Source organism: Limanda limanda, chromosome 6, assembly GCF_963576545.1.
Source record: "Limanda limanda chromosome 6, fLimLim1.1, whole genome shotgun sequence".
NCBI classification, from domain to species: domain Eukaryota; kingdom Metazoa; phylum Chordata; class Actinopteri; order Pleuronectiformes; family Pleuronectidae; genus Limanda; species Limanda limanda.
The window spans coordinates 27,818,217-27,889,886 of record NC_083641.1 but is presented as its reverse complement, the minus strand read 5'-3'; the positions used below and the strand labels follow the sequence as shown (position 1 = coordinate 27,889,886).

Here is a 71,670-nt window from a genome sequence, read left to right as displayed (position 1 = left end):
GGGTTATTTGTTCAGACAGCAGAATGAAAAATGAATTGAAAGATTGTTCCGGCCACCCTCTTTAAAAATCTTGACCGTGTATATTTGGTCATTGAGGTGCAGCACACGTTTACCCTAACCCCTGCAGTCGATTGTTATTTGTGAGGGGGCGTGACCCAAAAAAGAGATTCCATAAAGCAAGAATATAACAGTCAACAATTGATCTGTTGGATTTGATCGATGCGGCCACAAGAAAAACCCCAGATCCCTTCTACACCTCTGAGTTTTTGACAGGCTGACGACCAAACGACAGGAAGTTAACAAACACAGGAATCAACAGGAAAAGAATAGAACAACCTGCGATAATCTTTTATTTATTTCTCCGATGGAACTTTTACAAGCAGCACATTTTTTTTATTCAAAATCAAACAACTGATGTGATTTTTTGCCAATAACACTGTTCCCCAGGTTTGACGACAATAATATTAAGATTAAACAGAATCTGGACCCAGACAAGAATAAACACATCCTCTTAAAGGCTGCATTTTTTTTAAAAACAAACAATAGAAACAAAAGAAGAGCTCGTCCCCGCTTGTGTCAAACTCTCATGAGCTGATGGAAAAGAACGCGTTATTCAAAAAAATAATTAAATTTGTTTGTGGGTTTTAGTTTCAGATAATTCAAAGCAGACTTTTAAAAAAAAAATTTAAAGAGCTATTCAAATATCACACAGGGATTCGAGTTTCCCAATATTCACATTAAAAATTGGAAGCTGAATAACATGGAAATTTTATCTTAACATATCTGAAAGAAGTTGATAGAAATTATCGCTGATTTCATTCTAGTTGATCCATTTCTACTTGGTATCCCTCCACTACGGGAGCAACATGTCAGTTACATACGATCATCTGTCCTGTGGTTTGAGCTAATATGAGTTTCTAAATGTTGAACTGCTCCTGTGAATAAATCAAACATATTAGACAACTCTCAAAATAAACACATGGCTTGTTACAGCAGGACAACAAGAAACACTTGTTAATACTATTTAAGGCTTCTAGGTCATAAGACCCTAGAGTTAAAAACACACACTGTACACAAACTGCAACACACAGGGCTTCACACACACACGTACCTTTAACAACCAGCAGGGACGTTCAGCTCTGTTAACTCTCTGGACTTAGAGCTCAACGTCTTTAACTAATTCAATTGAACTAAATCAACAATTTAGATCTTTTGAGCTACGTTATTTAAAGGAACTCATAAGCTGATGTAAAGAAAACTATATTCTAAATCATTTCCCGAGACTCAGCAATGTCATCACCATTTTCAAATATATTTTCTGGACATTACCACATTATTCAGTTTTTCTGTTTCCCCTCAAGTGTTATAAGTTGTGTGGAAATAAAAGGTCCATACAGATAAAGCAAGCTCCTCCCCCCCCCACACATCCAACGCTACTAAAGCTCAGTAACCAGGCTGATACCCACACTGTGTGTGGCCGTCGTACGACAGTAACAAACAGAACCTGTTAGTCACTAACAGATCACTGCTCCCACTGGGGATGACCAGAGGCTTCCGCCGGAGAAACATAGATCGCTAAAGCAGAGACGATAACCAGCAGGTAGCGACAGAGTCACAGAAAATCTGTTGAGATCTCGAACTTATAGACGTGATTGGAGATCAGACCACACTGGGAACACAGCAGTTACTGCACATGACAAACTGTCAGACAAAGAAAGTTTCCCCTGCTTCATTGGTCCCCTGCCTTATTGGTCAATCATTACAAAAAAGTTCTTTAAAATCTTGATTTCTGCACAAAACATTCATGTTTTAAGAAAAGAAGCAGTTGATGGCACCATCAGAAAAGGTCACTCAGTAGTTTTAGAGTTCATCGTCATCGCTACTGTCCATCGATGCCTGGCTTGGGGATCTCCGAGGAAGGAGTCTGTGCTTCTGTCAGGATTCCTCTCCGCCCTCCTGGTTGATCACATGGTGGTATCCGTGTGTGCTGTTTGGAGACTTCTGGCAGCAAATGATCCCGAGGATGAGGAGGATGAGGAAGAGGAGCAGACAGCTGGACACCACCAGGCTGATGATCACCTCTGAAGACGGAGAAACAAAAAACAGGAGGGAAGAGGAAGAGGGAAGAGGAAGAGGGAAGGGGAGAGAAAAAGAAAAAGATGAAATCAGAAGAATGGACAGGACGGGTGGCACAATCTTTCATTTAGATTATTAAAGTCAGTGTGTGTGTGTGTGTTTGTGAATGAAAAGCTCACCTGCACCTTTGGACGGCATCCCACACTCCTTGTCCCTGTCATCTGAAATAGAGGGCTTTGTAATCCTCACAAAGTCCTCCAGGGGGCAGTCAAGGGAGCAGCCCGGTAACTGCAGCGGGTACGGATCCACTGTGCTGTCGTTCCGGTAAAACATGGAAACTGAAGCAGAGCTGCAGGCAGAGAGGAGAACGAGACTGTGAAGACAAGCGGTTCACCTTTCATATGATCATTAGAGGGACGACAGTGATTATATCAGATCAGTATTATCACATAAACTGAAATAAGTTCATTTTTATTTGTCATTATTGTTGATACCAAAGAGCTTATGTTTTCATTGGAGTGATTAAGATTTTAAAAAAGCTTGACTGATCCAGGGTGTTTTTCCACTTTCTGTAACATTGGGATAAAAGGGATTTTTTAAACCTTTTTTCTTGATCAGAGAAGAGTTTATGGATCTTGATGAAAAAGATCCGGCATTTTAATTGACTGATTTTTATCAGTTCAACAATTTGGTGCAGATCCAAATTAAAAATTCAGATCTCTAATTACCTCTCGTATGAGCTCATTGAGAGCAATGAGTCATTGTTGGGTGTGTCTGGAGTGTGTGTGTTTTACCCATTGTCCTCCCTGTACAGCTCAAATATCTGACAGCAAGCATACGGTGGCTGTTGATTATTGAATACGTCCAAGCTGCTCTGAAGGGCGATGACAGTGGTGTCATGCTGTGGAACGAACACACACAAACACACACACCTTAAACGAGAGCGTCCACATCACTGTTGTCTTTACACTACAAGAGAAGCTCCAGCCAGTTAGCTTAACTTAGCACATAAACACTGGAAACAGCTCCAACCAAAAGGTAAAAATCCCACCGATGAGTAATTAAATATTAATTGCTATATTATCCAGATTTGAACTTGCTCACCGCTGACAGCATCATCATCTTTAGTTGCTCTTTCGGGTCTGGGACGGCCATCTTGGAAAGATTCTTCACTATCTCACCCAACAGGATCCCTGAAAGTTATCATTTACCTCATTATCTACTCACCACTATCCCTTTAACATTTCACACGGAATAAAAAGGGAAATAAGTTTGAGACAAGCCATTATAAATAAATGTATAAAATGTTGGTGCGTTAATATTGAGAGATACTGTGTTTTGGGATATTTCCCGGGGAATAATTCTTGAATCTTGTGAGACTGGGACCTGCGAGAAGCTGATACACACTGACAGACAGACAGACACACAGACAGACACACAGACACACGCACACCTCCTTGAAGCCGGCTCTTTTCTCGTTGTTTGTAGACCCCAAATATGACCTGTTAAAAATGGAAATCAAGCTATGATTACATTACAACACTTTGAAATCCAAGACAGATTTTAGATGACCATGATAAAAACAGTGTTTGTAGTTTGTAATTAGGCAATTGCTTGTGTTTCTTGAAATAGTTTCACCTCCAATCCAAAAGGCCTCTTCAGTTCTAACTGACCAATGGGACCAATGGGAGTCTTTAGGTGTTAAACCTCTTACCTTAAGGTCTGTCAACCCACGGGCCCACTAGAGGGTCGCTGGTGCCCCTGACTCAAGATATTGTTGATGCTTCCTGGAAGTTGTACACTGACCCTGCCCCTCTCTGAGTCATTAGGTTCACATTAGCTGGTGAGGGGCCGAACTCATGTGACCCTAATCAGCAGGTTGGGTCACGGCTCTACTGGACGAGAGGTGCACTGTCTCCAAGAAACACAAGCAATTCCAGGTGCCGAAGAACACATGTAGCACTGCTGTAGACACTTCACAGATTTACTGCTGCTACTCTGACCTGTGTTCCAAAGTCCTTGAGCACGCCGAGCCTTTGCATCACATCAGGAGTCGCCCAGTCAGGAGCTGACATGTTGTGAGCAGACTGAAAACACACACACAATGAAAAATTAAGAGAAAGACTAAAAATCAGGATTTTTTGAATACCCTTAAGAGCTTTAAGTGAGCAGGAGATAAGTTGTTATTGTTGGTGCTTTCTCCTCAGCGTCCCCTCCAACCATTTCTCATGTTGTTGTTTGATTACTCTGTACTCAGTGACTCAGCCGGTTTTCACATGGCCTCCAGATACTTTGGATGTTTCTGACACTAAACAATCAAACATTTTGAATTGACCTCTTCGCTCTCAATGTCAGAGTTGCCCTGAAAAAAGTTGTGAAACCGCGACAAGGAAGCAAAACTGTCGCTCACACAGACACACACTTCCTGCCTGAGAACACTGGCTTGTCTAAACATCTTACTTGAAGTATATTCTTGTCACGTCCTGATAGAATAGAAACTGGGAATTCAGCAACATGACATGCTGTCCAATGTTGTGTTGTGTGTGTGTGTGTTGTGTGCGCTCACCTCACAGAACAGTGTGTCGTACAAACTCCAGACTGTTTCCACATTGGTTTTATTCAGTCCTGTTTTATTCCCCACCAGCTCCAGGATGTCCTGAAGGCAGAAACACACTGAGTCTGTAAACACGCTCCTAAATTCAGGCACTATTTATTCAGTTTGTCTTTTTGTTTATCGTTGACTTCAAAGCTTGGTCAAGGCTGGATTATTAGAAGTACAACCACCTAGAAATGTCTAACTATCCTTTTTACATTAAATAGTTACATTTCACTTTTTTCACTGTTCATCGTTGAGTCCATCCTTTCTAATAAAAAACTTAATTTAAGGAAATTTAGACAAGAAAATATCCCAATCAGGCTAAAAGAAATGTAACGTGTGTAATATCTATGTAATTCAGAGACTAAATATATGTGAATAAAGAAAAGAAAGCGCACCTGGTATTTAATGGTGATATTAATGAACTCCTCAGAGTGTTCAGTTTCAATCATCAGCTGATTGTAGCGAGGACAGTCGCCCAGAGGAAATGCAAGAAGCTGAAAAACAATGAAAACAAAGATTTCATGCAATGAGCTTAGAATCATTCAGTTCAGTAAAGTGATGACACACACACACACACACACACACACACACGTACCCTCTCTTGACTCTGAGGCACAGTGTGGATGGGTATCGGCTGCCACTTCAGGTTGGGGTTAAAGACCTGCTGACCACTGGGGGGGTAGAGACCTAGACGGCGACAGGGGTCCGAATAAAGCAGAACGTTAACGTGAGGAAGAGGAGTCCTACAAGGTGAAGTAGCCCTGACAGACTGTGGAGAAGCTGGAGGAAGAAGAGGAACTGATGTACAGACCTGCCAGGTTGGCCTCAGCGCTCATCAGCGTGCGGTCGTAGTCTGTACTGCGAACGGAGATCTGAGGACAAAGCAAGTGACGACTTATTACAAATGTATTTACAAACAGCAGTTTGGTTATCACAGCCTGGAAAAGACACCATTAACAATGCAACAAAGGCCCAGTTGACCCATAACTGTTTCCTGTTTTTGTTCCTGGTCTCTCTCCCCCTCCCCCTTTCTCTCTTCTCTGCCCCCCTTCCGCCCACCTCTCCCCTACTCTTCTCTGAACCCCCCGAACCAGTCGAGGTGGATGACCTGCCCACCCTGAACCTGCTTCTGCTCAGGGTTTATTCCTGTTGAAAGGGACTTTTTCTTGGTTGCTCAACTGTTGGGTTTCTCTACAAGTCCGTAAGGTCTTGACTTAGATAATGCATGTTTAAAAAAGCAGAAGAAGAAGAAGAAGACACAGTAGATAGCGAGTCCCACCTCATGTCTGTTGTAGGTTTCATTGAGGAATCCTTTGTATCGATTCCTCAGGAACTGGCCGAGCTCAAAGTGCTGCCTCATCCCAATCTAGAAACACACAGTAACAAAACATGTAAAGTAACCATGCAAACATAGGCAAATTATCCACCAGTGTGTAAATGAATGGTATATACAGTGTATGTATTCCAAGCCACAGGACATATAAGCCGTGTTATTACTTGCGATAACTGTCCGAAGCCTTGTGGCCAGGCGCTCTCCTGGTGCGGGTCGGTGGGAAAGGCTTTGACTGGGGATCGGTCACCGTGGCGGAACAGCTGGAGGGGAGAGAGGAGATGTCAGGAAACAGAGGAAATATAGTAAAGAGCAGAGAAAAGGGGACGTGGTCAGAAACACAGAAGTGTGTGACATTAGTTTGAAAAAAACCTCAACCCACTTTTTTGGCTTGAGAGCAGATTTCTGTATTGATACCACTGAAATGAAATAACTTGTTATTCTACAACTATAAGATATCAGACCTGAACACAGAGCAGCTCCTCTAAAACAGAATGTAAATAAACCCGGTTTCACTGGTGGATAGAAAATCCAGTCAGCTGATTGGAATGACCTTGACCAAACATTCATGTTAAAAACTACAGCGTTAACTTGTCTCGAGACTAGAAAGAAGGAAGTCAAAACCAATAACGACGATTGTGAAACACATTAAAAATAGAGATGATCCGATACCACGTTCCTTCCTGTTATACCGAGCGCAGATTTAAAACCAGTGCATTTGAAAAAATAACAGCTAACACATTTTAACAGCTGCACGCTACCTCTTGTATGGAAGTGATGATTGACGTCATGTTGTATGGCCGCACTAATGGAAATAGCTCTCTCTTTTCTTCACCTCTCTAAACAGAGCACTCGCAGGTGGCAGAACAGAGATGCAAGTGATTTCAAGAAGTGACTTCTGGGAAAAGAAAGTTGCAGCTCTGTCTCGGTGAAACTCGTGTAGCTTAAATCTGTGGTACCGGAACATGGGTGTGTGATCGATGTGCAAAGACAATAAAGTTGAATCTAATGGTATTTAAATTATGCATCACTGTACTTTACAGGGGCTTTTTAAAGGCAGGCGATTTATAAACAAGGGACAACACCTGCTACTGCTATAGTTATTAAATAGATTCTAAAAGGCAAAGTAGGTTGAAAGTAGGAATTGGATGTGGTCAATCTGGTCACATGACTAGATGACACCACATGGAGTTTCTATTCAGGTTGAAATACTGAGAAGCCAGGAAGCTAGAGTGTGTATTTCTCGTTTCCTGGGGACAATTCAAATAGAGAATAGAAACCTTATTAGCTGCAACAAGCACACACAAAAATCCATACTGACCTGCTGACCAGGAGCAAAGTTTAAGGCTGTGACAGATTGTTGTCAATGCATCCACACAGACAAACACGAGTGTGTCAAATGCTACAGAAATGCTCCCATCAGTAACACATTCCAAATCTGTAAAGCTAAAGAAAATAAGGGGAACAGAGGCCGAGAAAGACAAGCCTTAAAAACACGGTTAAATAGGATTTAAAAAATAAACAAAAGTCAAACAGACAAATAAGAAATGTTCCTCTTCTTATCCCAGTTATCAACTTTGAGATTTCTTCCACCTTGAGCAGTCACGGAGTTGTGAACTTGTGAAGTTCAGAGCTCGCAGCAGTGAACTTGCATCGCATCTCTCACATCAGCACAACACCGAGCACAGACGTGTGAAAGTTCATCTGTTAAACTCATAACAGTGAGGGTGTGTGGTTGTGAATCTGAGAGGAATGAACATTCTTCAGACTGCTACAAGAACAATATTAAAACACGTGATATTACTTGCAGTTGTAGGAGCAGCTGTATATATGTAATGTTTTGTCTTCAGACAGTACAGTTTTTTAAGTCAAAGGTGGTAAGTAAGGGGGACCATTCTTTTTCAATCAGGCTCCAGAGGCTCTGGAAGTCCTGGGAGATAATATTTGCAAGCACACATTTTTATATGAAAGGCTTTCAATGCCTTATTTTAGTATATTATATTTTATATTTATGTTATCTCTTATTTCAGTTTAGTCTTCTTTTATTCAGTGTTGTTGTATCCTCGTACCCTTGTTCAGAAAGTTAAGTTTTATTATTATCACCAATATATCTCATCGTTCCTCTTATAAATGTGTTATTTATGTGTCCTTGACTTGACTGTGATCCGAGCTGGCATGAAGATACTAAGTGCTTCTTCAATAAGTGTCTGTTTTCTGCATTTAAAACCAGGAACACAGCCAGTGGTCCTCGGACGGGGGTCTGTGGCTCACTGTCATGAGGTCTGTGGATGGTTTCAAAATTCCAATTCCCAAAGACATTTCTCCTGTGTTGATCTGTCCACATCATTAAGCAGAAATGCAACTCAACAGGTTCCAGTGTTCCCTACACTGTTTACCAGACCGGATCTAGTCTACATCCAGGACATAAACAATAATCATGACAGAAAGTCTACACATCTTCCACCGCAGACTAAAGACATCTCTTGATTCTTGTTGTTCTGGGTTTGTACCCTCATGGTTTGATGCACTTATTGTAAGTCACTTTGAATAAAAGCGTCGTACTAAATGAAATGTAATGAAAAGATGCATGTCAAATGATTCCTTCCTAGACTCACTTCTCTTATCTCGGGCTCCTCGGTTTGGAAATCATTCAGCACTTCTGCTTTATGTGACCAGAGACTTTCTCAGTTTGACCCAGATAACATCAGGGTTTACATGATAAACAAGAGCTGGTCTGAAGTCTTGGTTGTTGTTGTCACACCTGCCAGGTTTGAAAAGGATCACACAACTCTCTGTGGCTCAGGAACAACACACTGACACAGACACACAGGGTGTCTGGTTGTTTCCTTGTTTCTTACCTTCTTCTTCTTCCCAGTCACGGGTTAGCATGGCTTTCTCCAACTGGAGGACATTGATACCAAACACACAAACGTGTTCATTCAGAGGACAAACACGTTGCCAGGTCGAATCCCTCCACCCCGAATTTACAGGAAGACCCCAACAAACTTTGTTCTGACTCAATTGCAATGAAAAGAAATAAACATGCGTCCGAACAAGCAAAGACAACGCAAAAGTCCCTGAATTGTGAAGGGAGTTCAATAAGAGTTCTTCCGGTCCACAGTGGGACTTGGGGGGGGGGGGGGTGAGGAGGACACAACCCGGACATTACTCACCACAGTCACGTAAACCAGTTTCCTCTCCGCTGCAGCTGCTCCACACACAGAAAGAACCACGAAGAGAACCAGACCGCCAGCTGACGCCATGATCACGATCTGCAGCTCGACAGCTTCTCTATGATGCTAACGGTGACTTCTTCTTCTTCTGGTTCCATGCAGGGTGGCACCTGGTGTTGAAGGTGCGTGACCGCCACCTACTGGGCTGGAGTGTGGGTGCTCCTCTATGATGCTAACCATATGATGCTAACCGATGCTAATGGTGTTCTCTTCTTCTTCTGGTTCCATGCAGGGAGGCACCTGGTGTTAAAGGTGCGTGACCGCCACCTACTGGGCTGGAGTGTGGGTGCTCCTCTATGATGCTAACCACGGAGTCTATGATGCTAACCATATGCTAACCATAGGTGTCTTCTTCTTCTGGTTCCATGCAGGGTGGCACCTGGTGTTAAATGTGCGTGACCGCCACCTACTGGGCTGGAGTGTGAGACAGCGGAAATACATCGATAACAAAAACAACTTTAAACTTAAATATTCTTCATTAATTCACCTTCCTTTAAAAAATCAATCAAGATTTTTTTATATTTCCCTTCCTCGTTACTGAACGAATCATCCTCACCACATCTGCATCTTCTTTCAGAGCAGTATGAGCAAATCCATAATTTCTAAATAACTGTGTCCATAAAATGTAGTTTAATGATAACAATTACATATTAAAATGGTAAATAAAAAGTCTGTTTAATTTCCCAGATTAAATCGTCAAATGTCTGCTTTTATTTGAACAGTTTATTGTCATATATGACAACAAAAGGCATCAAATTCAGACATTTAACAAGCTGTAACCGGCAAATTCATATTTTCACGTAATCATTTGATTGCAGATTTCCTGTTGAACATGTTGCTGCACATGTCTTAGTGATACTGGTGAAATAAGTGTTTGAATGACTGAGTGGTTCCAGAATAATGTGAATCAATTTCCTTGAGATGAATTACAAATAAACCTTTAATGTAAATTCTTACTTTTAACATCTCGTTAAATAAAGATATTTGTCTTGTTTCTGGTTTTAGCAAAGATTTTTTCTTTTGAAGAAACACTAATCCAAACTGAAGCCCATTTAACAACAACGTTTTCTATTGAAACCAAGAGAGAAAAGAAGACACGGAGTACACATACTGTTAAATCAAAAGGTATTTTATTTATCATTTCATCTCGGCCGACAGACTGAGGTCGATGTGAACAGGACACACACAGACAGGCAGGGCAGCTGCCACCTTATCCATGTTTCTCACTCAGATGTTTCCCATGTTGACTTTCACACATCTCGTGTTTCTGCAGCGTAAAACGGTTCAGATCTCAGACTCTGTGAAGGTGCCTGTGATCACGTGAGCTGTTCCCTGCACCTTCTGTCCCGTGTGCGTCTACAGCAGCAAGGTGCGTCAGTTCCTCAGGATGTTGGAGTGATCATCTGACAGCAGACGACTGCACAGTGTCACTTCCCACAGGAGTTCACCTTCTTTAACTCCGACTGTTTGTTGTGTCCAACATGCATGTACATGATTGCATTGATCCGGCATTCACGCCTCATTTAGATGCATAAAAAGTGTTGATGTAAAAAAAAGAAAAAGATAAAGAAAGTTTCATGTTCTCAAGACGTGTTTTATGATAAACAAAACCACAAAAAAAGGTAGAGAGAGAATTTGAAATCCTGAAGGGGAAAAATGTACAACTTAAAAAAACAAATAAAAACACACAGGAACAGCCAGACACAGTATAAAAACACTGTAACTCCTCAACTCCATGTGAAACTTTTCAGAAACAGAGAAGATGATCAACTTCACCCAGGTAAAGAATGATTTCTAAAAATATAAACAAATCCTCAGTGGAGATTCCTGGGCTCTACAGTCAGGAAATGACCTGATCAGAGAGGATGACGCAAGTTTAAAGTCCAACTGAAATCACATCATGTTTTGAAAATGTATTGTATCCTTATTTTCTTTATCAAACCAAAAATGCATTTGACTTTCGTCCGACCAGCTCACGTCAGATTTGTTTTGTGATAACATAATAAATAGTATCAGTGTTTACATTGCCAGCATAGACAGTTTTATTTTACAGAATAAACAAATATGTATTAAGGTTCTTTATTTTTCAAGTTCTATATATTTGGTTCTTTTATTTATGGTTATTTATGATTAATTATAATACTATAAAATATCAAGCCTCAGTTACATTTCTTTGTCATAATAGTTTGATTATGAATCCTATGATCATTGCCAATCAATTATTCATTAAAATCTATTTAAAGCGGCCAATATAAGTATATAGATCAGAATATTTTTAATTTATGAAATGTTTTGATCTGTTTCGGTATCAATCCCCGATGATCCATATCAGTCAGGCTCTAGTTATGATATGAATTTCCCCTTTGACATGATTTACAGAGCAGATGTTTGGGCTGGAGCAGAAAATAAATCACCCACATTTCAGTTGGACTTTAAGTGGAAAAAAAAAAATCACAACCAAATGAAGAATATCTTCATTCAGCAGCAGTGATATTAAAACAGCATTCGTATCTGAAATTAATATATAAAAAGGGTTTGAAATGCTTTCTGATCCGGAGGCTTCCACAGAAACTTTAATCTGCCCGTCAGCCTCCGTGGCTCGTGCTTCACAAAGCCCATGCTGCATTTACCACTTCACTAGACTTTAACTCTTCTCTCAATCCTTTTCTTCTGTCCTTGTTTCCTGTGGTTTATGGCTTCGTGGTGAGTTCACAAGAAATAAACATGAACCGACGTGTGGATGCAGAGTCAGTGGGCAGCAGAGACGAGCTTCTTAAGACAAGTGATTTCTCTCCAAGCAAAACATGCAATCTCAGGACTTACAGGCAGTTTAACCCCTTTTTTTTTTTGTAAAATATTTGGTCAGTGTGAAATCCTGGCTGTCGCCTGCGTCACTTCATTCACTTCTTCATTCATTTATTCAGTCATTCATTCCAGTCTAACGCTACACTGACGAGATGTTGACCCAGACAGTTTACACTCGGAAACAGGTTATTAATCTCCGACACATTAAACCTGCTGAGTTCCATACTCGTGTGTGTGTGTGTGTGTGTGTGTGTGTGTGTGTGTGTGTGTGTGTGTGTGTGTGTGTGTGTGTGTGTGTGTGTGTGTGTGTGTGTTGTAGACCGGACGTGTCTGGAAGACTAAGGTGGCGTCTGAGGGGACAAACGTATGAGCACGTGAAGCACACGGTAAGCACACACAAACATAAATAACCTGAGAGCTATGGAGACCCTGGGAGCGGAGGGCAGCAGCACACATGTGCACGCACGCAGACTCACACACACACACACACACTCTCACACAAACAAAAAAGTTATTTTGAACTCTGTATAAAACGGATGTGTGACTAAATCAAAGTAGTTTGATGTGAGAGAATGAAATGAGGCCAGTTTTCAGCCTGAGGGCCTCATTCATTAAAAACATGCCCAATGCAGATTTTGTGCTTATGACCAAAGCCAAACATAAAACTGATCTTTGATGATAAAAACCAGTTGATCAAAATTGATTATTTTTAGATATTTATACATAAATCTGAAAAAAGGGACATTAGAATGTTTCTTTTATCAGGTCTTTACTTCAATTAAATACAAATCAAATCATATTTTAATAAATGAGGCCCCTGCGAACCAGAGATTACCTTCAGTTTAAGTCTCTTTCTGACTAATCATCCAAAAACTGTGCATCTGTCTTTTAATCTTTCTGAATTGGTCACAGGTTAAAACACCACGTGACTCGTCCGTTCTTCAGGAATCTTCGTGAGAAAATCTCTGACCCTGATGCAACATGAACAAAAGGAAGCAGCGGCATTCTCTCTCTCGTCAGATTTCAGAAAATTCTGAGCAACTCTCAGCGTTGTGAAATCGTAACTTCAAGATTTCAAGTGATTCTAGTAATTTCTGAGCACGGGTTAGAGGTCTCTGCGCCTGTTCGCCCCTCCTTCTCCTAAACCATTCTCTTTCCATCTTCCTAAAAACCGGACAGTAGCTGTTCAGCAGCATTGATTCACTCGTGATGGGTTTGGACGACTGTGGTGTTTGGTATCAAAGTGAACCAGTCTGAGTTCCACGTATGTTCGTGGTGAGACCGCGAGACAGATGAGACACAGCGGAGAAAAGAGTTAACAAAAAAGTTTCTCTAAGTTTGTGGGTTTGTTAAACATTTTGGCATAATTTCATTCTCTTTCGATTTCCGAGGAGTAATAAGACATAGTGTAAGATGTCTTAACTTACGGACGGACAGATAGATACAGTCGATAGGACAGACAGACGAGAAATACATACAGATAGAGCTCATCTCACAGAAAAGAACAAACAGTATGTCGAACAGTATGGGCTACGTTTTATCAAACAACCAGCAATCAGTAACAGCCTTCAAGTTAACGTGATGCATGTCCCGTCTCTCTCTTGCGTTAATGCTGCCCGGGGGTCAGCAGCACAAAACTCCACCCTCGGCGGTTCTCTGAAAAGGCCACCAGGGGGCGTACAGTGACTCTGTGTGGTCTCACAGAGACACAGAGGAGAGAAAGAGAGGGAGAAAGATGTCTCCTGCTCCTCATTCATCCTGTCCTTCCTGTGAATGAGCCTGGGTCAGTCCCTCTGTCCTGTGTGTCACTTTCCATCCAAACACAACCTCTGTGTTGACAGTGCTGGAGGCGGAGAGGAGGAGGGGGGCGTTCACTACCAGTCTACAGCCCCGCCTCCCTCCCGGAGTTCATACGCTTCAATCCCGACCAATCTGTCGCCCGGCTCACTTTTTCTTACCAGACTTCTCTGAGCGCTTCCCTTCCGACTTCCCGCCTCGATCTGACCTCTCTGACCTTTCGCCTCGCTCCCTCTCCTTCTCCTTCTCCTTGTCTGCCCTCTCGATCCGGTCGCCCCGGTCCGAGCGCTCGCCGCCTCGCTCTGATTGGTTGTCTGCCTTGCTGCCGTCGCGGCGCGTGCCCTCGTCGGTGGATGAGGTAGTTGGTTGGGGCTGGCCCCATTTGGCAATGTCCTCGTGCTCTGTAATACTGGCGGTGATGTTGTTCACCCACGCTTTGAGGTCGTCCTGGTGGGAGAGAGGGAGGGAGGGAGGGGAGGGATCAGCTGATTGGTCATTTACTGCTTTTGTCTCTTATGTTACTTTAAAGGTTCAATGTGTAAGATTTAGCTGAAAGGAATCTTTTGGTAGAAATCCAGAGCAGGTCGTCTCTACGGAGGACGCCATGTTTTTTTAGAAGCCCAAACTGGACAAACTAAACCTCTTAAGTCTTTATCACCACAGGTTCTCTCCCATGTTTGGAAGAGGAGGGTGAGGTGAGGAGTACTCCGCTGCAACATCACCCTTCACCACTAGATGTCACTAGATTCTACACACTAAACCTTTAACTGACGTGTGAACTCAATCCCCTGCTGCAGCTCCGTCAGACAGAAACAAAGAACATATCTCACCTCATCTTTAGCATGAAACAAAAACTCGCTGCCATCCTTCGTTCTGCAATGAAAGGAGAGTTTCAGACAGGAAGCTGTAAACCAGAATCAACACAGGCCCGTTCCAAACTGACAGGTTTAAAACAGACACTGCACGAGTTGACTTCGTTTAACCACCAGTGACACAGTTCTTACAATGTTTATCATGTAAAAGTTCCAAATTGCACGTGATGTCATCTCAGATTTGTTAAAAAGCAGCACATGTGAGTCTGAAACAGTTTCTCACTTGAGCGTGAAGACGTTCTTCTTCTTCTTGTATCCGTTGGTGACGTCGCAGTGGCAGTGGGAGAGGTTGAGCATCGGCTCGTTGTTGTAGGCCGTGGCGGTGTTCTTAGCGTCCTTGTAGAAACCCATCTCCCCTTTGTTCAGCACGCAGTACAGGTTGACCCATGACCTGCTGTGGTGTGGAGAGGCCGGGAGGGAGAGTGGAGGAGGAGAAAGAGGGAGGAGGGGAGGAGCACGGGGAAGGTGGTGGTTGGGGGGGGGGGGAGATGCGAGGAGTCAGGCGGAGCTGCAGAGTTGCTCTTGTTAAGCTAACACCTCACTCACCTGACCAGAGCAGACAGGTCGGTGGGCGAGAAGGACCAGCGCCAAGAAGGAAGGAGGAAACACACTGCTGAACCAACACAGACGGACGCACAGACAGACGGACGGAGGGGCGGGGGGGGGGGGGGGGGCGGAGGCTAGTTAGTGTGGGGGGGGCTCATATATGACTTACCTTGGAGGAGACGAGAGGAGCCACCAGCAGCACAGAGGGCGAGAGGAGGAAGGAGAAAGAGGAGTTTGGTTAAAGGACATTTTGGCAACAACACAAGTTTATCTGGTATCACTCTAATACTTATTTTCCTTATGTGAGCACGTTTACATGCACAAAGCATTCCAGTTGATAGCTTACACCCAAATACAGGTATTATTCAGGGCCCGATGTTTGAGTGCAGCTTCATGTCCAGATTTAAAATCCCTCTGTGAACTCCGACTGGAGGAGACCAGCGGTGCATGGGATCTGCCTTGTTGAATTTAAAGAGGGGAAACCAGGGCAGATAATAAAAAGCTGGTTTTTGAAATCCCCACAGAATCATCAGTGTCAGAAATGTTAAAATCCTACTCACAGGTTTTTAAGCACCACATAATTTTAACAAACATTAACAAAACAAGAATTTTAACGGCAAATCTTCATTGTGAGCTTATTAAAGTTTACTACACAACCTCCTTAAGGATTTCTCAGAATGAAATTTGGAAGCTTAAAACCATTGGAGTTGTTGAACACTAATAAATAAGACTTGTTTGTTAAAATAGTGTTCAGCATGTTACAGAAAACCTTGAGAACATGTTTCAGCTTTTCAGAAAAATCCAGAACAATCGCAGCTCGAGGCTAAAAGCGACGTGAAACTTCAGCGTAAAGCTATCGTCCAATGATGGATGTCTATGAAACTATTTGAAATCTCTCACTTCATCGCTTTGCTTTAACGACTTAGCACCATTCACACGCACTGTATGTTTTCATAGAGAAAACGTGGTTATCCTGAATAACACCAGAGTAATAATGTGCACGTAAACAGAGCAAACAATAAGTCGAGCGAGGAGCCGTTCAGAGATTCACATCTGAGCAGGATTCAGCCACGGTTATGCTTTACCTTAACATGTACATAGCAGGGCATGTACATACGAGACATTCATCCTCTGGCGTGAGAGGACGCATGCGTGGGACTCGTCCTGAGCTGCAGGGAATGAGCTGTGTAGCGGTGCGTGGTCAGTCCAGCCACTACAGGGCCGTGCAGAGAGAGACGTCTGCCTTCTGTGTCTCTCTCTGGAGGAAGCAGGGCAGTCATCTGTGGAGGCCAGTGTGAGTGTGTGTGTGTGTGTGTGTGTGTGTGTGTGTGTGTGTGTGTGTGTGTGTGTGTGTGTGTGTGTGTGTGAGTGTGCCATCAGTACTTTCTCAACCTTCACTCCGACAGCGTTCCTCAGCCGCTCAGTCTGTGTGATAACCAGCCTATCACTGCTGCTGTGTGTTGGATCAGGAGGCACCAGAAGCATCATGCAGGATCGTTTGACATGCCGTGAGATTTCTGTGAGCTGCTGCTGGAAGTCGTATAACTTATAACAAAGACTGAGGATCAGTGACAACGACACACATCGAATCTCCTGAGGTTGCAGCCTGATATGAGGTTTAACGTAAAGTGTCTCCTGAGCTATTTGATGCTTGTGTCCTGCTAAACTACAAACTACCAGCTCTGCTGAATGAATTAACATTGAGACCATTTGAAATATAATATAATGAGGGAATAATGTGATAATTCTTCAATACAGATCATCAACTAATGGTCACTTTCTAAATGAAAAAACAACTTGACGTATTTTACAGCAAAGAGATTTACGAGGCAGGCAACACACACCACAACATATAGTGATAGATTAGTCAATAGGAAATATAAATCTTAAAGCAACACTATGTAACTTTTACTAAGCAACAGCGCCCTCTGCAGCCACACATGGGGATTCATTAGGTTCAAGTCTATCAATGTGTTGAGCTCTGACTGTGTTGAACTGAAACACAAGTGAACGCTGTATATTACCCATGATCCTCTCCTTCCTGAACCTGAAGAGCTGCTACTGTACCAAATCCACCAAACTCTCTTCATAATAAAGAGTTAAACTCTGGTTTTTAATAACCTCTGAGTCTTTTGAACTGATCTCAGTTCAGCTTCACTCTTCAGCTGCAGCTGATGGTGACAGTTGAAGCTGAGACTCTCAGTCAGTTCTTCTCTCAGGAGATGGAACCCACTCACTGAACCATCCCAGTTTCATCAAGCCGCTGGTTTAATGGGAAGTTGCATCGTGTTGCTTTAGAGAGAAAGATGCCCTGAGAGCGCTAACCTCCACCAAGGCGAACGCCAAATCCCGCCATGTTAAAGTAAGTGAAAATAAATTCTTGGATCCACTCGTTCAGCCTGATCCATTCATAAGATCCTTGGGTCACACCCCATCTCTCAATTAATAGCTTTAGCATAATCCTGCTGAGTGACTGCTGGATAAATAAATAAAAATCCAATAATCTAAACGTGTTCCCCTGAACCACATCTCTATCGTGTTGACACATATATGCTGAGGCAACTAATGAGGCATCATGTGTTAGCAGGGAGTGTGTTAGCTTGGCATGCTAATATCATGCTCCTGTGTGAATCTGGGAGAGGAGGGAGGGGGGAGGGGGGGAGGGAGGTCGGCTCTGGTGTCATGAGGAACAGAGCAGCAGGTACGACCCGACTTGGGTCAAACAGGATCTGATCAAACTGATTGAACTGATTTCAATCCTTCAACTAAATCCAACATTTATGTGAATTGCTTTGAATTTATTTTACTTGTGTTTCAGTGAGAAATAACCTGAATGTAACCTGTTATTTGACCAGGAACACGTCTGATACTCATGACACTCAGCAGCCGTCCTCCTCCTCCATGACCCATCCATCCTTTCCACGTGTCAGGATCTTCATTCTGACCCTGGACACCCACCTGTTGGTGCTCTTCTTCAGACTCTCGATGTCCAGCTTGCGGAACAGGAAGCCCTCTTGGTGTGCGGTGTGCGCCGGCGGCTGGGGGACCGCCGGGCTGCTCTGAGCCGGAGCGGACCTGGACCGCCGCGTGGTCGTCGCCTCTCCGGCCTCTTTGGGTCGTGGTCGCCGCCGTGGTTTGGGTCTGTCCCGAGCTCGGGGTCGGTCGGGACGGGAAGACTTCTCTGACGTCCCGTTGGAGACTCGGGGAACCTCGCCACGGGCCTGGAGGCAGAGAGGGTCGACAGTGACACTGATGAACAGATATAGTGATGGTATGATAAATGTTTTGTTTTCTATTTTTGTGACAAACACTGAGAAACACTGTGTGAATGAAACGCTCATGACATAAAAACCAGACCTGTGCTGCTTCTCTTTCTTGCAGCTGCTCTACAATTTCTGCCATGGTGGATCTCTTCTCTTCTCTCGCTCTAGATAAAATAAAAATTAGAAAATCACACTGGAATTCACCTGAAGATTGTGCACGTTTCTTTTCCACACAAAGTCTCACCCTCCTGCTGAGCGCCTGTCTGAGTGCTCCTTCGCTGTGTCGTGCTCACTGGACTCCTGTCTCTCCAGCCGGGTGCGGTCCCTCTCTCTCCTCCGGCCCTCGTGGCCCCCCGGACCCTCGTGCTCGCTGGACGTTTGTCTCTCTAACGTCCGCTTGTCCCGCCTCTCTGCGTGTTCCCTCCACACCTCCTGAGGCAGCTCGTCCCTGCGTGCTTGGATCAGCTGCTCGCTGGACAGCTGCCGCTCTATCTTGTGGTCCCGGTGGTCTCTGTGTGTCTGGACCTGGGGCTCGGCGTGGCCCAGCGGGTCGGTCCTGGACCCCCGGGGGCCTCTGGTGGGCTCGCTGTGCAGACGCTCCCGCCCCGGCTCCGTGAGCACCACCTCGGCCATCACCGCCATCTCCACTTTCTCTGTACATATCTCTCCCATCATCATCTCTCTCTCCCTCCCCCTCTCCCTCACCTTCTCCAGCCGGCTGGCCACGAGCAGAGGCGTCACCACGTCACCCAGGTGTTTGATTTTGGGCTGCCTCAGGTACGGAGACGATTTCACCTCCAGCTCCTTTGTTACCTGCACTGGCTGGAGGTGAGTCATGGCTTTGGTCGCATGCTCTCTGGCCGTACTGACGCCTTCTCGCGCCTGATTGGCTGAGACCAGCATGGCGGCTGTAGCAATAGATGCGATTGAGGAAGGTGTGGGCTGGCCTAGTCCTGCAGCCACACCCACCACGCTGCCTTGCCGCGCCTCCAGGGTGTGGCGGTAGCTGGAGCCGTTCATCACAGGGGAATAGTTGCCGACTGTCGCCCCCAGCCGGCGAACCACAGAAGAGGGAGAGGGTGAAGGCGTGGCGGGGGAGGGCGAGGGGGGGGAGCTGGCTTCGTTCTGTTCGTAGATGGTCTGTCTCATGACGGGGGAGATGGGGATGCGGGGGAGGGTGGATGGATTCAAGCAGGCGTCCTGGGGGTCCAGGAAGACCTTCCGACCCAGCAGAGGAGTCGGGGGGAGTTTACTTTGCTCTGCTTTCAACTTCTCTACCTGCAGGAAGAAAACAGAACCAGTGTTAGCATCAGACAGTCACACAGGACTCTGACATGAGTGGATGATACTGATGACACAAACATAATGATCGTGATGATGATGGTGGTGGTGATGATGATGTTACCGTGGTGATTCGTCGCAGGGAGCTGAACCGCTCCTCCCAGGTAGCAGCGGCCTTGCGGAAGGCTTCATGTCGACGAATCAGCTGCTCCACCTCGTCCACGCTGGCGCCCAACTCACAGCTGCTGATGAACGGCTCCTGAGCCGTCAGCCACGCCTCGGCCACCACCGCCTCCTGGGCGAACTGATGGACCTCCAGCACTGAAGGGAGGAGACACGGCATTTCAAAGAGGAAATTAACTTCACTTCTATTCTCTTTTCTTTCACTTCAGTCTCCTGTCGTACATCTGTGTGTTTATATAAGATTTAGGGTTTGTGTGTGAGCTCACTTTGCTGTAGCGCTTCCCAGTGCTTGTCCCACTTCTCAGACAGATCATGTTGCTTAGCAACCACCTTGTCCAGCTTCTCCTTAATCTGAGAATTGAAATCATTCATTTATTTAGATTGAAAACCAGATTTGAGGATTTATTTCATCAAACTTTTAGGTCAAAGTAAAGGTTTCATAAAGAATCTGATTCATGGGTTTTCATCTGTGTTGCTTGAATTAGAGATAAAGACCAGTATCTTTAAAGTTCACAAGATGCTGGCCACTTGATTTGTAAATGAGTTGCTGTGTACAAAACAAAAAGTAGTTAAATGTATATTATTTCCACTCAAGTATATAATCTTCATCATGTTTCCTCATCGCACCTCTTCAGCTGCAGGGTTCCGAACGGCCAGCAGGGTCTTTCCCATTTCAATACACGTGACAACGCTCCGACTGCGAGCCTCGATCTCGCCTCTCAGACTCTGGTGATAATTCATCAGCACCTCCACTGAGGACACATCTCTGCACAAACCACACACACACACACACAAACACACACACACACACACACACACACACACACCGAGACAAACACCAACACAATGCTTAGATTTGAACATGAACCACACTGAATACTAAGGTCCAACCTTTGAGTCAGAATTCCGTCTCAACGATCACTAACTTTATTCTTAAACTACTAAAACTGTTATTTGCAGCTCAGTGTACGAGAGATAACAACCACAAACAAAGATGATGAAAGCAGAAAGTCTTTCTGATCCTTATAGATTAATGCCTGACACACTTCTAGTGCTTGTTGTAACCCTGCGGTTGACACAGATCCTGTGTTGAAAGTACCTGGGCTTCTCTCCTGTCCCTATCTGACAGAGGATCGAGTCCATCCACATGATCTGGTCTCGGACCATGCCGAAGAACCTCAGCTTATCGGTCTCGGTGGTGATTTGCACTCGACACTCTTCACAGGACGTCAGCAGCTCCTTCCAGAACTGCATCACCTCGTGCTCACGGCAGGCGATGGCTTCGGCCTTCTCTCCGGCGTACACCGTCCTCAGCTGGGCCGCACTCTCCTGCAGCTGACGCACCTGGAGGTTTGGAGAGCAGAGTTTATCAAGGAGCTACGCTGAACCAGGAAGAAGCAGATCTTCAAAAAAAAAAATGGAAAGACCAAGAGTTTGTTTTCCGAATGACGCAGAAAGCACAGCTGCTCTGACAGCTGCGTTCAGCGGAGGCCAAACCGTCGGGCTGTGTCACCAGAGATGAGAAAGCACAGCTGTGATTCTGCATCTTTCTTCAGTGAAATGCACTTTTCTCCAGGTGCATGACAGAGACTCGACAAAGCACAACGAAGTGCAGAGTAAGAGGGAAGTTCTGCAGTGAGTCTTCAGACTCACAACTAACCAGAGATCTGTACTATTGGTCTATTTTCTATTTAACTCTCATCAGACCAACTTTGCTGCCAAATCTTTAACACTAAACTCTTTGTTATGTGAAACAAAATACATCAAGATAGAAAACAATGTCAACATAACAGGCTCATAATATACCGTAGCTTTTGGAGAGTATGAAGAGACATGAAAATAAAAACAGTCGTCATTATTTGCGATTGTGCTGATTCAAAATCATCATCTCCACATGATGTGAATGTAATTCATGGTGTTTGCTTAACAAACATCTGCTGTGAATCTGGAAAAAAGCTAAATTAGCATTAGCAGAGGTCTTTGGCGTAATACACAGTGATCATCTTGAGGGAAGTCTTTGTGACTCTCCCCTGCGTGAGTCCCGAGGAGTCTGAATATTGCAGCGAGTGAATTGTGGTGCTCGTGTGCATGTTGCTGTACCTGCGTGACCAGCAGCTGGATGTCCTGCTCGAAGCTGTGCAGGAGTCTCTGCAGCGTGCTGGTGTTGGCCGTGCTGCCCTGCCGAGCCCGGACCTCTGGCAGTCTGCGATGTTTGTCCTCAATCTGAGCCAAAACCTGAAAAGAATGAAATATAAGCCGCGAAAAATGATCTAGCTCGTAAGTCTCTTTTCTAGATCGTATCACATGGTATAATCATCATCATCATCATCATCATAGAAACTGGACAGAAAAAAGGAAATTATTCTAACATCAAAAACAGCATGTGCTGCTAAGGGAGGCCTTTACTTTGATGCATAATCTGCATAATTATGTCCCTTTTTTCAATTTTTTTAAGCTGTTTTAAATCAATTAGAATCAAACAATTCAACTCCATCAGGTTTCCGTGTCCTGTTACATTTCCCTGCATCACAGCACGTCAGCTCTGTTACCTCTCGGCAGTCGGAGAAGAACTTGTGCAGCTGATGTGAGGCGGCGAGCATCTGAGCCCGGGTCTCGATGAGCTCCAGCAGGTCGGCCCAGGCCTCGTTCACGCCGTCCTTCCACTCCGCGATGGTGGCCGCCTCCGAGTGGCCGTAGTCGATGAGCTCGTCCACCATCTGGTTGACGGCCGTCACGCGCTCCTGCCCCACGCTGCCGGTCTCCGATGCAAACTCCGTGAACTTCTCCTGCAGGACCTGGAGGTGGTGATGGGAGGTTGAGAGAGGAAAGACAAACATCTAGAAATCTTGAGTTAGTGTAAAATAGTAATTAACAGCAGTGACTTCACTTAATAAATAAATCAAATGAGACTTTTTTTATTTCCAATATGATTTTAAATGAATTATTCATCCACATTCCATCATCCGTCCACACACTTACTGTCACATGCTCGTAGTCCTGACCCAGTTCCGGCGAGCTGGCGACCACCTCTCTCTGAGCGATCCACTGCTCCAGCTCGTCCACCTCTCTGTTCAGCTGGTAGAGCCAGTACTGCTGCTCCAGGCGGCTCTTCCTCTCCTCCACCAGGTCCTTCAGGGACACGTACAGACGGTCGATCTGCGACTGGCGCTTGCTGATCTGCTCGCTGTCGAGAGAAGCAGAGAAACTGTGTCAGGTCACGAACAGACAAACAGGGTGTGCACCTGCAGAGCTGCTGCTTTACTTTAAACTAGAGATGCACCGATTGCAATTTTCTTGGCCGATTCTGATTATAATGGACAGCATTCACAAACATTTTCTAACTTCTCTTTAATGATTCTCAGTTCTGTTCTTTATACTGATTACAAACCACACACGACCAAATCAGTAAATAAAATGGCTCTGCCTCTGTTAACGGAAATTGCTCTTGATGAACTATTAAACATCTGGCTCGTTACACAGGATGGGCTGGTTATGATTCAGATGAGTTCTTAGGTTTGTATTGAATTAGGTCAGCATTGCAGCATTTCCTCCTGGACTGTGTCTGGTTTTCTACATGCTCACAAGTCCGGATGCCCCATCTCCAGCAGCTGCCGGCACTGCTGCGACAGAAGGCCGATGGTCTCAGCATAGTCCTCGATGGTCTGTTCCAGGACCAAGTGTTTCTTCAGCAGCTGCAGGGTGCTGGGCTCGTCCTGAGGGGGGGGAGGAAATGACACGCAAGTTTTACTTTACACACAATAGTCTATACGCAGCATAAATCTTCTATACTGCACTGCTGAGGATTTAAGATCATGTGTTTGTGCCTCTCAGGAATGTGTGCCTTCAGAGTCGCTCTGCTAATAAGTTAAACTTCATGAGGAAACTATTTCATGAAGCTCGTTCAATCAATCTCAGTTCTCTCACTCTCAGCTGATTGTGGGCGTTCCTAATGGCCAATCAGATTCTACCACAGTCTCTTCCAGCCCATCATGCGGCTGCTGTTAAACTTTAAATCCCAATTAATTAGTTGTTGTTAACTGAAAAGCCAAGAATGTTTCAGACAATCCTCCCGCTCACCTTCCCCTTCTCCTCGTTCATCATGTGCAGCTCCTGCTCGCTCAGCCAGGCCTCCACCTCGGCCGTGTCGAAGTAGTACTGCTGGGCCTGGTACATGGCGTCCAGGACCAGCTGCCTCCGCTCGGTCTCGGCCCAGAGCAGAGCCCACAGGTGGGCCAGCTGGTCGTGGCCCGCCCGGACGCAGTCGGCCTCGGGGCTGCGGATGGAGGCGATGATTCCCGCCCTCTCCAGGACGTCGTCAATCCGGCTCATGTGGCCGTGCAGCTCCCTCTGAAGAGTCTGGAGGAGAAGACGAGGGTCAGTTCAGGAAAGTTGAAGATAGATGATGAGATGTTGCACAACAGGCGAAAGGTCAACAGGGGGGTTCAAACTTAAACTTCTCGTTAAAGGCTGCGGTCAGAATCACCAACTCTTCTGACTTCCTCACCTGATTCTTCTTCATGAGCTGCTGGACGGACTGCAACGAACAACCGTGCTCCTGAGACATGGCCATCGGGAGGCGCTCCTGGATCCACAACTGCAACCATAACACATGGTAGTCAATATTTGAAAACAATGATTTTGTGAACGTTAATGCACCATCACAGTAATACAAACATATGTGTCTGAGGTTGAAGAGATTCAAGAAATTAACATGAACCTGTCAAGTCCCAGATATGCTCAGAAATGTATACGAAAATAAAATGTATTTTTTAGAAAGAACTGAAAATGTAATATTTGAATATCCTCCCTAATCTCATTGATAACTGTTGATAAATGAGCTGCTGGCTGTGATTTGATTTACACATGAATCTAATTAAACAGTCAAAATACAACAGGAATATAGATGCATCTTTAAAACGGTGTGTATATCAATAACTGGTTGAATTGTTGGTTTGGAGCAAATCATTAAAGATTTTCATTTTCCTATTGTATTAGTGCAGTTTGAATAGAAACTAATCATCCGGTTGTAGCAAGAGTAAAGATACTTTCATTTCACATTATACATTTCAATGTGCTTCAGTTTGTCTGCGTGTACGTGTTCAGCAAACTCACAATCTCGTCCTCCAGGTCTCGTCCGACTTGGTGCACTTCCTTGGACGCCAGCAGGATGCGCCGGCGCTCCTTCAGCGGCTCGATGAGACGAACCATCCTGGCTTCCACCACGGCCTGCCGCTCCGCCACCGTGCCCTTCACCTGCGTCTGCTGTGGGATGGAGGCCGCCTGCACCTGGAGCTGCCCCACCTCCTGGTACCACGCCTCCATCTGGGTCTCCATGGTCTGAGGGGCGAGGAGGAGGAGGAGGAGGAGGAGGAGGAGGAGGAGGAGGAGGAGGAGGAGGAGGAGGAGGAGGAGCAGGAGGAGGAGGAGGAGGAGGAGGAGGAGGAGGAGGGGGTGCAGAGCAGAAGTTATGAAAACAGAGGGAGGAAAAGAGGATGTGTTGATTAGAGGGGAGAGATGGAGGTGAGTGAAAAGGGAGAGAATGAATTGGATGTGGTCATGGGGGAGAAGATAAAGATGAGTGGGACGTAAAGATTGTGACAGAAATTTGTTGTTTGTGAGTGCAGCTCTAAGTTTAATCAACAAATTTAGTTGAGTTTTAATTATTTTCTTTGATTTAGATTTTAATTCTTTGTTGCGTTAGATTCAAGAAAGATTTTTACGTCAATTATCAGTTGTTTTAACAGTATCGTCAAAAACTATATAAACCTGCAAGTAAATCATTTAAGTAAAAATAACAGAAAAATTCCGAGAGAAATTATAGCTGCAATAATCTTCTCAGGTCTCTGAAATTGAAATGATGGACATGAAAGCAAAGATGAGACTGAAAACGATCCGAAGCAGCAGAAGAAGAGTTGACAGACATGAAGTTTTGGTGGAGATTACTGTACCCAGTGTCAGGATGGATGCTGGGAGGTGGAGTTAAGATGAAGTGGGAAAGCAGAGCTAATGGCGGCCTGTAAAAGAAGCTGTAAGCGGCATGCTGTGGGAGAGGAGAGTGAGAGATGTCTGGTGAAGGGATGAGCTCATGAATGGATGAAGCTGCGTGTCGGCCAACGTCACACCTGACTGCTTCTCACTTTATAACATCAGGTAACACTTTCCTTAAGAGTCTACGTCTCAATCTCTAGTTTCAAGTCTTCTTCACTACAGCATGATCCTCATTTTGTAAAATATGGTGCATTTAGACTCAAATACACCATAAAGCACCATTTGCATATAGGCGTGTGTGATTGACAGCTAGTATCATCCAATACGTGCAGGTGGCAGGTATCCAGTGTCCTAGGCTCCACCCCCATTCCTCAAAATGTGGTTACTTATGGACACGCCTCCTCCAAGCACGTGATGGGTTCAGACATTTCTACTGGTTTGTTTGTTTACTGTATTTGAGAGCAGGATTACATAAAAAGTACTGAAACACCAAACTGGTCAGATTGAACTGGTGGCTCCAGGATTTATCGCTTTCCATCACATTGAGAGATATCAGGACTAATGGAGATAGAAGTGGATCCAGTCGGTCACAATTAGCTCCTCACAGGGAATCAGCATCTGTTGATCTAATCTAATTCTGCAAGATCCTGGCAGCTGTATTTAAAATATACTGATCAATATATCTCACGATCATCGGTAGGAGTGATGTTGGCATGAAGGCTGAAAAACCATCAATGCAAATTAAAAATTAATGTCGGCTTTAAAATGAAAAAAAGCCTGACTTCGCTGAAATGAGATGAAAAGCTCAACGGAAAAATGTTGCAGGCGCAGGAACGAGAAAAGCTGTGAGTCACTTTCCAGCGTTGTGTTTAAATGTTAATGAGATGAGGTCATCACTGTGAGGTGATAACAACAGTGAGTTTAACATGTACAATAAGACGACGTCAACATTAGGTTTTGTCCAATATGCTTTTAAATCTTCACACCTGCAGTTTCTTCAGCTGCTTGTTGACGGTGGTGAGGTCCTGCCCCTGGTCCACGTAGGCCAGCTGACCCTCCAGCTGGCCCAGCCGCTGGTCCAGGCTCTCGTAGCTCTGCACCAGCAGGTCGGCCTTGTTGGCCTCGAAGAGCTGCCGGGCTTTGGCCTGGGTGGTGCTCTCCAGATCCTGCCAGCACTCCCGGATCTCCTCCAGCTTCTTCCGGACCACGGGACTGAGCTCCGGCTTCTCCTGGATCAGCTGCTGGCCCTCCTGGATGGACGGGGAGGGGGAGGGGTTATCAAAGGTGTTAATGATATATAAAAATTAGAATTAGCCTACACTCAAAAACGTGGAGCAGAGTCGAGAGCAAACCAAAATATACCACTAAAGCAAAGGAAATGAAACGCTATAAACTGGTGAATTAACCAGATACACTGAGCTGTCGACCTGCAACGATTAGTCGTCTACAACCAGGTCAGAAGTTTTTAACCAAAGATTTACTGGTTTCAGCTTCTCCATAAGAAAAATCTATCTATAAAATAAAATGTTGGCGTTATGTGCTGATTAAACCAAACTCCAGCATCTCACGTTGTAACAAACGTTACCACAAATAATGAACCAATTAATACAGAAAATAATTGGGAGATAAATCAATAATGACATTGACGTAATCATCAACATAATTATGACCAGTCGAGGTCAAAATATAAAGAAGCATAAATCTGCAGATATTCACTGGATCTTATGTCTGAATAATTATGTGTAGACACAGTGAAACTGGGTTAGGAAGCATGTGAGTGTGTGTGCGTGTGTGTGTGCATATGAGTGCGCGCGTGTGTGTGTGTGTGAGAGTGTGTGAAGAGATTAAACCTCACTGCGTTAAAATGCCTCATAAATTACCTCGCACTCCCCTCCCCCCTTTCTCGCTCTCTGTGCTCTTTTTCATATTTCTTTGTACCTCACCCTGTTCTGAACCCCCTTAAACACACACACACACACACACACGCACACACGCACACACGCACACACGCACACACGCACACACACACCTTCTGTTTTTTCTCTTTTCAGCCTCCCCCACAGTGAAAACCTTCCCCAATTGTATTTCGTATTGTGCAGTCGTTGAGTGTGTGTGTGTGTGTGTAACAGAGAAAGAGAGAAAGAGAGCTGCTACAAAAAGGATGGAACAGAAAGATACCAAACAAACGTGGTATATGACTTCTATTGGCTCTATACCTGAATTTAAATACCTCTTAAATCTTATCCTATATTTATTTACATTTATTAAAATACACTATTGCGATTACGACTTTTATAAAAATTCTTTATTTTTTCGATGTGTTCAATATATAGGCACTAAGGACGTTAAAAATAATGAATTTTAAAAGGAATAATGAGAAGGATGAATCAAAGCATCTACAGCAACACAGCAATGCTTTGTCCTTAATGCAGGTCACAAAGTCCAGAGCCTCTATGGAGCTGAAGTTAAGAACCAGGGGTCCAGACTCTCACTGGTGACTGAAGGTTTCCCTCATGTGCTGCATGTGTAACTTCCAGCAGTGACCCGTCTGCAGAGGACAGCATCCGGTCCGACTCACACGGGATCCGATCAAATCCACAGAGAGCGTTTCACGATGACTGGAAACTGGACGACACCGAGGCCGTCACAGGGTTTCCAGTCACCTTCCCCCTCACCGGCTGTATAACCAGGCTTCAGCAAATCTCTGTTTGTACAACTCTCCTCGTAAACAGCTCGTTGAGTGAAGGCACAAAGTCAAGTCACACAAGAAACATCCCAGGTTTGATTTCTGAAAAAGACCCAGAACCAGCTGATTGGGTTTATAAGAGATAGATAATGTAACTGCATTCACATGAATATTTAGTCATCCATCCATCCATCCATCCATCCATCCATTAGCTCTTCCACCTATCTTTTGTATGCCGTATATATCGTAAATAGTTCTGTATACAAAGTGTCAATAACTGTTATAATCTCCTAATGTGTGAGTGCTGTATATGACTAAATGTAATGTAAAATATTAGATCTATACATGTGGAAATATCTGCTGAATAAATTAAATGAGCTCTGTCAAATGTTAAATATTACATGATGGTAAAAATGTTAAATATTAACACTAGAGGCTCAGATCCCAGCACCAGCTAGATTGACAGATGTATAGTTTCTTCATCACTACAAACATGTCTTCCTTGCAGAACTGCAGTCTGTTTCCAGTTGTTCCAGTAAAGTGAACTGCAGAGGACAGGAGTTATTATGGTATGTGCACATCCGATGAGTAAGCAGCTGTACAACAGGCCCCACTACACACTCCACCACTCTCAGGCCTGTGATTTCCTGTGTAGGTGTGTTACGTCAGCGCTCACAGTGGTGTGGTGTTTCTCCGGCTGCTGAGGTCTGTCCTCCTCTGCAGTGAGTGGGTGGGTGGGCTGCGTGGGCTCCAGCAGCTTCTCCCACAGCCTCCCAGCTGCTACACTCACTAGGTCTGCAAAGACAATCATTTATTCTACTACTAATGCAAACAGGAACGTCTGTGTCTTTCCCTCGAAGGTTAACGTGGCTCACTGAAGATCCGTCTGTGACGAACCCGGGGCTCAGACTCGGAAAAACACTTGTTATGCGTCACTTTGCAAACTTCCTCACACAATGATAATGACAAGATGATTCAAATGCCAAAAGCCCATATGACCCAGAACAAAATAAAGACCAAGTGTGAGAGTAAGGACTCCCGACAGGACACTGAGGCTGACAGTAAAGATGGAGCCTCCTGGTTCTGCTGTCTGTGAATCACAGCAGACATCTGCTCCTGAGCGTCACTGTTGACACTCGGCTGGTCAGCCTGTCTGTTATTCTCAGGCTTCTGCAGCTAATGTGTCAATATTTACTTTGCATGTGAAAAATCCGATCGTCCAACCACACGGACACATTTCAGGTTGCAGCTCTAGTCGTTAGAAATATGTCGTGTACATCTCTCTTCACAGGGAAATCCACAAGGAATTACTAGTGATGTGAGGTGTCTGTTAGTGCACAACCTGAAAGATAATAACTACTGAGTGTCCAGCTATGGTTTAGATTAGAAAACAAGTCAACGAGACTCTTTCCTGCTGGACTTCCTCATCATTTATGCTTTTTACTGGAATGAAAACTGTTTGAACAGCATCGGCAAATTATCTAAATAAAACTGGAATAAAGATACAAAAGCAGATCTCAGCAGATCGGTTCACCACTCGCTGTGCGTAACAGGGCCTCATCCATGTTCTCACAGCACACAAACACACACACACACACACACTTACACACACAAGCACACACACATGCACACACACAACTTTTCTGCAGATGCAGCACAAAACTACTGGTCAAAGTTCAAATATAGAACGTGAGCTGTTGTGCATATGAAATTTAAAAGGTATGGAGTTAATTTATTTTTATAGCCAAGTATTAAACTGAATGACAAGATGGACGACTCGTCTCCACTTCCTCACACTGAACAAAAATGAAGCCAACATGTCCTGGATGCAGGATCTGCAGTGTGGAGCTGGAGATGTTATTTGGAGTCTGCACAACAGCGTCGGGGGAGTGGAGCCGTCGTATCGCAGACAGCTGTCAATCAAGATATCTTTTATAATATAATAACTAATCAAAACAAACAAGATCCTAAAATGACATAAACCGATCTTTTGACTTTTGACTTTGGTCCATTTTCATTCACGAACTTTAAGTTTTGAAGTAGCGATATGATCAATGTGTATATTCAGATTGGTTTGTCTGGCACTCCGACCCGTTGACGAGTCCCAGGACATGTCGCAGCGACAGCAGCTATTGATTGAACATGACATTACACATTCAGCACACTGCCAACCTCAGCTTATTAGACTTAGGCTTCTATAGTACAACACATTAACAAGTGAGGGAGGAATCTCAATACTCCAAAGCAGCTCTCTTTCTCTATCTTGGAAGTCTTACGTCACTTCCTGTTGAATCTCAGGCTGCTTCCTGTCCCGTGGTGAGAGGGGCGGAGGAAGGAGGAAGGAGGAATGACCTTCACACACGTGCTGAGCGAAGAGAGGAGGGAAGACGAGGTGGAGGGAGACGGGATTGGGCAGCTGTTGCCTGGCAACCACCGCAATCACAGGAAAGAGGAGACACGTTGTTCCAGCTGCTGCTGAACGTCACCACAAACTGACACAGTGGACAAGATGCATGATGATCCTCTGCCGGGGTCCCCCCCCCCCAGATATATCAAGATATCAAGATATCAGATATATCAAGTCCTAAACCTCTGCAGGAGTTTTATGATCCAAAACTATTTTAGAACTGGGTTGCATCACCCCGCATGTTCATCAGACTGGGATGAGTCTTCAGCCAGTTCAGGAGACTGGATCTGTAAAACACTTCCACTACAAACCCAGACCTGATTCCTCCGCCTGTATTCGGGAGGTTTGAATTCCATCAGCCCAAACCTCCTGCAGTCTAAGCCCAGTTTTACAAAACAGAAAGAAAACAATCTTTTACAAAGAATGGAGGTATTTCTCTTCTTAGTTTTGTTGTTGTTGCACTTTCTACCGGGAGTTAACCAGAGTTGGCGTCTGCTTCTAGGTTTTACTGACACTGATGATGAGGATGGTACAGTCCAGGGGCCAGGTGGACTCGATTTTCTTGTTTGGACGGTTACTCATTTCCATCGAAAAATCTCATGCATATTCTTCCTCCGTGCACAGTTACTGTGCTACAAGTCCTCATGTAATCATGGGCAGATAACTCTTCTCTAAAAACAGGCCATGTGCTTCACAGAGTCCTTCAGTCAGCGGCTCTTACCTCATTACACAAATAGACTGAAGAGTCTCAGAGGAAACATGGAGACACAGCCGCACCAGGCAAAAGGACGCCAGTCAGCAACGTTTAAACAATATTTACATGATAAAAATACAAATCCTATAAATATTTTCTAGCAAAAAAAACGTATAAGTTGCTAAGCAACGACCCTGGAGCCGGAATGTGGGGTGAACGTGGCTGATGTGACTACACACTGCTACTGAAGAGCCTGAGCTGGGTACACATGGAAACACACACATACACACGGGTTGTACTTCTGCACTTTCAATTCAAACTGTAACTGCCAGACTCTGATCTGAACCTCTTTTATCATGAACCCTAAAACCAAATTTATCTGTTTTTCAGCAGCCTGATGCAAAAAATACCATGTGTATTTCCACAAAACTTGGGGGAAGGATGGGACGTATAAAGAATTAAGTTTTAGCGTGAACAGGACAAAAATCACTTTCTTTAATATCGTGAGATGGAACATTTCCACAGATTTCCAAGGGAATAATTCATGAATCTTTCTGGTCGCACAAACAACACAAAAATATATATCTTTAAATCACACAAAGCAAATCCATCAAAAGAGGAGAATCCGTTGAGCAGTTTTGTTTGAGTAGTGTCAGTTTTGACAAGTTGTTGAGTAGGTTGTTCTGATTCTTTACCATCTGCCAAATAAACACGACAAAGACACAAAGAAATACACTCAGCATTTCTCTGATACTTCAGCTTGTGGGCGTAAAAACTACAATGGACTCTTTTATACTTTAGAGCAGCAGCGGATTTGATATTTCTAGAGTCGCAACGATTCAGACGAGCAAAGTCTTTTTGGATTTGGTGTCCACAGCAACTACACCAATAATTTATGTAAACAAATGCAAATGATTCTGTCAGTTCTAATACATAGAATTCTCCTGTTCTTCTAACACATGTACAGAAACAGGTCGGTGCTCTCTCTAGATTATCTCATTTCATATCCATCATTTCTACACATCTTGAACCCATGGTTTCAGGCACACACACACAGACACATTCAAAGATACACACACACACACACACACACACACACACATTGTGGCCACTAGAAGAAGAGATGGAGAGAAATGACCAAATCAGTGGTACAGTAATTAGACTTAATGAGCAGCTTATAGAGAAACGGTGGGTAAAGCTGCCGACCTGTGTAGCCATCAGCCACCAGGTCCCAGAGCTGATTGGACGAGGACACGTAGACGATGTAACACTCCGACTTCACTGATGTATTGAACCTTTCAGCTTGTACTGTAATCTTAAGTAAGAGGGAGATGGTAAACATGGTGGGGCAGAGGGATTCAAACCAAGGAATTTGCCTTCTTGTGGCACCTGCTTCAACTTTTCCGCCTTAAGATTACAGACGGCATTATTTTAAATATTAGTCATAAAAACACTTTCCCGTCTAAAGCAGCCAGTCAAGTCATTGGTTATTCCCGCTGTGGCCTGGTGATGTGGACGCTTGTTTTGAAGCTCAGTGTGTTTGTACAGATCCAAACTAAACGCAGTGTTGTGCTGTGGCTCGGCTCCGGCTGCTCCCACAGGGGAGCTCAGTTTCAGCCCTGCCCAGTCTGACTGCAGAGGACTGAGCCGTTACATCACAGTCCACTGTTTGCACCATGTAGATCAAGAATGAGCCTTTATGAGTGAACTACACTCGGAACAGCCATGTTCAATCTTTCATATAGAATCACAGGTGCTGAGGTTTGTCATAAGAAATGTAGCATCAGTGTCTCTTCAGTAAATATCCAGTATCTCCTGGATTTTTCTCAGAACGGATGTAAAGCCAAGGTTTGTTTACACCTAACATCCCATCATATAGAATTACACCCTGAGAACTAAACAGTCACAGGTTTGATTTTCTACCTCAGCACATAAGGGTCCATGAGACTACACCCCATGAGAACACTGAGGAGGCATCACGTGAGCTGCAGCGTGCACCGAAGGCTTTTCCTTTTTTCCTCCGAGTAAAACATGGCAAAACCTAACGCACGACAGACGAATACAAAGATCTCAGAATGAAAAAGAGGAACCAGGAGCTGCAACTTGGGAAGATATTGAGATTGAGAGATTGACAGCGAAGCAAACTGGAGTTTAAAGATGTCACAGTGTGTGACGCTGCCTGAACCAGGATCACAAAGCAGCAATGAGAGAGGAAACTTGGCTCTAAATCACTGACTCTCCTGACCAGAGATGAGTTTACACATCCAGAGTCACAGCAGCCGCTCAGAGGCGTGAACACAACAGTCCAGCGTCGAACCACAGAACCCGGAGGTGTAGCTGGGGAAACACCGGCTGAAGACGCTGACGTGCCTGGTAAACCTCTTCAATATGAAACCTCTTTAATATGAAACCGATCCAATCAGGAGCAGTGGTGGAGGTTGCAGCTCTCCTCTCTATTTGAAACCCCTGTGAGACTCTGAGTCCTTGCTACCGGCTTCGTTACGCTTTAACTAACTGTTGTGTTTAACAGAACGACTTCATAAATCTGACATTAATGATCGGCTGTGCTGATTGAGGCCCACGCTGTTTACATCAGTGCTGCCTGTCTGAAGGGAAACAGAAACAAGAAGTCGTTTCTAGCTTTTCTTTGACAGCAAACATGGTGTGTTGCCCGGAGAGTTTCAGCCACTGATGTGGTTACAAGACAAGAGGAGAAGACTCATCCTCTCTGCATCGCTGGACGCTGTAGTATCTGTAACACGCTGTTAGAAAGAGTGTATACTTCCACCAAGGCTCATTCATCCCCTTAAATACAAGTTCAAACATGGAAAATTATATAAATAAACTACAAATAATTTAGATTATTATGAAAAGGGAACTTTTTCAAATATATATTCAATATATTCTGCTCTATGTGGACTGTCTTCTTTGCATCACACTTATAAGGATAGGTTGCGTTTCTTTAGAAGGTCAGAGGCCAAACTCCGTGAAAATAAGTCCAAATCAATATTTTGCAATATTCTTTCTTCTATCCTCCAGTGTTAAACGTCAAAAGAAACACAAACTCTAGATAATAAAATACAAAAATCAAATTCCAAAGTGATATTCTCTCCGGTTTCAAGCAGCACAAAACATCTGAGCACCAGAATGACCCAGTTAAACTCCGGTATCAAGTCATTCGGACGAGCAGTACTCACCCTCTCGATCTTGTCCAGCCATTCTTTATTCTGGGCCAGCTCGGCCATGAAGGCCTGGTGCTTCAGCCATTTCTTGTGAAGCTTCTGGGTCTCGTCTCGGCTGCTGTCCCTCGCCATCAGCATCTTCTCGTACACCCAGTCCCCCAGCTGGGTGAATGGGAGAGGACGAGAGAGAGAGAGAGAGAGAGCGAGAGAGAGAGCGAGAGAGAGAGAGAGAGAGAGAGAGAGAGAGGGAGGTGTCAATATTGGATGAGTATAAAAACTAAAAATAACTGTTGGTGTTGTAGACACTGATTGGGATCACACACTCTAATGCTGAAACTGTGTGCACCCCATAATAGAAACGTATGTTAGTAACACAATAATTTACAGGACATAAAAACAATCACACATGTATGTTTTCTTTAGCATCTGTTGTGTGAAGAAGCTCAAAGCGACACCAGCGACACAAACAGTGGGAAATACAAGGTCAAACACACAGACATGAATATTTAATGACGCACAGCCGGCACATGTCGGCAGTCACACGTGTCCCAACAAGCATGGCGGCAGCACTTCACATGTACACACAACACAAGAGATCACAGCTTCAACATGCAACTAAACAATCCACACACACACACCTGCAGAGTACAATGTGCACACACAGAGAGCTGTGTGAGGCCAACACACAGCGAGACCCTCACGCCTGCGCTCACAGCAGCAGCATCAGATCCAGGTCAGCAGCAGCAGCCTCCTCTCTCCATCACACACACACCCTCACACACACACACACCCTCACACACACACATACACAACCTGCAGCTAACGTCTCCTCCTCCCTGAGTCCTGACCGCTCTCCTCCAACCCCACAGGGCAGCGAGCGGCTGGTTCACCGCCGGCTTCTACCAGGAGCAGCCCACGGGGTTGTGGCAGCTGCAGCCGGCCGCTGGCATCCGCATCCTCACTCGTCTGCCGTCACACACACACACGCAAAGATGCTCCACGCCACGGAGCCAGAGGGAGACGGAGAGAACGAGCGTAGGGAGAGAAGGAAGGCGAGAGAGAGAGAGAGGTGTCTTCTGGGGAGCTGAACGCGACTGAGGGAAGCAGGAGGCGTGCTGGAAGAGAAACGCCGGCCATGAGGGTAAATAACAACAACACTGGAGACTCCCCTCTCCTCCTCGCTCCTCCAGGAGAGAGAGAGAGGAGGGGCCGGGGCGGAGCAGGGACGAGAGAGGGCAAGATGAGGAGGACTGATAGATGGGTTAGGAGAAAATGACTCTACCCCCAAAACAATAAAATGGCAGGCTGCCGAGGCGACGCATGGGTGCTCCTCCTCTCCGCTCCTCCCCGGCCTCACACCTTCAGGAGGAGGCGAGCGGGTGAGGTGTGTGGTTGGAGGAGAGATGGAGCGGAGGAGGGGGAGGAGCGAGAGACTGGGATTTTGATTTTGTTTGGGAGGGGGCAGGGGGGAGGCAGGCGGCGCCTCCAGGCTCACCGGGCACAGCTAATGATGCTGAGGGGGGGGGGGGGGGAGGTCGGACGAGTGTGAAGGTTCAGAAACAGTGATGAGCTGAAGTTTTAGCTTCTTTAAAGGATTAAAAAGACGACGAGCTCTCCACTCCTCTACAGCTGCTTTTGTTTTATTCTCCGCCTCCCACACTCCACCCCCCCCCCCCCCCCCCTCTACCATCCCTCTCCTCCTCTCTGCAGCAGTCCCAGGCAGCTGTACTCTCTGCTGCAGTGGTAGAGCAGAGAGGAAAGAGAGAGAGAGAGAGAGGGAGAGGGAGAGAGAGAGAGAGAGAGAGAGAGAGAGAGAGAGAGAGAGAGAGAGAGAGAGAGAGAGAGAGAGAGAGAAAGAGACATTTGGTCGAGCAGCGATTCTTCCTGAATGATGCATCTGTAGTTTGACAGATTTTCTGCTCCCGGGCTGGAGGATCACACACACACACACACACACACACACACACACACACACACTCACACACACTCACACACACACACACTCACACACACACACACACACACTCATACACACTCACACTCACACACACCAGGAAATATGCCTCACATATCGTACAAGCAGAGACAAAAAAGACTGTGTGCACACCCATTAGGAGTGTACACAGTGTAACACACCCACACACACACACCCACACACACACCCACACACACACCCACACAGACACACACACGGCTGCAGAGGTCACGGTGTGTCACAGCCTGATGCCCCCCTCGAGACTGTAAATGAATTGAATGAGGGAAGAGGAAGACGTGTGTGTGTGTGTGTGCGTGTGTGTGTGTGTTTTGGGGGCGAACAGAGAATGAATGAGGATGAATGGGTAGGGGGAAGGGGGGGGGGTTGATAGAGGAGAACAAGGAGAAACTGAAGAGGAGGATTCGTAGACTCTCCGTCATCATCACGTCATCAGAATTCAAACAGACGTCTGACATCATTTAAAAAGTGAATGTTAAACATAAAATATTATCATCAATTTGATAAAGGAGATTTTCTTTGTTGTGTATTTAACATCATTGCACTTTGAACTATGAGAATAAAGAATCTGAAGATGTTACTACAACTGACATTTTATCAACTTGAACAATTTAAAAAAATGAAATCAGTTAGAATAATAATTATTATATTAATTATATATATATATATTATATATGTTTTCAATCAGAGCTTTTTCAAATTCAAATTTTTAAATTCATTCTTTTCTATTTTGAACAGACAGAGACAGGATTTCCAGAATAACTGATGACTATGTTTTAGATTTTAATAAAATAGATAAATAAACACATAGAGAAAGACTTAAAGACATAAAATACACATTTTCCGTCTTTAGACTAACAATGTGAGGAAGAAGAATTCAGCTGCTGTTAAACTCCGACTCCTTCTCCTGAAATGGACCAAGATGTGATTCCGGGTGAAACAGTTTTAACCTGAGTTCACTTCCTCAGTCTCCTATTGTCCCGAAGGTGGACTTGTTCTGAGACAACGTGGAAGAGTCTGGCTACAGAAGAACCTCTGACGTTACATCACAGGGTGTCAGACACTTTTTAAAGTTGTTCCCAGGACAAGCTGCATGAACTTTACAGCATCCAATCACTGAGGGAGCTGAGGACCCATGTGACTGGTGACAAGTCTTGCTGTGCTGATAAAATGTTGTGTTATTGTTGAATAACTGAACCAAATAAATGTGAAAAGTTACACAAAAATCAAATGAACAAAACCTTTTAAAAGATGTTCTGTTTTGTAGATGATACTAACATGTCTCTGAGAGACGTCAGTGTTTGTGTGCTGAGGTAAAAACTTATAATTTAAAGAACAAAAACAAACTGTGAGATGTTATCACTATCAAACATTACTGACTGTGAATGTAGAGTGGAGGTAGAGCAGCAGGGAAACACAAGGATGAAGGTTTGAGTGAAGAGAAGAACACACCCTGCCAGCTGAGAGCTCAGGTTCACACACACACACACACACACACACACACACACACACACACACACACACACACACCACACGCTCATGTACAGTTAGATACACTCTTCCTCCTCTGAATAAGTGATGAGGTGCTGCTCTGCTGAATTATTCAGCGGAGCCAAAGAGAGAAAGTTGCTGAAACTAAACAAGGTTTTGGCCCAGAAAGCTCCGGTGACTGTGCCGGGTGGAGAGCCGGAGCTGCAGGAGGCAGCGGAGGTGAGTCGTGTGCAACACAACCAGACACGCACCAGGGTGGGGCCCATGCAAAGGATAGCTGACAACAACCAAGATTAAAGTGGTTCCCTTGAAAATACCAAGACACAAAGTCCTGCTAATCAAGCCGCTCATTCTGTGGTGGTGTCAAAGTGAAACAATAAGGGCAGAGAATAATAAATAATGATATGAAATACACTCCAATCGATGAGTCTATGTAATAAATCATCGTGCAGTCTCAAGTACGGTTTAAAAATAGATGGTTGTTGTCGATATGGAACATTATCCAACTACTGAATGACAAGAAAAGAAAACTACAAACTATCGATGAGCCAAGAACAACTTTTCCCAATGTGGAACTATGACACGAACAACATTAGATCTTAATCACAAGGAAATATTGATACGCACAATAAAATGATCATGACTTCTGATTGACACCAACCTGCTGCTGTGAGGAGGCGAAATATATCAAAACTTCCAAAACAAACATTTCATTTAAAACAGCAACTCCATGGCTGAAGTGGTGGATCCTCCTCAAAACAGGATGAGATACCTGATGCTGCCACTAGAGAACACACAGGAGGTCGGCTCCCGTAAAAACAAAGATTATCACTCTCATCTTCTTTACTTTCTCCATGAAATGCTCTTAAACCGGTTTGACCTCGTGGGGTCGTCCTGTGAGTGAAACCAGTTTGGTCTCCTACCTCGTGACAGTCCTGGAGGAACCTCTGCAGCTCCCACTGGTCGTTCAGTTTGTCCAGCCACCGCTGAGCCAGCTCTCTGTTCTGGTTTCCTCTGAAAGAGCGAAGGACAGACTCATCCATATCTGAACATGTGACACAATCAAAGCATATTTAGACGTGTGTGTGTGTGGGCTGTAAGGACATTCTATTCTTGTATTTATTTCCATTTTCAGACATGATCTGCCTGGAAATATTCAGATTAAAAATGTATATTTGTAGACAACAGAGAAAATGTCTTGTGTTTATTAAAAATAACAATGATCGATGTAACGATTGTGAAAAGATCTATTAAACAAATATAATAAATCACATTGTGACAGTTTTGTGACATTTATTTGTGACCATGGGAGAAAAAATGAACGTCCCCGGAGTTAATTGATGTAAATTAAATTCCAAAAGCATATGGTTCACCTATTGTTGAACACAAAAAAAACCCCAACCCCCACTTCACAAGCAGACACTCACACATACACATACACACAAACACACACGCAGACACACACAGCCATCACACAGATTTCATGGTCAGGTGTCAGTTCTTTTTCTGTGTTTCTGTTTCAGTTCCACTTGTAAGTCTCTTTTCTTCAGATTGTTGAGCTGCTGCTAATCTTTCATTGTTGTGGTTGAATTGTGTTGCAGCAGCTGCTCAGATGCACAGAACTCAACTCAACTGTGAGCTACAGGCCGATATATCTGCTTTTATTCTTCCAGGCCGTATGCTCACACTTTACTAATGTTCATATCGAAACTAACTTACAAAAAAAAGAGAAACTGAATCCTCAGTGTGATTGGAGCTTGTAAGTGAAACTGGTAAAACATTACGTAAAAACACGAACACTGTCTGACAGTCGTCGACATCCGAGTGAGTCCAGACTTTGATCCTCTTGTGTTTAACTTGTGTGTTGGTACCTGTTGGCGAGTGTGTCGATGCGTTGCTTGATGCGATCAGAGTAGATGTTGCTCTGGCTGATCAGACTCTCTCCGGCCTCGATCACAGCTTTGATCCGGTGCAGGTTCAGCTCCATGGTGGTGGTGAAGTCCTTGTGTTTCTTTATGGCGGCTTCAACCGTCTCCACGGTGGCGGGCAGCTCCACGTGGGCGAGGGCCGACTCCTGGACGACAGGAGAAGTGAGGCGACGTCAGGAGAGAAACAAAGATCCAGAACGCACAGAAAAATATCTCTCAAGTCTCTCAAATATCACAATGAGAGATTCTTCTTTTGTTTTAAATAGTTTGCTATTATATAAAACCAGGGGGAAATGATGAGGGGGATTGGTCGAGCCTGATTATCGGTGTGACCTTGATACCACGGCTCCGCACCACAAACACTATTAAACAGAATCCAAATGACGTAATCAGCACGAGATGCTAGTTTTTGTATCCAGGATATTTTGGCCTAATTTCTGGAAAAAGTGGGACAAGATATCCATCTTTATTTACAGTCTCTGGTTACAACATTATTGATTAGTCGATCAAAATAAAAGATATTGATGATATTCTCTTTACTTGTTCCAGTCACTTAATGTGTAGATTTACTGTTTTTCTTTTTTCTCACATTTATAGTAATTTTTACTAAATCCTTATTCAATTAATGAATTTATTCAAAATGAAATGAGCTGAATTAATCAATAATGATCTTTTTGTATTTTACTGTCAATATGAAAATGTATTGTTTTTCTTTACTTGTCATCTGAACACAGAGAAAGCAAATCGGGGCCGAAACAACCGGGAGAAGCAGAAAAAGGTCGATGGCCTCAAACGTCTTTGATACTTATTTAAGAAGAAATGCTGCTCTCTGAATAAACAGCCCCTCCTCCCCCACCAGGGTTATAATAAGGAGAGGTGGTCCCTGGTTAGGACACACACACACACACACACACACACACACACACACACACACACACACAGACACACACACACACACACACACACACACAGGTCAGGGGCAGCTCTGCCTGTGACATTTCAGATTAGAAAAACAAACCTCTGTTCATGTGATACTCAATGTTCTTCTGAGCCACATGACTCAGGTGAGTCTGTAGATATGTTAACGTCCTTAAATCAGAGTATTACACAAAATTACAATTATATTCAAGAAGATAATCCTCATTCAGTCAAAACTACTAACGATGTAATTTGTGTACTTTAAAAGGTATTTAAAATTTGAATGACTTCTAAGTAGATTTACACATTGTTGTTAGTAGTTGATTTCTGCTCAAAATACTGATTCATAACATAACAAATCATTAATTATCTTATATTAATGTTAAACTAAGATAATTGTACCTTATTCATGATACAACTACATTATTTAAACAGTTATAATTGAGAGTATGATACGTGTTTACATACCTATGACTCACAAACAGATTTAAGCCATTAGGGAAGATGTATAATTTACTCATACATACATGCATCATATTGTTAACACATACACACAAATACACACACACTCCCACATACACACACACACACACACACACACATACACACATACACACACACGAGGCTGCCAGCAGCTCATCCGCTAACAACATGATGTAGATCTAGAGTTTCTAGAAGCTGCTGCCTCCACTGCTCCGACATCACAAACTATAGAGGCGCTCTGCAGACACATGCACACATGAAGCCTCATTGACCCTCAGTTCGTTTCAGTTTGACATGTGAGTATATTTTAGTTTGAACCGCCTTCCTATAGTAAATGACAGCACTGGTTGAGCCGCCCTGTGTTGCTCCCTACTCATGTGCAGCTCCAGTAAACGGTGCGAGCAGCAAACACCGTAGTTCCACCATCAAAAGAAACCACAGGACGAAAAGGGAATATATAAGTGGAGCAAAGGATGATGTGTCTGCATCAGAGGCAGCAAGACGAGCTCCGACAAACGTCACCTTAAAGCTGCTGCGTATGAAACCTGCAGCCGTAAGAATCCATCAGACGTGTTTCTCACACAGCAGCAGCTGCCTCCATCTGGTCGTCAGGCGTCGTTTCACACAACTTTTCTAACAAATCTGAAGTTAAGCAGATTTCAGTGATGCAGCTGCAGCAGATAAAGGAGGTGTTGCTAACGTGCACATCAGGTTATGTGCTGGTGATGTTCTGTCACATCGTCACAAGAAGTCGTTGAGAACAGTGGATCGAGGAATTATTTTACACTGTCAAACCTTTAACATGTTAAATGATCACAGTCGGTAAGATTCATCCACTGGGGAACATGAACGTCGGCACCAGATTTCAGGTTTCAAGTTTTTAAGACTCATTTCCGTCTGTTTCGAATGACGTCCTCCTTTTCTCTTTCTTCGTCTCACCTGGTTATTGAGGAAGGACTCGGCCTGTTTAACGTCTCGCAGGAACAGATGGAAGATATGAGCCTGGACCAGAACGTCTCTCCTGCTCTCCCACATCTCCAGCAGTTTATTCCAGCCGACATCGAGCTTCTGGAGCCACTGCTGCAGAGCGGCCTGAGGCAGAGGAGCCTCCTCGTGCTCCAGCAGCTCGTTCATGGCCTGCAGCCGCTCGTAGTCCTCTTCATACCTGCACAGAGAAAGTCCCCATTCGTCATTTACTCAGGATCTCATGAGTTTTAAGGATCTTTCAGGAAGATTGGGTTACGGATCAAACACCATCAAAACCATCAGGTCACCCACCGTCCGATCTCCTCCTTCAGGGCAGCGTGTTTGTTGATGAGTTTCTCGGCCTCCTCCAGGTTGTTGGGCAGCTGGTCGGAGGCAGCGGACGTCTGGGTCCCGACCAACCAGGTGAGGAACGAGTCCAGGTCCTGAGAGCAGGGAGAGAGCAGCTGCAGTTACACATCATCCATGCTACTGGGACCCTGCATGCGTCTGGAATAACGTGATCTCTCTTAGGTTCTCCAGAATTATGTCCCGATTACTGCCTCTAAGTTTGCAGCAAATACAGTTTCCTACAGTTTACTTCACCAAGCAAACAATTTATCCAACACCATGTTTCAGTCTTGGTTGTTTTTCTCTTGCCCTGAAGCAGTTTCCTTGTTTCATGTGAAAAAAGATCAAACTATCCCTGTAAATGTTTTAATTAAACAAGGTAAGGTTGCTGCTGCTCTGGAGCACGAGTTGTTTTGCCTTGAAACAATAAGTAAGTCAAAGCAGCATGAGAAATAGATTCCTTGTCCTTATCCCTGTGTACCTGTATGAAGCTCTGCAGCCTCCCGGCCACCAGCAGCGAGTCCTCGCATCCCTGCAGCGTGCGTTTCAGCTCCTCCCACTCCAGGCTGATGCCATCGAACGGTACGAGAACGTCCATGGTCCGGCCGGAATGAACCGAGGCCAGATGCTCCGCCTCCTCCTGCATCACCAAACACAGACAGCGGTAATGTGATTGTAGCCGTTTATTCAGCTGTTCATATCTGGGGACACAACAGAACTCGTGTATGTTTGCGAACCTGCAGATGCATCAGTTTGGGCTCCAGGACCGACAGGGCTCCCTCCATGGTGGACAGGCGTCGCTGCAGAGCCAGGACTCCGCCCAGGTCACTGCCCACGTACTGGGTGGAGTCGATGGCTTTTCTCTTGTCCTGGATCTGAGACTTGATCTCTGCACACTCCAGCAAGTAGTTCTGCAGACGCTGCATGGCGTCCAGCTGATCCTTCTTCTGCTCCACCAGCTCCACGATGCTGTTCCACCTGGTGTGATGAGGCGGGCAGGAGAGAGGGATGAAGAAAGACAAGGGATATGAAGACAAACGTTATTTATTCTTACAACCTACTGGAGATTATTCATGTCAGAACTAAACGTGTAATATGCTCAGGGTCTCTCAGTCAAAACAATAACTGAGACCCAGTTTGATGACGTTGTGAAGCAGCGTGGGATCGTGCCAATGAAAATCAACTCACCAAAACTCAGTTGCTAATTATATTTACATAATTTATTAAAGTTTTATGAATGAATAATTAAACAATGAATAATTATGATCTATTATGACTGACCGATGCAAACTGTGTGTGTCATAACAAAGCCTCGGGTAAAGAGGATATTCATTTACACACAATCAGATTTGAATAAGTACAAACTGTAGGATTCTAATTTAGTTGTTCGAGCATCAAATGAAATGCAGCCGATGTGTCAGGAGTTAAATATATCACAGCTAAAATCAGCTGAATATATTTAACCACCCTCTTGTAACTCTGGGTCTTTTGCTGATTATGAAACACAACTCTGAGTCAGTTATTTTGACTTTGAGAAGAGACGAGCTGCATCATATCTAAAACACACGTTAAACCCACTGATATGATGAATTGCTATGATCTGTTAATGTTTATCTGAGATGGTTGATTCCAGCCCAGGCCTCGTCTGCTCACCATATCGTCACACAATATGTTCTCCTGATTCTGCTCCAGACCAGCAGGTCTCCACACACACACACACACACACAGACACACACACACCCACACACCCACAGACACAGACATACACAGACACACACAGCCTTGTGACTGTAATGAGGTAATGGCAGCGTCACTGAGCGGCAGAAACAGCGCTCAGCCGGCCGGACGGGAAACCGCTCGGTGACACTGAGCTGCACGAGTCGTCTCACAGATCAGATCAGCAGCTTTCAGGTGTGAGCTGGTCGCTGCTTCACCAATATGATCTATACTCTGTGGATGAATTTATGCAAGGACATAGAGGTGAATAAACTCTTCGCAAAATTAGTTTTTATGCATTTATCTATTTATATTCAACGGATATTGTGATATTATGCAGTAAAAGTGAACTGAATTGTAATCATTCATACCAGCCGATGATTATTTTGTGTGTTAGTTTTTTTTATTTTTGGGACAACTGCTCTCGCCTGGTCTTGACTGAGGCAGCCAGCACAGATGGTCGCCCTGAGACCAGCTCCACATGCCAAGGTCACGAGATTCATGGACACCCGGCCGTCGCGGACACGGCTGCCAGACGCACCAGTGGTCAGGGAATATGACCGAGATGGATAAGAAAGCCAGGTCCTTTCACAGGGTGGTCTTGGCCGGATGTTGCCAGAGATTAACATGCCAGACAAACAGAGAGGGAGCCAGATAACGAAGGACTGGTGCAGCAGATGCACAGAAGAGATACTGTGTCTGCTGTCATTTTACATTTACATCTCAGGCACTGATGGAAGGAGCAGAGGAGACGTAGAAGTCCAGCGTCTTCCTACAAGACTGCAACTGAGAGGACGTGAGGCCTTGGTGAGAAACAGTACCCTTACCACTAATCACTTCCTCTCGACTCTTTAGGTATCAGCAGCCGTCACTAGGTACTGGACCATAACTGAGGTCGTGGAACACAGAGACCTTTATAAAAAGTAAATGTTTTTAAATAGCTAAAAATGTTGTCTGGATCTCAAACGCCTATGATGTGTATCACTGTCTGTTTCACGTGGAGAAATGTGAGACTGACGTGATAAAAGAAACTAGTGGGATTGCAAACAGTGAACAGTGAACAGAAGATGGCGTCTTGGCCTGAATATCTGCCGTCTCCTCCCAAAAATATTGTCCGTTGCCCCAAAAGGCTCATTTGTTTTCAGTCGATAGCTGCCGGGCTCCGACACTGGCCCAGGAGGAGTATTATCAGTAGTGATGTAGTCATTCACTACGTTTACATGATGGCATAAACCCAATTTCGGCTGAAGCCCGGTTTCTCTATCCATGGGGGGTTAACTGCTCTATCTCAGGGTACATGGCACTGAGAAATCCGACTCTTGTCCGAAAGCATTTCATACCCCGCTACGATAGGTGGCGCTGTTTTCGTTACAGCTAGTGGTGACTACCAACAAAAAAAAACAACAGCCTTCAACTCAGCATGCGAGAAAGATGACGAACGGAGAGCAAGGTGAAGCTACGTCCCTCTACATGATGTTGTGCATGTTTACTCTAGGAGTAGTGCGAATGCGAACGGCGCATTTGATTAGAATGGTCAGGGTCACGGCCAGGGAGGGAGGGGGGGGGGGCAGGATCTCAAGCATGCGCAAAAAAAAACGTCATCTCCAGTTGTTGTCTAGCTTCCAAAGTTACATGCGCGCGTTGTCCGATATACAGCCAAATCCGATCGCTTATCTGGGGGTGGTTATCCGACTTCAGTCGGACACAAGAAATCTAGATTTGTGGAGTTACATGACATGGATCTTCGATTGAAACCGGACAACGCCAGAAATCGAGTTTCAATCGGACACATGTAACCGCAGTGATTGTAATCTGTGATCTTCTATTAGTGGTTGCAGGAGCACTTCTTGTTCAGCTGATGTCATGTCGTTGGTCAAACTAAACGTATTTGTAAAAGCTGTAAATGCAGTTTTGTAACCGTACCTGGAGTTGAGATGGTCCTGACAGCCTCTGACCTCTGTGGAAGACGGATGACATCCATCCAGGAGCTGCTGAACTATCTGATTGACGTCCAGGATCCTTCCCATCAGGCTGTTCATCTCCTGGTCCAGACTCTCAAACCTACGACAAAGGGCATTGATGCACAGGATCTGTCAGAGCTCTGTATGATTACAATAAATACGAATATAAATCTATGAGTGGTTCCTCACCTGTGTGCCACCACCTCCACTTCCTCCAGCCTCTCGGGGATCTCCATCTTGTCCAGCCACTGCTCCTTCTCATCGATCCACAGCTCGCAGGCGTTGACCTCACTGAACATGTGGTAGACGGCGAGGGCGTCGTGGAGCCACTGCTGCCGGAGCACGGCCACCTCGGCCACCTCGGTGTACAGCTGCTCCACCTCGGCCATACGGACCTGCACCTCCTGCACAGAGGAGAGGAGAGAGCAACGATTACATTAAGAGGTCAATTAAAAGACAGAAAGAGACATCTCCGACCCTTCACCCACCTCCTGATCACGGTATCGCAGAGGCAGCGCCACCATGTGTTTGCGCAGCGTCACCACATGCATCCGATGTTTGTCGACAGCCTCGCTGACGCCTCGGTGCTTCTTCAGCAGCGACTGAGTCGAGTACTCGTCGTGTCCAAAGTCCTCGCTGGAGACCAGGCGGTAAGCGTCCTGCAGCCAGACCACCAGGTCGTCTGTCTCCGTGGAGAACTGGAAAAAGTGGAGCGCCTCCTGCAGGTGGTCGAGACGCTGCGCCGCCTGGTCCTCCAGCTCCTTCCACTCCTCCTTCACCTCCATGATGCGCTCCTGGATCCCCGCGGTGCCGAAGCTCTTCTCGCTCAGGATCTGCTTCCCCCTCTTCATGGTGTTCTGGAGGAGTGGGGGAGGTGGGAGGTGGAGGGATATCACGTTACAGAGCAGAGGCCAATATTTCAAATTTAATGGGGTGATTTTTGATTTAAAAGGCATCAAAACCAAATCATTATCATGGTGTGAAAAGTGTTATGGTGGTAAACTCTGAAGAGCTGAGGAAACCTAATAATTAACATACATGACTCATCTTTAAGGAGGAGCTGCACCTCACATCTAACCACAACTGCTAATGAATCTCTTTACTGACGTACATGGAGCTCGGAACAGAAACTCCAGGTACTGCAGTTATACCAAGTGCTGATTCACTCACTCACACACACACACACACACACACACACACCTGCAGCAGCGACCGGTGAGCCAGCAGTTCTCCAGCCAGAGTCTTGTGCTTCTGTAGTAGCCTCAGCACGCTGCTCAGGTCCTTCCCGTAGCCCTGAGCTCCCAGGATGGAGCTCTTCTCTCGGATCCAGGCCTCCGACTCCTCCAGCTCCTGCAGTAGCACACGCACATGCTCATTAAGTTTAGATTTTTACTTTTCAACCCCAAAAAACATACATGTTTCATAAACTTACCTAAGAAAAAATATATTTAATGAAATAAGAAACGAGCGAGTGGCCATAGAGATGTGGGAAGCGTGATAATCGTTAATACATAAGGATAATGGCAAATGGTCTCTCTTGACATTCAAAGTGTTGCATTTAGTTGTTTAAATGAAAAGCGACCGATTTGTTTTGCAAATGAAAGTAAAGAGTTAGAGAGAAGAACCCTGCTTCCTCTCTCATCTCCACACAATTGTCGGTTTCATGAAGCTTAAGACATTTTCATATGCCCTTCCAATTCTTCTATAAAAGAGCTGTGAAAGGTTTCCACTGTTTGAAGTCTCCAACAAACACACGAGTGCAACGCCCCCTCGGCTCAAGGGGAATATTCAACACAACCTTTCAAAGCGTCCCACCTGAAAAAAGGCCCAGAGCTGTCTGGACTCCTCCAGCTCCGCGTGTCTCTTCACTGCCAGTTGCTTGAGCTCCTCCAGACAGGAAGACACGTGGTTGACCCGGTTACAGATCACCTGAGGGTCGCACGGCTGGTAACCTGAGGGGCCACAACATGAGGTTAGTGTCCAGAGATAATCTGAGCTGGATTATCAACAAACAAAAAAACATAGACTGGGTTTACTGATATTAGGTTTCCTAAAATCTACTTTCCCTTTGAGTCAAGGTCAAATAGTGCAAATCTTGGTGATCATTAAAAGCTTATAAGGGTTTAACACTAAAACCTGAAGCTCTACTGTAATGGTGTGATGCTCTTGTCAATGTTAGTACCAATAACTGTTGTTGGAATCTTGGAATTCAAAACAGATCATTTTCACTTTGCTGTTCTGCATCATCTCAGTGTATATAGCTACAGACAGATCAGAATAAATAGTTTAAAAGTGTGTGTGTGTGTGTGTGTGTGTGTGTGTGTGTGTGTGTGTGTGTGTACCCTCTATCGTGGTAAATTTGAGCGCAGCTGTGTTGAGCGTCTCCACCCTCTCCGCCTGCACAGCGATGTCGGCCTCCTGCAGGCTGTGTTTCTGCAGCAGGTCGTCCACCTCCAGGAGATGTTTCCCAAAGTCCTTTGACAGCAGCTGGACCTGAGAGGGACGCAGAGGGACGGAGGGACAAGAGGACAAATGAGAATTTCATTTCTTCTCCACTGTTTCTACTGATTTAACAGGATGATAGTCTCTCTCCAGACCTGTATGTCCTCCATCCAGTCGATCATGTAAACCATGTCCTGGAAGGTCTTCTGCAGGGCCAGGTTCTTCTCCAGCCGGGTCCTCCTCCCGGCCACCAGCTCCTTCAGCAGAGACCACTGCCCCAGGATGTTCTCCTTACGAGCCAGGATACGTCGGATGTCGTAGTATCCTTCCGTCTCCATCTCTGCTGAGAGTTCCACCACCACTCCGATTCGCTCTTCATACGAGGCGATGTCTGCTTCTATGGCCTCATGTTTCTTCATGGCCGCCTCCACTGCCGGCAGGTCGTAGCCAAAATTGTCCTGTAGGAGGAGACGAGGAAGAAGAGACAATGAAACGAGAGTGTCTGAGGAAACGATGGCAGAACAAGTGGTCCAGAGAGGATTGACCTCTGGTTCAGTCCTCAGACCATTACCTGGGATACAAGCCTCTGGTTTTCGTTGAGCCAGGCTTGTCTCATGGTGGTTTTGTGGTCAAAGCGCTGAGCCAGCAATTCCAACTTCTCCTGGCGAATCAGCTCCTTGCGCAGGGCCACACCCCTCTCATGCTCCGCCTTCTCGAGCCTCTCCCAGGCCTGGACAGGAAATGACAGAACAGACTTTAGTTGGCGTCAATGTGATGAAAAATACTAAAGGTTAAACAGTCAAAGTTAGACTGCAGGTTTCCCTCTGAATGATTCAGAGGCTTGAGACGTCAAATAGAAAAGGAAGTTGGACCTTGTTGATGTCTGAGATCAGCTTCCCCTCATGAGGCACATAGAGTTTCTGGTTGTTGGCTCTGAGTTTGCTTTGGATGGTGAAGAGAAGAACCTCCAGATTTCCCTTCTCCTGAAACCTGAGTGAGAAACAAAAAAACGTTTAGAATATTGTTCTGACCTCTTCTCTTCTGTTTTTTCAAGGAAACCCTAAATAAGTTATTCAGGGATTCAGCGTCTTGATCAAGGACACAGCACAGCATGATGCCTGCTGACATGGAGCTCTGAGGACTCTGGGTAAAGGACGACTTCTTGCTCACTGTGCCAACCTGGTGTCACTGGGATTCTTCACTCTGGGGGAGTTTACTTTCTGTACCTGGATGTTTATCACTGCTTCGAAGCAAAAACAAATAGTACAAAAGCCCTAAATGTGAAAGATTTACCTTGAATTAAAAACACGTTCAATTGCTTTATGAAAGGCGTCAACAAGAGAATTTTAATTTGCACATGGGCTCTTGAGTGTCTTGAGAAGAATTATTTTCATGATAAATTTATCTCAGAATTAATTTATTGTCTGCAAACTGTCAGAAAATATTGAAATGACAATTGCAATTTTCCCAGAGTGAAACAATTCAAATATGTTTATCATACATGAAAAAAAAGAAGAAGAATGACTCATTATCTGTGCATTTTTTTAGAATTAGCATCGTGTGTGTGTGTTTGTGTGTGCAGTGTCCTTGCATTTTGAATAAATCATAAATGGACTGTTGGTCATTTGTCTTGGACAGAAACACTTGACTCATGCAAAGTGAGTCAACTGGACATTAACCCAGAGTGTAACAAGACGTATTGCATCATTGACTGTGCATATCCGTGTGTGTGTGTGTGTGTGTGTGTGTGTGTGTGTGTGTGTGTGTGTGTGTGTGTGTGTGTGTGTGTGTAGCATCATGGCTGCCTGTGTGTAGTAACACTGATCCTGATGAGGCTGGACTCAAAGCTCGAGGCTCAGTGGATCCGTGTTTGATGCAGTTTCATGCCTGCATCCAAACACAGCAACACATGGTCACTTCCCATTCCACTCCTCAAGAGACAAGTGCAACAACAGATGAAAAGTTGATTCTATCTGTGAGAAGTAAAACCTTCACTCATTAAACGTCGCTGCTGTGGGTCCATTTATTTCAGTAAATGAATTTGAATTTAAAACAATATGAGTTGAATAATCTGTTAACTTTATCACCAGGCATAATAAAACAAGACTTAAAGAAATTAAAAATGGGACCGAACCGAAAACCTTTTCGCATCAACCCTGGTGATCAATGTATAAATCAATATTCATAATTCTGCAGCAGGACGGATGGTACAGAAGCAAACAGATCGTACTTGATGGGCTTCTCTATGGTGCAGTAGGTGGTGAAGGCCTGAAGCTGCTGCTGAACGCCGGTCAGTGAGTTGGCAAACTTCTGGTTGCTGATGATGGCGATGGTCTTTTCGATCCAGTCCAGCAGGTCGGACGCCAGCTCTTCGTAGCGGTTGATGATTTTCTCGGCTTCGACACAGTTCTCGAGTACCTGAAGAAGATTGAAAGAGGAAGAGTTATGATGAAGCAGAAGGTGGAAGTCAGGAACGACAAAATGTTCAGAATTCTTTTGTTGTTGGATTTTCTCTCTTCAATTACTGCCGTTTCAGCCTGATGACACTGCAGGTCCTTTAAATTCAAAAGTAAAGGCTGCTCCAGTGCTGTGTTAGCCTGATGTGGATTCACACAGATTGTTACCTTGCCGACCCTCTTGCCCTCCACAATAAGAGCCTTCATCTTGGAAAAGTAGTGGTAGTAGGAGACCACATAGGTGATGATAGACTTTTCATCTGGGTTCTCTGTGTTAACATCTGCACCAGAGGAAGGAGACAGGAAGCAGAGTATTAAACATCCGTTCAACTTTTAGATTGAATGTGCTCTAATCAGTTGAACCTTCTCACCCTCGGGGTCCAGCAGCTTGGTGAGGCCCAGGTTCTGCTCTGCGATGTTGAAGGCTTGCTGCAGGTTGTGAGTTGCATTGGAGCGCGTCAGCTTGTGGAACTCTATCAGGTCGGGTCTGAAGGGAGAAAAGCGATAAGAATTTATATAGTCAAACCTCTTCTACTGTAGAACTTTCCCTGAACATAAACACGTGACTTTTGATGATCACCCAGTTTGCTGAAGACTATTTGTTATGAAAATGGTCAATCTTGAATCTGTTCGGTGCTGGTATATTGGTTTGATTATGGAACTGCCCATGATATACTGTGTTATTGGGTGTTTTCACTCATCTCCCCTCGCAACACAAGTTGGGTCAATTCATTTCTCCCATTTTGGACATAGGGTGTTTTTTATTGTTGTGTTTAGATAATTGTTGACATTTCTGTCTGTTAGTTTGGTGACCAACTTAAATCATAATTAAATAAAACCTCCAAAGCGTGTTGCGGTCGTTTTTCTTTACATAAAAATCAAGGAAAACTGAAAAAAACATAAACAGTCTCATTATTGTCACAACCATTAATTATGATCATGTGAAAAACTCAGCACAAGACATCAGAACATATAAATACGTAGTAACAGTGTGGGCTGAATATTGCACAGCCGTCGTGTGTGTGTCTGTGTTTTGAATCCTCAGTTGTTGAATCATCTTGTGGTTGACACCAGTTCCAGCTTCCAATTATAATCGTGAGTAATGTGTTAAAAGTAATTATCACCTGTGTCTGTGAATGAGGGCGTTGAAGGCGAGGCCGTCTCTCCAGCAGGTGGTGAAGTTCTGGATGTTGACCTCAGGGTACCTGGACCACGGAGAAGCTTCGTTAAACATGAACCGAGGAGAACCATAACTCTGACATATCAACTTAACTCATTGTTAAACATGACATTTCCCAGTATACACGTGTCTATAGGATCCCAGTGCTCACCCTGCGGTCTTCATCTGGCACCAGAGCAGCAGAGCGTCCTTGGCAGAGCGAGTTTCTCTGTTGTCCTCCGTTTCTATTTTGATCACCTGGATCTGAAAGGAAACACAACAGCCACAGTTCAGCATTGAAGAGAGAGACAATGTGACACAGACCCGACAACATTTGATTTCATACACTCACAGTTCAGGTGTTTACTTGTTAGCCAATAAAACTGCAAAGACATGTCAGCATCAGAGTTGTTTGCAGATAATACAACTTTGATTGTACAGATTAAAAAAATGCAGAAAAAAAGATGTCTTAATATTTCTATTCTGCATAAACAAATTATGTTTATAAAGTTTATGGTTAAACTGTAAAATATCAAGCCTCATGTATATACGGGTCTGGCTCAGCTGCTGAAAACTGTGTCTACTAGTTTCAATGTTAGGCAAATAGACTTACTTCCTATTTACTATACGTTACATATATATATATATATATATTATATTGCTGCCATTATATTTTAGTGTCACAATATGTGGCAGGAATTTTATATATTGTTTTTGGACATTAACTGCTCAAAGTCCCACAATCATTTTTATCATAGACTTGTCAGTGACAGTTGATTATTTACAATTTCAGTTAACTTCTCACTACAGGGTCAAATACTGAGTGTCTAAAGTATATTAGTAAGTAGTAAGTATGAGGAGCAGAGAAGGAGAGAATGAGCCAGCAAGTGAAAGTTACCAGACTGATGAGCTAACCGTGGTTGAGTCAAATGATCACATATCAATAAATCATAAGCAGTGATTCGATCCGTTATTTAAGAGTTGACCCATGAAGACTCTGATCAGGGCAGAACATCCGATCACAGTCAAATCCTGATGAAACCGTGACTTTTGTCCTGAAACACCGAAGTGAACTCGCACAGTGAGAAAGAAATACAGTAAAGAGTGATTTCAGTGTGTAGACAGAGTTCGGAGCCATTAGAGCGCCTGATGAGAGGTGACAGCCATTCAGCCAATCACGTCACAGTGACATGATCCAAGGTAATTGGGGACCTGACACCCACGAATCAGCTGCTACCCACATCGTTAGGAACAACATGGGACGCGCACACACACACACACACACACACACACACACACACACACAAACACAAACACAAACACACACACACACACACACACACACACACACACACACACACACACACACACACACACACACACACACACACACACACACACACACTCACTATAAATGAAGAGAGAGAGAAACTGGCACAAGATGTTGTTTCAGCTGCAGAGACATAATTTATGAATAAACAAAGAAACAGCTGAAAGGATCTGAATTTGGAGAAAGTTGAAATATAATTGAAAATTATTTTAAGGGCCATTTTATGACATTATCAACATTTATTTTTTATGTAAAACCCATTTTTCATTACTTCTCATGACCCAATGCTAAATGCTTAAATGCAAATATGCAAACACTCAGGGAGCTGATATTGAAAACACAGTCTACTGGGTGTAATAGGATTATTATTATTATAAAGTATGATGCATCTTGTCAAGTTGACCAATGGGTCTTGATTCAGGTTCATTGTAAAGAGCAATGATCTGTGTGAAAGCACATGCATAAATTACACCCCCCCCCCTCCCTAACCACACACACACACACACACACAGTAAGAGAACCCCCGAGCCAAACCAACACTATAATTGAAGTTGCTGCAAATAATAACGCTGTGTTATTATTTGTGTACGGTTCTATAAACGCATTCAGGATTTACCTTTTCCTTCGCCTGTCACTCCTCTGCCCTCGTCCCCCTCTCTTTCTCTCTTTCTCTCTCCCTCTTTCTGCCTGTGTGCAGTTTCACTTGCTGCAGTGGTTGGGTCCTATACCTGCTGACTGGGCAAACTCACTCCCTCTCTCACCACGGAGGAAGGGGCGAACGGGGCAGTGACTGACCCTGAATACACATCTTAGGATTTGGGATCAAACCTGAGACTCTGTTAGTATCAGAGTTATAGCTGGAAACAGAAAATGTCACTGGTGTCAGTGTAAACTTGCAAACTACAAAATGTGTCTTTAGCATTTCCAATTTATTCCACATATCTCCGCTCCCCCGACCAGTGGAGGCAGATGTTTGCCCACATTGACTCTGGTCCTATAATTTATTACCGATATTACTTTATATTTTTTCTTATTATGTTATGATTTGGGGCTTCAAATTTAGGTGAATACCTTTGCCATGTATTTTGTGAAGCACGTTGTAGCCTTGTTTTGATAAGTGCTATACAAATACAGTTATTATTATCATAACTAAATGTTCACATTACTTATGTAAATGAATAAAATATGTGGACACTGATATACTTGGTAAAACACTTAAGTTATGTATGTACTAGTGAGTTTGAAATATACGACGATGTCGACTCTGGCTCCAAAAATATGATATCAGCTTCATTTCTGTCCACTGGGAGGAATTGGAGACATATTGTCCATCTTCATATACAGTCTATGGTGAGCATCCGCACACACACACACACACACACACACACACACACACACACACACACACACACACACACACACACACACACACACACACAGTCCCCTTCACTGCTCTCCTTTTATCAGCACATGCAAAATTGAAGAGGCCATCGACGGGCGGCTCGGGGGGGCAGACTGCTGCAGACTCAACTCTGCAGCTGCTCTGATAAACCCACAACACCATCATGTCGTGGAGCAGATCTGTGAGAGATGTGCAAATCTACACTGTAAAGGATGTTTCTAGCTTCAACTGAACTAATAACCTGAATATCATCGGGTCGCCCAACAAATCATGAGCTAATTCTGCTTGCAGTGCTGTTAAATGTGCTTTGTGGTAGGTAGCCAGGACAAGACTGAGTCCCAGGGGACGGCCAGCAGGCGGCTGTGCTGCGTGAATGTTCCAGAGGGGTCGGAAAAATGCTAAACAAGCCTTTCGTGCCGCGGCGGCGCTGTGGCACTGAAGCGTGATGAAGACAAGCCCTGAGCTTCTGCTGTACCCACATGGCAGGAAACGATCCTGTATCACTGCTGCTAAAGGCCTGGAAACCAGTGCACGTGTGTGTGAGCGAGTGTGACAGTATGTGAGGACATGGGTGTAGGTTTGACTAGACCGAGAGACAGAAAGAGAGTGTGTGTGTGTGTGTGTGTGTGTGTGTGTGTGTGTGTGTGTGTGTGTGTGTGTGTGTGTGTGTGTGTGTGTGTGTGTGTGTGTGACCTTGTTGAAGAGCAGACTAGAAGGCGACTGCCGCGGAGCCCTGGGTGACTTTCAGGCTTTCTCCACCAAACCCTGCTGCCTGTCACCGGCGCACACTGATGATGCTGCAGCTGTGAAAACCTCCGGCCTGAACACAAGCGCTGGCAGCTCATCCTAAATGAAGCCACTGCTGATTTTAGCTTCCCAGAGCCTCAGCATGAAGGACATGTGGAAATAACTCAACAAAAAGGCCTCACAGGAATAATCCAATATATGAAACGAACAGGACGCTGCTGACATCACACCCGACCAGCGCTCTGTAGGGGAAGGGGTCGGCTCTGTTGATGCTGGACTCACCAGATCTATGTGATCCATCTTTCCCTCTCAGAGCCAGAGCTGTAAAAGGTCCTGCTCATGAAAACCAATTTCCTTCTGCTGGTTCTTATTAAAAGTGCTCAACTGGCGAAACAAGCTTATTGTGTGAAGCATTCACATGAAACACAAAGAACTGAATCTTCATTCAGCATGTATAATGAGGAGCCTGTGGCCAGAAGGAGAACTCAGGCCTCCACATGCCCTGCAGCTTTCTGCCCTTTGCTCCACGTCTTCCCCATTCTGCAGAATGCATCGATAACCCTGAGCAATGATGCATTTCTGACTGAAGTAGATTCTCAGCTGTCGTGTTTAACCTCAGCTGCTCTCACAAGGTGTCAGCAAACAACCAGGACGGAAATCTCAAGGAGTATTTTTTGTTATGACAATTACTAAAATCACAATGTCCTCAAAGGTAACACTGTAAAAGTCATTTCTAGCTGTTGGCCAAGACTCCGCCAGATGTAACTCACATAACAAGCTGCGATACCAAGTCATCCGATGGTTTTAATATCACTCAGGTGTTGTATTGTATATTGGATATTGGATGGTGTTTACCTGGAAGCGTAGAATAATTGTCCACATGAGGCCCAGAGTGAGACGGTGGTTTCCGTCCACGATGTCGTGGGAGCCGACATTTTCCAGGTGAACCCTCTGCTCCTTAAGGAACTGCAGCGCTTTGTCAACGTTCTCCAGGCAGTGGATCCGCATCCGTCCCCGAGTCGGTCTCGGCTGAGACGAGACAGAGACAGAGGCCCAATCACTACTTTATCATTAAAATACTACTAACAGTCTCCTGTTATATTAGGATACATAATACAGACATTCATATTATCACCATAAGATACTTTAGAAAATCTATCCAGCCATCAGACTGGATTATACAGAGTAAGAACAGGATTCCAGGTAAAGGCTTTTGGTTTTTCCTCCTCGGTGAAGTACAGGAGAAACAAATCATTTATGTACAAGTGTAATAAAATAATACAAGGCCCATTAAGGTTTGGTACTGGTGTGTGTTTCCCACCAGCAGCTCTCCACTGAGCACCTCCAGCAGTCGGGTGAGCATGTATCCATCTCTCAGGTCGTTGTAGAGGTCAGATATACGACAGGACACTCTGGCCAGATGTGAGTTCACCCACTTGGTAAAAGTCTTCTTCTGCACCGCATCTCGTTCATCTGAGAGAAACACAGGAAGCTGCTTTCAGGAAACTAAAAACAACACAGTGCACTGTGTGTACTGATAAACCATCTAATGCAGGTGTGTGCTAATCTGTGTGTGACCTCTGACCTGCCAGGGCCTTGATGCGGGAGCACTCGAACAGCTTGGAGCTGGTGCACTCCGTCTCCCAGAACCCGGAGCCGATTGGTCGGTTATTGTTGTTGAGCTGGCGCTGGGCGTCCGCGTTGTCCAGGTCTGGGGAGGCATTGGCCATCGCGCCCGACGCCCTGGAACACACACACACGAGGACACAGGTCAAACAGACAGGCAGAGAGGACACAGGTCAAACACACAGGCAGAGAGGACACAGGTCAAACACACAGGCAGAGAGGACACAGGTCAAACAGACAGGCAGAGAGGACACAGGTCAAACAGACAGGCAGAGAGGACACAGACAGACAGGAGACATGAAGCCATATGAACACCAATTAAATCACAATATTAAGATCATCTTTAGTGCCAGACTGATATGGATTTAGGGGGTCAATATACAGTAAATATTTTTTTAAAAAGGCTTGTGGCATGTTTTCTGCATATAGAATAAAATGTTTCATCCTGGCAAACATAAATGCTGATATGTCTGTTTTGGACGATTCATATGGACCAACTGTCGGACTCTAATCAGCTCGTCTGTGTTGTCGGCCTTCAAAATAAAGCTTTACTCAGGGAGGATATGGACAGAATGAAGAGGACGGGCGTCACCGCTGTGTTCTCGTCCTCCCTGTGTAACCATCAAACTAATCCCCACAGCTGGGAATCTGTTCACGCTTCACACGTAAACTCCGACTGACTTCACACGCACCTTTTAACCCCAATTTACTCACACACGTTCACTGAACTTCACACTCACCATTCACAGAGAGAAATAACCAATTTAACTGAATGTACAAAAAATATGAGTCACAGCAAAAAGAGAAAAACTGCTCAGGAGTCGATGAAGAAACATTCCTTCCTGTTCGTGAATGATGCAGCACCTGTCCTTAGAATCAGAGCATTTCACAATAGAGAAGCTTAAAATAAAACCTCTCTGATGATCCAAAGGACGGTGGGAGACAGACTGAAAAATATTTGTCTCTCTTATCTCTCCCGTCTCTTCAACTGACGGCTGAACACCTGACGACCGAAATAACTTCACAAAGAAATCACACGGAGCAGCGTGAGAGGTAAGAAAGGGAAACATTCGAAAAACATCCAAATGCAGAAGAAGACAAACCAGCCGCTGACTTAAAGGCCTGACAGCTACGGTTTGTAAGGCTGCAGATATGAGGAAAATATGTCTGTTTATGACTCTGAAATCAAAAATCTATGTATTTTAAATGGATCATGACAGTTTATGTCTTGTAAAGTGACGCCCATAGTTAGTTAGATAGTAAAAGGTAGGATAGACAGGCTGGCATGTAGATCGGAAGGTCGGAAGGTCATTGATCCCAATGGGAGAAATATGAATATTCCAGGATCCCAGATACAGAATAAATACAGGTAAAATAAAGCTATAAAATTGACTTAAATAAAATCTAAAAATGTATTGAAAAAGAACGATATAAGAAATAGTTGTAGTGGTTGATGATGGTTGTTTAGCAGCAGAAGGCAGAGCAGGATATTCAGTCATGTTTAAACATGTTTGTCAAAGAAACTGTTGTGTGTTGTTTACTGGAAAAGGTTTTTATAGATGATTTAAACAGGCTCAAACATGTTAATATGTCAGTTCATCTCATGTTGTCGTGCACACGTGACAGATAGAAAACACAGGCAGTGGTTTTTCCCGGAAAGAGCAGATGTGCCCACAGGATATGAAATATGCCATTTGGTGCTCTTCTCCGAAGCTGCGGACGCTGGAGGAATCCATGTGTGCGTGTTGTGGGAATCACACCCTCGTCCTCACTGAGCGTTTCCACCCGTCAGGCCGAGGGACAAAGCTGATTTAGAAATGTGACGATGGAAACGTCCTGCAGCTTCTGATTTACACGTTTCTGTGACTTCTGATTGTTTTCAGCAATTCAGAAAAACAGGGAAATACACTGTGAAGACGAGTTCCCATCATTTTGTTAAGGGCCACATTTTTTGGCAGCAGGCACTTTTATTTTGTTAATTTTTTAAATTTAAATGCATTGGTTCCTAAGATGTCAATAAGACAAAGAACTATAAGTGAGGCTTTCTATTTTACTGTTTAACCATAAACCTTCAAATGAATAACTAAGAAAACACAAATACAACCAGAAGGAAACAAGCCTACTTCTTATGTAGGGTTAGGGTCATCTATCGGTTACACTTTGGTTCTTTTCTGTTTCCAGTTCACATTCAAACATCTGCAGCTGAAATTAAAGAAATTATCCAGATCTATTTGTATTTCCTGCCCCCCCCCCCATCAGCTGTTTGTTGGGATTCTCTCAAGGCCCCAGAACTGCTCACCTCTCTCTGCACCACAGGAGCCCTTGTCCTTGAAATGCCTCGTAAGATAAAACACAGAACACAGAATGAAAAATGTCCTTTCCCTCTCAATCCCCCTCAGCCCTCTCCCTTCCCCCCATCTCTACCTCCCTCTCTCTCTCTCTCTCTCTCTCTCTCTCTCTCTCTCTCTCTATCTCTCTCTCTCTCTCTCTCTTTCTCTCGCTCTCTCTCTCTCTCTCACACACAAACAAACACACAGAGATATCAATCAAATAAATTAAAAAGACAGATGCACCGATGCAAAATTCACAGATTTAATGTGAAATTAATGAAAGTCTGAACAGCAGGATGTGTGTTTGTATCACATGTTTACATTAATTAAAACCGGATCAAACGATTTCAACGATTACGAGTTGGTGGTTGATTCATTATGGTTTCCAGTGAAAGATTAGAAGCGGTTCTGTGGGACTGAAGCTGCTGTGAAGGGCTCAGACGTTTCCCTGACTTTTTCTGCTTCAACCTTTCTGCTGTAAATCTCTTTGTCCTCCACCTCTTTTTATTCCGGCCTCTTCCCTCCTCCTCCACCGCCACAGAACCCGAGCTCACAGTTGTCACTGTACCTAAACCACTGGAAAACAACGCAGCCATATCGAGTAAATGTCACGGTGCCCTGCACGGCCGTGCGAGGAGGGGCAGTTGTGCTCATGCACTTAGCTGCTCTCCCCGGAGTGAATAACAGCCAAACATTATGGTGCTTTCTGTGGGATGAGGAGGCAGATGGTGGACTGCAGCAGAACCCAACACAGAAGAAAAACCAGTATCATGACAACATCAGCTTGTGTGCAGCTATGTGGAGGAGCTAGTCCCACTGTGCAGGAAGTAAAATACCAGGTCTAGACAAAACAGTGTAAGGAGTACTTTAAGTATTAGTAAGTATTTGAAGTAATGCAGAAACTCGGTGTCGCTCTGTCTCCAGACTCGTTCTTATGTGAAACGAGGTCAAGATCGATTCCTTCTCGTAAAGATTTGGATAAAGATAAAAAGCAGTTGTGATTTCTTTACATTTTTCACATCCTGTTGTTAAGAGTTGTTTCCTTGTTATGATGATGAAAACATGTAAAATGGTGCAATGGGATTGATAGTTTGACAGAACAACTACAGCAGATACATTCATGATTTAAAACTTCAAACAATCTTCATGAGCTTTTTAAGGGGTTTGATTTATAATAAAATATTTGTATTTAACACTGCTAATTAAAAAACTAAAAATAACTGAAAGGCTTAAAATAGATTATGGAGCAAGAAGCACTGCAAAGGCTGCACTGGATTTATATTATATTAGCTTATCTGATACATTTTGTCTCACTGCAACTGGTACAGTGTAATTATTTAATCACCATGTGTGATTATGAGTTTAAAATATTTACCATTTAACTGAGATTATAAATAAATTGTGTAGAAATAAGAGTTTTGACATAATGAACGTTATGTACTCTCTTTAGCATGCTAACCAGCTGATCTACGCTGCAACCAGTCCAATGTTTAACTCTCATAAAACCCCTGCACATTTTCACTTGTATTCTCCTGAGTGGTAAAGTCCTTCGCCAGCATTTCCCTTCACAGTGTGCGGGAGCCAGAATCAAGATTGGCTGCAGACAAAGCCACTGCAGACGGAACTGGTTTCACAAACCATGAGGTCAGCAGAGGTTTAAACACAGAGATGCAGAGTTAAACTGATAAAACTCAGAGAGGGTCTCGACTGTAAAACAACTGTATGAGGTAGAAAACCTCACGGTAGAAATCTAAAGGAGAGAATAAGATATAAGTATGTATAATATCACAGTTACATGTGATGAGATCATTGGATTAGAGGAAAATCAATATCTGCCCCACAACTGCAAGTCCACATCCGTCAAACTGCCACACTGTCAGGTCAAAATACTGTGGGGTGTGTGTGTGTGTGTGCGTGTGTGTGCGTGTGTGTGTGTGCGTGTGTGTGTGTTTTTGTGCGTGTGTGTGTGTGTGTGTCCTCTGCCTTGCCGTGATCCTTGCCTAACCTCCCCCACCGTGTGACTTTCAATCAATCAGACTCACAACACAGAGGATAGCTCTGCTGTGTGTGTGTGTGTGTCTGTGTTTGTGTGTGTGTGTGTGTTTGTGTGTGTGTGTGTGTGTGTGTGTGTGTGTGTGTGTGTGTGTGTGTGTTTTTGTGTGTGTGTGTTATCACCTTTATTCATAATAATCAGACTCAGCTGTTCAGGAACCAGTCAGCCCGAGGCAAGAGAATCAATGCTATATCTGACAATAACACACAGACACACACAGACACACACAGCCTGAAGATCTCAGATGGAGAAAAGACAAAGAAACGTTGACCTCTGAATAATATACACACAAAAGTGTGTATATGTATTATGTTTAAAGGACAATGGACTTCAACATCTGCGATAAAAGGTAAACAAATTTAAATCACTTAAAGAAAAGGTTGCAAAACAAAAGGATTTTAATTTTTAGTCTTATTTAACTCGTTTTCAAATGCTGTATTAATGCATCTTCTTCACTACAGTGTTAAAAATAAAGTGCTGAGTAATGCTGCCGCCCTCCCAGCAGCCGGGATGTGAAGTCAGGGATCAAAACCTAAAACAACGAAGCTGCACTGAAATGAAAGTGACGGGAACATCCGCTGCTAATTTTGCCTGTAGTTCATTTATTCTGCTTCTCTTATCGTTCGTTTTTAAAGACGACAGCAGAGAAGTGTGTTGTTTGTTAAATCTGCTGAGATTTACTAACTTTGCTGTAAATATATGATTTAATATCATCGATCATCTTTCATGATAAAAACACAAACTGGAGCATATGATTGAGATGAAGGATGTTTCCTGTTCTTTCTGGAAAGTGGATCTGGTTCTGGATCTGAGGTTTGTCCTGTTGGACTCAAACAGGTTCACACGTCAGAGTCAACTGTTCTGACACTGAACCATCAAACACTGAAGCAGCAGCCGCCTCTCTGATCTCTCCATGGAGCTGGATGAGAGAGCAGTGTGTGTGTGTGTGTGTGTGTTGGGGGTGTGGATGTGTGTGTCTGTGTGTGTGTACATCCCAATGTACAATGTATGAGAGAAATAATGGTATAGTTAAAAACACGTATTTTTACATAAATGTCCTCTATTGTACTGCAGGACTTTACAGGTGTTAATTGGTTAACTGCAACTAATGATTCTCAGTATAAATTAATATAAATTATAATTAAAGCTGCTGCTTTGATTATTTGGTCTTTACACTCTCCACAAAATAAGAAGTCCAACAAACTCTGTGAGACTCCAAGGTGAGGTCATCAAATCGCTCATTAAGTTCAGTCAAAGATCCAGAATACAAAGAAGCTGAATTTAAGTAAGTAAAACAAAAGAGAAGCAACAGCTCAACACATCTGAGAAGCAGAAACGAAAACCTGCTTGATAGATAAAGGACTTTTAACTGATTATCAAATGATTTGATTCATTTGTATTTATTTATATTCAATCAATGCCCTCATAGTGTCAGCAGCTATATGTATGAGTTTGTGTGTGTGTGTGTGTGTGTGTGTGTGTGTGTGTGTGTGTGTGTGTGTGGGTGTGTGTGTGTGTAGAAGCGTCAGTCATACTTTCTCCTCTTAACCACTCACCCTTATTATCATCCACAGCTACACTGTTGCTGCTTGTAACCACAATAAACCAAGAGGCCAATGGTGCAATGAAAGCGTCAGCCCCCCCCACACCACCACCACCACCACCTCTCCCCTTATATTATCCTTCACCCTTTTTTTAAACTGTCCTCTCCCTCTCCCTCTCCTCCCTCTCCTCCCATCCTCTCTGTCTGGCCTCCACACGTGTGTTCTTGGCTTTTAGCGATTGGCATGATGCCTCCATGTTCCCGAAGAGTGACAATACTCTAATCGTTCCAGAACAACGGCAACACCAGGCAACCTTGAAACGAGCACTTAACCCTGAAAACGCTGCAATGAAGCTGTTCACTCACCGACAGCAGAATATTCAGAGGCCGAGGACCGAGCCGCTTGTTCATGTATAAAACTATATCACTGTCATCCAGAAGGAAAAAGAGCAAATGGGATTTTGTCACTCAAGGTCCTGATTCCTCATATATTCCCAACCACTGTAGATGTGCACCGGACAAAAACAAAATCAAAAGTCCAATTCGTTTAGTGGTTTAGTTTGTAGATTATGACTTGGTCCAAATGAAACCCTTCAGGATCCAACCCTGACAAACTGCAAGTGCATTTTCAAAGAACCTTTTCGATTAATCTAGTTCCATATTTTCCAGAGGTTATATTTTCTGATCCTCTGCTAACCTCTACAAAATAAAAACACCACTCAGGCCCAGAGCAACATTTACTCACAAGACCTGAACTGGCTGCGGGAGCATTTTCCAAAAAAACTTTTCTATTAATAAAGTTCCAGTTTTTGAACTCTACCCTAGAGGAGCTGTAGCTCTCCTCCTGTCATCTCATGGTTTCTGTATAATAAAAACAGCTTTCTATTCTAAATCACCACTAGGACTTGATTCTCCATTCGGACTCAACATGTCACCTTTCATGAACCAGGTGTTTCTCATGTCTCATGAGAAACTGTTTTAATAAATGTCATCTTCAGGAACTGAAGTGCAGCTGAAGCAGATTTGTGCTAAAGGAAAAGTTTAGCTCCTCTGTTTAGTTTTTGTAGATGTTTGAACAGTTTGTTTTGAAAAGGGGAAACTTACAGAAACTGTTCACTTACAAACATCCCTCAATCAAAATGGAAGCAGGGAAATCGAAAGGCTCTTAATTAATAATAATACAACTGGATCAATATCATTCCATAAGTGCTGAGGCAGTGGAAACACAAATCTATGGTAGATATATTGAATTGTGTGTCCTTGTTGTATCTAAAGATTTCAAATCTTTAACTGGAACAAAGATCCAACAGGAAATTCACCCAAATATGGAAGAAAACACACCAGGAACGATTAACATGAAGATGTTCTGTTGTTTGTTTCTTTCCCTTCTTAGCATTTAGCTGCACTTATGATCCAAAAATAGCCTGAAGTAGATCACAGACATCTGAGTGTCCGTCTCTTTAGAGGCTCGATTTTGAGACGGATGCAGAGAGGGAAACATAATCAAAAGACAGAGAGAGTAAAAGATTAGGAGGCTCCATATATATATATATATATATATATATATATATATATATAGAGAGAGAGAGAGAGAGAGAGAGAGAGAGAGAGAGAGAGAGAGAGAGAGAGAGAGAGAGACACCTGCCAGTGTTAATCAGTCAGTGGCAGCAGCTCTATGTCTCTGTTTCTCTAATGGAGACCACAAACACACACACACACACACACACACACACACACACAAACACACAATAGGTCAACAATATCTTAGAGATATTTATCAGGTATCAAATGAAATTCCCTTTGCAGCATCTGAAGAAATTTAGTAAAATATCAATATTCTTCACGATGAGTCATCTCATGCCTGATGCAAAGAAATTGATGTCATCGCATCACATAGACATTAATTCAAGTTAAACTTGCTAAATATATATTATTATATATAATAATAAATCATATGTGAGGACTTGGGGCTCTTGTGTTCATCATTGTCACTAAAACCCATTTCTGTATATAATCTTCACAGGGTTTGCAAATTAATCTGATTGATCAAATCCCAACAGGCTTCTTCTGGCCTTTCTAAGTATGAAGTAAAACTTTGGAGAACTGTTTCTGAAAGTTACGCCTCCAGCTTTTAATCATCCCAACGTCTATCACGTTTCAAAAAGGAAACATCTTGCTTCTCTTACATCTCAATAACATTTGCACCTGGTTTGGCACATTTTACTCTCTGGTTTTTAGTTTTTTATCCCAGTTTTACTTTTTTTGTGAGTGTTTTTAGGGCAGGTGCAATATTCAACACACTTTTATTCTGCATAATTCTCCTAGACGTCCTTGTGTACTGTTTGTTGGACGATGTCCTGTCCTGCAGCTGCTGAAGCACTTTGGCCCAAGAAAGGTTTCCCCACGGGGACAATGAAGTATATTGGATTTGAAGTTTGTTCCTGCAGTGTCTGATATATTTCTAATTTCTGTGTCAAATAACAAGCAGTGATGCACAATCAGTCAACTCAATGTATTTGCTAGTCTGTATTATATTTAGTACAATGACATGAGAACCTACCCGCACCTTGAATTTGACTGTTATAAAGATTTATAGTAAATTTGATCCAGGATGATCTCACTTTGCAAAAATATCCGAAACCGGGGCTGCTGTTCCAGGGATGGAGGTTCTCTCGCTCTACTGCACAGACACACACACACACACACAGGCTCCCTCACTGTGACTACACACAGTGTGCACTTTACACACTGCATTGAGTCTCTTCCACTCACTTCACCCCAGCAGAGTGAAACAACATCTGTAAGCAAGTGCAGCAGCCGCCGCCCAGTTCTGAGTTGGCAGGACCACGAGTCTTATTCCTAACAGTCACCTTGTGGTGGGATGAACGACAGAGAGAAGAGGAGAGGAGAGGAGAGGAGAGGAGAGGAGAGGAGAGGAGAGGAGAGGAGAGGAGAGGAGAGGAGAGGAGAGGAGAGGAGAGGAGAGGAGAGGAGAGGAGAGGAGAGGAGAGGAGAGGAGAGGAGAGGAGAGGAGAGGAGAGGAGGCCGCTCATCATCCCGAGAACAGGATGACGACAAGCAGGAGAGGGACTCCATACTAAAACTGAGCTGTGCAGTGATCTGGGAGATGCACCAGTCATCGTTCCAAATCCATATCTTTGTATTTTTATAGCGTTTGACCTTGATAATATGCACAATATGTGTATGTTCACTATATCGTATGATATTAAGCACTGTAAAAGTTAATAAAACGATTGGGTTCTGTTATTAGCACCAGATGTAAAAATGTATAATAGTGCCAGGGTCACCTGAAGGTGTCAATGTGGCCAAAATGTTGAATATAACAAATCTAGTTTAGTATCGTAGAAGTGTCAGAGATACAAGATGACACATGAAACCATCAGGTGAAGTAAATCCACTAAATAAACCAAACTGGTGAGCAGCCTCTTGTGTGTGTGCAACAGAAAGACTTCATCTTCCATTAGATACAAGGTTAGAAACTTTCCATCTGAGCCACTGCAACCAACGGAAAGCATGAGAGGACGATGCCAGTAGAATCCATTATGAAATAAGTGAATTAAAGCAAAACCACAATATAGTTGATGCTTGTGTGTTTTCTCTTTTCTGTCCACCATCACACACACACACACACACACACACACACACACACACACACACACACACACACACACACACACACACACACACACACACACACACACACACACACCTTGCACCAGTTAACCACACATCTGAATGAGTATCTGCAGATCAGATTACTAATATGTAATAAGCAGATATCTGAGGTCACTTCCCACTGCAGCTGTGATCACACACAGCACATCAGGAGCTGACAGGCTCCAGTGCTGCTGCTCCTTGTGTTGCTGAAGGCTGCTGGCCTGCTCTCACTAAAGCACACCATCATCAGGAATTTATTACCCCCCCCAACAGAAGAGCTAAATCCACCCCTTGATTGTGGGAAGTGATCTGAGGTCACAGACACAATTTAACTTCCTGCAGAGCTTCAGTATTTGAAGCTTTGCCGCAGAGGTTCGAGGGAAAGTTGCTGTTGTTTGTTTGCGGATCGAGATCAGAACCGAGCTGATTTAAAGTTCTGACTCCTGATGGAGCAGGACCGAGCCGGGGACATGCATCCTGTCCCTGCAGCCCGGGACCAGGCCTCTCTGCACCCGGTCCTCTGCACCCGGTCCTCTGCAGAACCAGACCCCTCTGCACCCGGTCCTCTTCAGAACCAGACCTCTCTGCACCCGGTCCTCTGCAGAACCAGACCCGGATCCACGCGTCCCCGCATCGTGTCACGCGTGGCGCTGGGATAACGCGTGAAGCGGATCACTGCGGTACCTCCTTGCACCCAAATGAGGAGGCCGGCGTGCCCGCAACACAACACCGAGCACCTCCTCCTCCTCTCTCCTCTCTCCTCCTCCCTGCAGGGGGGTGCATGGAGAGGAGGAGAGAGGAGGCGTCCTGTCATCCATCTGTCGGCCTTACCTTCGGCTTCCTGGGGGGGGGGGTTGGTTTTGTCCTCCTCCACCAAGACGGGCTGAAGCGATGAGGACAGCGGGTTGTCAATGGAGGAGCTTTCTATTCCTCCTCGGTTAGTCCTCCTCCGCCCGGGTGTTCACAGGACGGGTCCGGGGAGTCTGCACCGGGGAGACAAGGAGGAGGAAGGGGGGGTGCGTCCCTGCACCGGAGAGACAAGGAGGAGGAACGGGGGGGGTGCGTCCCTGCACCGGGAGCCGCTGAGGAGGATGTGAGCCGCTGCTGGAAGGAGGTGATGATCCATAGAGCTCCGTGTTTCCACCTGACACAGCGACCACCTCCTCCACCTCCTCCTCTCCACTGTGAGGCTGAGATATCAGCATCAGTGCAGAGAGGAGGGAGGAGGGGGTGGGAGAGGAGGGGAGGAGAGGAGGGGAGGAGGGGAGAGGGGAGGGGAGGGAGAGGAGGGGGAGGGAGATGGAGAGGAGAGAGGGGGGGAGTGGGTAGGAGTGGAGGGGGAGGAGAGGGAGGATGGAGGAGAGGTGATGGGAGAGAGGAGAGGGAGGGAGGAGAGAGAAGGGAGGAGTAGAGGGAGAGAGGGTGGAGAGGAGGAGGTAGAGAAGAGGGGGAGGAGAGAGGAGAGGAGTGATGATCAGATGATGGTACATCTGCAGTAAAGCGACTGATGTCGTCTGTCACTCTAACACATTGATTCCTTTTCCCGCCGGACAAATAAAAATAAATATGACGGTCGACCAACAGACGGGTTAAATACTGCATCAACCTAATTATACATTTTAATTAGAAGTTCAAATTTTGCTAGGTCACAACACCAGTTAACCAAATGTTAGCCATCGTCAGATCAACGATTGAGATGGACGTAAAGGAGGTGTAACCTTAAACTCCTCCTCTTTCCTTCTTCCCTCTTCCAGGAAATGGAGCCAAACTATCCCGGGTTTCAAAAGCCGCCATCTTGTGCATTTGTTTGCGAAGTAGCAATCGGGGTGGAGCCGCAGGATCGAGGTCCCGCCCATATACACGGTTGACCAATCACAAATTGAACAAAACTAACCAGGGACATTAATACGTCAACATCATAAAAACAACCTAAAATGACCAAAAACAGCTTATTATCAGACGTTACTCTTTAGTGTGGTTCATGTCCCATCTGCTTACATGGAGGAGGTCAGAATTATGACCGACCACTGCAGTCAGCCACCAGGGGGTGTTCGACAAGGCTGCTGGAAGTGAGGGAGCGGCAGCACCCCCTACTGGTGAGAAACAGCATCTCAACCAACATGAAGCGAATCTAGTCAGATCAGTGAATCAGAGGAAACAGCTCCTGTCTCTTTGTGTATCTGAAGTCCGGTGTGTTTAACTGTTGTGTGTATTTGTGTCTTTCAGTCACAGGTCAGGTGCAGCATCAGGAAGAAGCTGTGGACCGTCCACCGAGTCCTCCTCTTAACCCGAATGAGAGGAGCTTCACAGTAAATGAGGAAGAAGACGTATCCCTGAGCTCTGGTCTTCAGCTTCAGCAGCAGGAGAAGCAGAGACCTGAAAATGAGTGGAAGGTGATATTTGAAGCTCTGTGAGGAGCAGCTGAGGAGCAGCGTCCTGGATCAGGAGGCCAGCTTCCAGCAGAGGGAGGATCTGATGAACCAGATCAGGGAGACAGAGGAGAAGTTGTCTGTTGAGCAGGAGGACGCCGTGGAAGAATAGAGAAAGATGGAGGAAGAAGTAAATCTCCTGATCCTGCAGAACATTGAGCTTCAGGTACGTTGCATCAGATGATTTTAGATTTGAACTATATGGATGGTAGGTTTGTTTCATGTTGAGATTCTGAAGAAGAAAATGTTGACACTTATGTTGTCTCTGTCTTTTTCAGGAAGACGCCTTGAAGACCGATGAGAACAAGCTGGACGTCAAAAAGGAGGAAAGGGAGAAGAAAGAGAGGAAGCAAGAAAATGAAGATCAACTTGAGAGAGAAGAAGAAGGAGAAGGAATCAGAATCAGAATCAGAATTCTTTATATTGCCACGTATATTTGCATATATTGGAAATTGCCATGGTGTGGTTGGTGCACTGTACATAAAAACAAAACGACAATCTATACAATAAGACAATATAAAATAATAACTGAAGAAGAAAGAAAGGAGGAAGAGTATGAAGATGATCCTCAGGTTTCATATTTATACGCCGGAAGTCGTCCTAATCTCTTCTGTCATCCAACACAGACTCATCTTCTGACAAATGTATTTACTTAACCAAAGTGTATTTACTTTTCTCCTTTTGAATCTGCATCAAAACATGTTCATACACAGTAGTTGGATTTATGAAGCCATTTGATTAGAGAACTTTTTCATATACATAGAAATGTCATGACGTAGATATGTGGCTCTGCAGCGGTGTGGAACATTCAACCTTTAAATATAGATTACATATATTTTTGAATAAATGTGATATTGAAAGCAGCATTGATATCTTTCATTCATAATTAAGTGGACAGTTTAAAACACACACATGTGCAGTGTCCCTTTAACATAGCTGCTTCCAGGCTGGCGGGAGGAGGAGTCTGGGACGCGGAAGTGTGAGATAGAGGGGGCGTGTCCCTGCGCGGTTACATATGTTGACACGTGAGAGTGTTTTGAAGTGAGTGTCCGTCAAACCGCAGAGAATCGAACAAGCTGCTGCTCGTCTCCTACCAGACACCATGTCCGAGTCCATTAAGAACGTAGCGATTTTCGGAGCCACGGGGATGACCGGGCTGGCGACTCTGCCCCTGGCGGCGGCTGCAGGTCAGAACATCTGCTAACATCTGCTGACTGACCTGTACGGTTCAGTTTATTGACTTGATAACAACAGGAAGTGCTGTGAGTCAAAGTTCACTGATCCAAACCGGAGTAAAACAGAGGGATCAACTTGTGAAGCTCTAATCAATTAATAATAGATTTACATTATTATAGGTTTGCATTGGATGAGTGATTATAATAATATGACAATGTCTTGTTAATAATAATATTATTATATATATATATTAATATTATTATTGGTCAAGTCAAGATGCACATTAATAACAACAGGAGTTGAGCCAAGATAAAATACATGGATTTATAAATATATATTATTGTTATTGGATTTAATACATTTTAGGATTAGGAAAGTCAAGGTGTGAACATCTGCCACTGCTATAGATTAATAGGGCAGTGAATCAATTTATATCTTAATTATTTATACTAATGGTTTAAAAGGCTATAGCTTAACTTGGGGTTTTTCACATTTCAGTTTATACATAACATCCATCCAACCTTTCAGTACTGCAGGAGAACCAGGAATCATC

General features: G+C 44.3%; 3 protein-coding genes across 5 annotated transcripts in view; 1 reads left to right on the top strand and 2 right to left on the bottom strand.

The window, feature by feature from the left end:
- Positions 1–327: 327 nt before the first annotated feature.
- Positions 328–9,309, bottom strand: acp2 (acid phosphatase 2, lysosomal). The gene is made up of 13 exons (XM_061072682.1): positions 9,179–9,309; positions 6,173–6,268; positions 5,955–6,041; positions 5,487–5,547; positions 5,271–5,362; positions 5,071–5,169; positions 4,643–4,732; positions 4,080–4,163; positions 3,530–3,578; positions 3,181–3,269; positions 2,871–2,977; positions 2,256–2,425; positions 328–2,081 (listed from the first exon to the last, which is right to left on the bottom strand). The coding sequence occupies exons 1-13, from the start codon at positions 9,266–9,268 to the stop codon at positions 1,936–1,938; spliced, it is 1,260 nt and encodes a 419-aa protein (XP_060928665.1). The 5' UTR covers positions 9,269–9,309; the 3' UTR covers positions 328–1,935.
- A 4,661-nt stretch (positions 9,310–13,970) lies between these two features.
- On the bottom strand, positions 13,971–58,012 carry LOC133003470 (spectrin beta chain, non-erythrocytic 4-like). Of its 3 annotated transcripts, none has more exons than XM_061073220.1 (42): positions 57,868–58,012; positions 57,604–57,755; positions 57,138–57,311; positions 52,976–53,067; positions 52,769–52,849; positions 52,016–52,131; positions 51,813–51,925; positions 51,419–51,606; positions 50,061–50,178; positions 49,760–49,918; positions 49,344–49,646; positions 49,089–49,239; positions 48,562–48,698; positions 47,947–48,096; positions 47,235–47,603; positions 46,936–47,150; positions 46,709–46,846; positions 43,807–44,047; positions 43,551–43,709; positions 43,034–43,164; positions 42,695–42,920; positions 40,298–40,500; positions 39,350–39,440; positions 34,958–35,104; positions 26,960–27,223; positions 25,098–25,322; positions 24,490–24,579; positions 24,063–24,341; positions 23,568–23,698; positions 22,965–23,169; positions 22,535–22,780; positions 22,086–22,220; positions 21,032–21,329; positions 20,613–20,749; positions 20,252–20,336; positions 19,927–20,123; positions 18,766–19,799; positions 18,616–18,679; positions 18,217–18,479; positions 14,936–15,106; positions 14,671–14,713; positions 13,971–14,287 (listed from the first exon to the last, which is right to left on the bottom strand). In XM_061073220.1, the coding sequence occupies exons 1-42, from the start codon at positions 58,010–58,012 to the stop codon at positions 13,988–13,990; spliced, it is 8,166 nt and encodes a 2,721-aa protein (XP_060929203.1). In that variant the 3' UTR covers positions 13,971–13,987. The 3 variants fall into 3 exon arrangements, with proteins under 3 accessions (XP_060929203.1, XP_060929204.1, XP_060929205.1); XM_061073221.1 differs by having other exon boundaries at positions 14,662–14,713; positions 18,616–18,667; positions 20,613–20,776; positions 21,062–21,329; XM_061073222.1 differs by having other exon boundaries at positions 20,613–20,751; positions 21,085–21,329.
- Positions 58,013–70,936: 12,924 nt separating this feature from the next.
- The window catches only part of blvrb (biliverdin reductase B), a 3,833-nt gene continuing 3,099 nt past the window's right edge, over positions 70,937–71,670 (top strand). The window contains exon 1 of the mRNA XM_061073044.1: positions 70,937–71,128. Within this exon, the coding sequence (XP_060929027.1) occupies positions 71,044–71,128 (85 nt within the window). The 5' untranslated portion in view covers positions 70,937–71,043. The remainder of the gene's footprint in view (positions 71,129–71,670) is intronic.

Excerpts from the sequence above, each read along its gene's own strand:
- acp2 (XM_061072682.1), bottom strand. The coding sequence starts at position 9,268 with ATGGCGTCAGCTGGCGGTCTGGTTCTCTTCGTGGTTCTTTCTGTGTGT. Across the intron at positions 6,042-6,172 it reads GCTTCGGACAGTTATCGCAA|ATTGGGATGAGGCAGCACTT; the intron begins GTAATAACACGG and ends GTGTGTTTCTAG. Across the intron at positions 3,270-3,529 it reads AAAGAGCCGGCTTCAAGGAG|GGATCCTGTTGGGTGAGATA; the intron begins GTGTGCGTGTGT and ends GATAACTTTCAG.
- LOC133003470 (XM_061073220.1), bottom strand. The coding sequence starts at position 58,012 with ATGGCCAATGCCTCCCCAGACCTGGACAACGCGGACGCCCAGCGCCAG. Across the intron at positions 47,151-47,234 it reads TGCGATACCGTGATCAGGAG|GAGGTGCAGGTCCGTATGGC; the intron begins GTGGGTGAAGGG and ends TCCTCTGTGCAG. Across the intron at positions 23,170-23,567 it reads GAGATGGGGCATCCGGACTT|CGAGCAGATCAGCAAGCGCC; the intron begins GTGAGCATGTAG and ends TTCTCTCGACAG.